The sequence below is a fragment of the Pongo abelii genome, chromosome 5, assembly GCF_028885655.2.
Source record: "Pongo abelii isolate AG06213 chromosome 5, NHGRI_mPonAbe1-v2.0_pri, whole genome shotgun sequence".
Classification (NCBI taxonomy): Eukaryota; Metazoa; Chordata; class Mammalia; order Primates; family Hominidae; genus Pongo; species Pongo abelii.
The window spans coordinates 134,089,502-134,161,590 of NC_071990.2; the positions used below are offsets into that span (position 1 = coordinate 134,089,502).

At 38.1% G+C, this 72,089-nt stretch overlaps 2 protein-coding genes and 1 pseudogene across 2 annotated transcripts; all 3 read right to left on the reverse strand.

The window, feature by feature from the left end:
- Positions 1–9,099: 9,099 nt before the first annotated feature.
- TAAR5 (trace amine associated receptor 5) lies at positions 9,100–37,193 on the reverse strand. The gene is made up of 4 exons (XM_009242261.3): positions 37,146–37,193; positions 29,615–29,792; positions 28,933–29,029; positions 9,100–10,241 (listed from the first exon to the last, which is right to left on the reverse strand). The coding sequence occupies exon 4, from the start codon at positions 10,192–10,194 to the stop codon at positions 9,181–9,183; it is 1,014 nt and encodes a 337-aa protein (XP_009240536.3). The 5' UTR covers positions 10,195–10,241; positions 28,933–29,029; positions 29,615–29,792; positions 37,146–37,193; the 3' UTR covers positions 9,100–9,180.
- LOC100439212 (trace amine-associated receptor 4) lies at positions 14,772–15,942 on the reverse strand. Its single transcript, XM_009242262.4, has one exon. It carries the CDS (start codon positions 15,940–15,942, stop codon positions 14,896–14,898), a length of 1,047 nt encoding a protein of 348 aa, XP_009240537.3. The 3' UTR covers positions 14,772–14,895.
- On the reverse strand, positions 28,576–29,807 carry TAAR3P (trace amine-associated receptor 3 pseudogene; annotated as a pseudogene).
- Positions 37,194–72,089: the final 34,896 nt, after the last annotated feature.

The following is a 72,089-nucleotide window of genomic DNA, read 5'->3' on the forward strand; positions in this document are numbered from 1 at the left end:
CAGCTTGGCCAATAATAGTTAAACCCCATCTCTAGTAAAAACACAAAAAAATTTGCCTGGCATGGTGGTGCACACCGGTAATCCTAGCTACTTGGGAGGCTGAGGCACAAGAGTCATTTGAACCCTGAAGGCTTAGGTTGCAATCACGCCACTGCACTCCAGCCTGGGTGATAAAGCAAGACTGTCTCAAAAAAAAAAAAAAAAAAAAAAAAAAAAGGATATTGGAAAATATTTGACACCTGAGATCTGAACCATTCGTGAGTTTCATGTTACTATAAAACATATCTTTGCTTGCTAATCATTTTCAGAGAAACCTCTAAGCTGTTTTCCAGCTTGTACTCTTTCTGAAGCCTACACGGTTCAAGCAGCATGGCCCAGAGCAGCGTTGGTAAGAGGCAGACTGGGATTTGGAGCCAGCTCTGTTAACTCTAAAGGTCCTACTTTCACCTATTGTGTAATCCTCCTTCAAAGCAAGATTGAGGTGACGGAAATTGTGCTGGCCAAACATTAGGTTTCTGGGTTCTAGGTCCCGTCTCTGCCAATCATAGTTTGTGGGACTTCAGACAAGTCAGTTTATCTTATTGGACCTTAATGTGAAATAATGTAACTCCAATCCATGACCACTAAAGTTCCTTCCAGTCCTAGAAATTCTAATACAAAGTACACGTGAGTAACATAGCAGGGCTTTCTCTGTGTAACCACAGTGGAGTTTGGTGTGCTAAGGCTAGCTCTCAGAAGCCGATTTTGATGATAACCCAAGTTACTTGAGAGATGGTCAAGCCAACACTGGGACTGGAATTCACAGATTTGATCATGGGGTTAGATGGAAACCATCAAAAACAAGAAAAAGAGAAAAGATTACCCCAAGCACTGTGAGGGGAAGCAGTATTGGAAAATGAGCTCCAAGCAGGCAAGGAATTCACCTGAAAGCATGGATGAAAGACAGGTCTGGAATGCACCAAATGATTAGGATCAGGAGTGTCCGTAAGTGTCAGAATGTAGCAGAGAGTGGCATTGTACAGAGTTCTACCCCGAGACTTTCATACACAAACTTTCAAATGCCATGCTACATTTACCATCAAAAGACCGTCAGTTAGGAAGCAGATGATCTAAGTTTGCCTGACTGAGTTGCCACATATTGCAGGAGAGTCTCCTGGAGTACAAAGTGGAGCAGTTTGAAAACTTGGGGAGAGAAAGAGAGTAGTGAGGACTGTGGTGAAACTCAGTGTCAGAGGCCAGGGTAACCAGCACCACGGTAGCAGCAAAACATGAACTAACTGGGACTCACAGAAAAGAGTAGTGCTGAGACCTGGGGAGTTTTTTTTCTCCTAATGTCTTTCTCCTGAAATAAAAGCACACACAGAAATAGTCCTTGGATTGAGTTGCGGGAGCAACAAGGTCAATGAAATAAATTCTCCTTTCCCATCGCTTAACTACATGAGGACATGAGTCAAACCCATCTAAGCTATTGATTGTTCCTCAGGATGGCTGGTGTTATATAGAAAGCTGCCCTTAACACACCCAACCACTGAAATGTCTCCCTGCTTGAAGTTGTGCTTTCTTTAGAGTCATTTAGTAGCTGTGCTGTGCTTTCAGGCTAAAGCCACATTTTTTCAAGCTAGAATTGAATTAGGGTGTGTAACTGGAAGTCAAGAGAATTCAGTCAATTTTTAAGTCAGGAGCATGTGGGAATGTGTGGCTTTGATTGTATGGCACTCAAAGTAATTGATAGTGAAGATATAAGGTCTTGGATTAAATAGAAGGGAAGAACATCCCGGGGGCCTGTGGTAGGCAGCACCATCCCCCCTCCCCCAAACACACCCATATCATAATTCCCAGAACCTGTTGATATGTTACCTTGCTTGGTCAAAGGACCTTTATTGGTGTAATTTAATTAAAGGTCTTGAGATGTGAAGATTACCCTGGATTATCAATATGGACTCTATATAATATAAGAGTTCTTATGAGGGAAAGAGGGAGGCAAGAGGGCCAGGGTCAGATGAGATGCAATAATGGAAACAGAGGTCAGAGTGATGCAGCCACAAGCCAAGGAACACAGGCAGCCCCTAGAAGCCGGAAAAGATGTGGAACAGAGTCTCCTCTGGAGCCTCTGGAAGGAACACAGCCCTGCTGACATCTTAATTTTAGCCCTATAAAACCCAGTTCAAATTTCTGACCTCCAGAACTATATAATAATTTTTTTTGTTGTTTTAAACCACTATATTTGTGGTGATTTGTTACTGCAGCAAAAGGAAACTAGCACAGCACCTTTGCTACAATTCATCTTTTAGCGAGGATGGTGTTCACTTCTGTCCCATTTCCATCCCTGCCATGCTGACATATCTGGAATCCTTAATTCGGTCTATCACTATGACCCTCTCCTGGAAATCGGCAAATGAATATCAGCCTCACAAATTATCACAAACCCACTGAAAAATAAATATAGAGAAATACGATCAACGAACTATATTTCAAGGCAGCATGCTTTGAGTGGAAGGACTAGAACATATAAAACGTTGACAGCAGTTTTCTCTAGAAAGTGGGAGTTAGGAAAAAATTATTTTCTTCTCTGTGCTTTTGGGCATTTCCTAAATTACATACATATGCAATGAGTTACAACGTTTATAAACCAAAGAACTTATTTTAAAAAGAAAATAAAAAAGCAAAACATATTATCTATATTGTCTCAAATATATTAAATTATTCAACTCTGTCAATCTTAACCAAGTCCAGCAAGACTCAACCCAGCTAAGTCCTTTAAATTTTGCTCCTGGAAAAGAGGAAGAGTGGTGTTTCAGAAGTCACATAGACACTTCAAGAGAGCACAGATGGTTTAAGTCTCAGCTCTTTTCCTTGCTGACTGTATGAATTTCGAACAACATTCTTAACCTAACTGAACTTAGCCCTTCTGCAGAGATTTTTTGAATAAGCACTCAAGTTTAGTAAAGGCGGTTTTAAGTAACTATTAGTTTGTATACTGCTCTTTTGGTTTAACTTCAAAGTATATTTTTCTACCTTTTATACCCATTGGGAAGCGACCTATCTTTAAAACCCAGTCCAAATTCCACTTCTTTTTAAATTAAGTCTTTGTGATTGTGACAATTTATGGAACACTTACTATGCGCCAAGTACTTCAACAATTGGTTTATTCACATGATTATCTCACCTCATTTTCACAACACAATGAGGTAGATGTTACTATCTTCATTTTTCAGATGAGAAACCTGAGGCTAAGGAGAGGCAACTCATCCAAGACACAGGAAATGGAAAGGGTTAAATCTTAAATTGTCCAGGCCTGTCTGACTCCTTAGCCCTTGTTTTTGAATACTAGCCCCTCTAGAAATAAGCCACAACTCCCTGCTGTGATCACTGTAGCTCTTTGTTCTACCTTTGTTGAGAACTGATTTTACACTGCTTTGTTTGTTCTTACTTATAGTTATTTCTATTCCTTTGGACTGAAAGCTTTTTGGGTGCAATGTTGACATTTCTGGAATTTTGGATTCAACAGATTTTAACATCACATTCTGCACATAGCAGGTTTTCAATAAACATAGAGAGGCTGACAAAAATCACATTTGAAGTATTTGAAGTAATATTGCACTTCTTCAAACCTAAGGCCTGGGAGAAGTAATTCAGGGCCATGCACTCCGGACCTCCAGCCACATATGCAAGGCTTTAAGAGCCCCTGGGCTTTCTGTTCAGGACCCAGGTCCACAGTGGATGTCCAAGCCCTCCCGAGGAGGGAAGAATTGAATAAGCATGCAGGAAAATTGCCTGCCCTGTGAATTCAAACTATTCCAGGATCACTGGTATTGCCCCTCACAATACACTTAGGTGAGGTCATTGTGTGGAAATTGAGGAAGGTCACTCTTAACACTGACAGGTACTTTCAATGTTAGCAGGACAGAAACGGAATAGGCAGAGGCAACATGGGACAGACACAGGGATTTTGCCTATAATCAGTCAACTTTCCAGCCCAACAAACAGACTTTCAGTGGTTTATGACAATAAACATTTATTTTTGCTTACATTCCATCAGGGCTGCAGGATGGCTACAGCTCTGCTCTAGCTGTGGGTTAATTGTGGGTCTGCTCTTCTCATCTTCTTACTCTAGGACCCAGGCTAAAGGAGCAGCTCCAACTGAGACAATCTGTTCTCAGGGCAGAATGAAGAAGTGCAAAAGCTGGACTGAACCATGCAATTACATTTAAAGCTTCTGTTTGAATATAACAAGTGCCACATCAGTCTGTGTTGATTGATCGAGGCAAGTCACATAACCAAGCCCAAAATCAGTGGGTCTGAGACATTTGCTCCTTCCAAGAAAGTAAAGAGTGAGGGAAACTACAGTGGAAAAGAGCATAAAATAGAGGTGGAAAGTGTAGAAAACAAACCTCTTAGTGGCAACATACGATAGGTGCCCAGGGCCAGCTCTGAGGATGGTGAATCCCTTCTCTTTGGTGGTCAGAGGTTTCCTCTACATTTCCAATGTCACAGCCATCAGAGTTCCAGAGACAAGATATGCAACCTGCAAAGCTCTGCATAGGAGAAGGGGCCTCATTCTCTCTCTCACTTTGTAGGCTGCTGTTAGTGTGACCTCATGATTCTCGATGCTCTCTACAGAACTAACTTTATAAAACAGCGTGAATCAGAAGCGATACAGAGGGGACCTTGCTAGGGAAATTGCCTTCCTCAGAACCTTTGTCCATCTATATGGCATATAGGTCATATATTTCTACGCATACACACAACATATACTCATACACTTACACAGCTGTTTCTACTCATACACACATACACTCAAGTGTATTACATACTTGAGTATGTAATACTCTGCCAGCTGGGATGAGTTATAATGTGGTTTGACTAAGTTGTAGGAAAACAGTATAATTAAGTTGAGAGGTCTTTGCAGAAAAATATAATGATCAGGTTTATATAAAACAAGAAAGACCTATCATGAAATTTACAATCATGCTGATACATTTAATGAAGCAGGAATTTTTTTTAAATGGCAAAAAATCCTAAGCAAGCACAAAAGCACCAAGAAATGATTGTGCTTGTCAAGTAATCTTCCAGTGGAATGCTCTTGATAAAGATGATTTTTTATGAGGCTTCAGCCTTTCAGCAGTTAATGGTGAAGTGTGACTGTCACTGCCTTCTGTTCACATATGATCACAAAGCTTTCATGGTCAGAAGAATGCCCCAGTGTTCACATTTAAAGGAAATTCTTAAATCAGGATGTCCCTAAACTTACACAGGAAAAAATTTTATCTTTATATTTACTAACCTCCATCTGAAATTTTATCACCTCCTTCTATTTTAAATATAGGCAAAACCACAGTGGTATTAGCACTACCTGTCATGTTTGTCACCAGTAGAAATTAATAGTTTCATATCTCAATATAGTTGTTGCAGATATTATAAAATTTCATTTGTGCTCATCACTACTCTGAAATTACAGTAGTTTTATTGTACCTGTCAGCAGATCTTGTTATTTGATGCTTTCAAAAAGAAGCACATGTATGAATATATTACAAATTTGACTATTTCTAAGATATTTATATAATTGTATTTTAATAATTGTTTTTCTTTATAATTCCATGTTTTTAAAAAAAACTTTATTCCCTCAAAAGTTTTCATCATGAGTAGGGGTCTGTGGTCTTTACTAGAGTGTCAAAAACGTCCATGACACAAAAAATCAATAACACTTGCCTTACATGTGGTTAACTCTCACTCAACTAGGGAGAGTGAGTAAGGATTATTATCACCACAGACACTCTACTAAGATCTCAAGAGAATGTCATTGAGTATATGCTTTCATTTGTCCAAGGGCATAACCCAATTTTCTGGGTGCAACAGATGTGCTTCTTACATTCTGTTCTCCTATCGAAGAGGATGAAAGAGCTGGGCTTCAAATCCTGGGGTCGGGTGCCTCCCCTCTCCAACTATCAGCTCACACTTCCGTTTGTGGTGTCCACTGAAGGTGTGATTCTTTTTCTCATTCTCCCTTTCTCATCTCTCTTTGGTGATGCAAACATTGTATCATGACACGCATGTCCTTGTGTATCTGTGACTCACTGGAAACTGGAGTCTCCTATCTGCTTTTCAGTGTCAGTCCTGTTCACAGATTTATTAGCTGTTCAGATTTCCCTAATATTTCAGAGAAATAGTAGACAGGTTAACAGCTTTCAAGTAAGAAGATAGATTAAGAATTTTTAAGTAAGGATGCCAAGGTAGATTACCAGATCTTTGTGTGCCTCATCTGTGTGCCCTGTAAGGGTAATAATATCCACCTCACAGGTTCATAGGCATTAAGTGAGATGCAGAACATCATAGGTTCTCAGTAACTGTTAGTTCCTTCCCTTCTCTTCATTGAGGGCCTATCTGGCTAAGGCAGCCTTCTCCACCTAATATGTGCAAGAAGGAAACAATAATATGTGCAAGAAGCAGAATCATTTCTTGCTTCTGTGGAAGTGACTAGTTCAGATCTCTACCTTGTGAAGCAGCCGAATCTCTTACTTGCAAGATGGAGACTGCTATGCCCAGTTGATTGGGAATGGGGTGGCTTATTTCTAGAAAGGCAAGAGAAAAATATGCTTTTTAAAGTAATGACTCACTTATAGGTTGCAAATTATATTTATTGTTATACAAAAGGCACAGTATTTCTAGCTTCTTAATAACTCAAAACTATATATACTAGGATAAGTTTTAGTTTATAATTCATCTGTAATTTAATTATTTAATAATGCCTAAGAGTTAATAAAAAATAAACTATAATTACTTCCAAAGAAAAATGAAGCACTAAAGAATACATGGAAAAATACGTTTACAACAATTATTTTTAAATAAGGAGGAAAGTTTGGGGTTAATAGCACTTCTCTCTCTCCATATATCTATATATAAATAAATGGAATAAACCCAATTTAGCTAACTTCATTGACAAAATAAGATTTTTACTCCTTCAATTATTGTTATTATCACTATGAGATGGAGTTTCACTCTTGTTGCCCAGGCTGGAGTGCAATGGCACAATCTTGGCTTACTGCAACCTCTGCTTCCCAGGTTCAAGCGATTCTCCTGCCTCAGCCTCCCGAGTAGCTGGGATTACAAGCATGTGCCACCACACCCAGTGAATTTTGTATTTTTAGTAGAGACAGGGTTTCTCCATGTTGATCAGTCTGGTCTCAAACTCCTGACCTCTGGTGATCCGTCCGCCTTGGCCTCCGAAAGTGCTGGGATTAAAGGCGTGAGCCACCGCACCCAGCCACTCCTTTAATGATTATTATTGACATGTGAATGGTTGTTTTAAGTACTTGTTTAATGGCTACTTATCTGACTATTGACATATGAATTGCTCTTGAAACACATTCCCTCCTTCATTGTCTAAGTTTACCTATTGAGATGGATACACCTGTATCTGCATCTATAGCTACAGATATCTGTGCATCTGTAGTTTGAACTAATTTATAAAGAAGTTTTTCAAATAAGCAATTATTAATTTGAAAAAATCTCAGTAATAAATATAAAGGAATGGTGATTAGAGGCTTTAGGAAAATATTCAGGAGAAGACAGGCAGGCTGTACATAAAGGTGCTAGTGCCCTTACTAGTAATCGCTGCTGAGAAACCTTTGGTTCAATTTTGAGCAAGCATGTGGCACAAGGGCTTATTTTTATAACAAGCAAAAACAAAAACAAAAAAGTGTACTGGTGTTTCTGGAAAGACAGCAGGTCTAACTTGTGTGAGAAAAATTTAAAGGAAGAAATAATAAAATGGAAAGATGTGGATAATTATCACTTAACAAAATATTCCAACTATGCTCAGGTTTAAATTATTCAAAAAGATAAGAAAAAACATTCCTTCAAGAATATGATGCTTTTACTTAGTGATTATCATAATAGACAAACCTGGCTGACAAATCTGCTTAGTGCTTGGGTTTTTAGGAGATGAGTTTTCTAAAATGAACATTTTGAGGAAGAGACATTCTAAATAATTGATTATGATTATGAAATATGAAGTGAAATTATGATTCAAACTAGGTTTCCTGAAGTTAGATCATGCCATATTTTCACTTAAGAACACAGTAGAAAGGAAATATCACAAACACCTAATTTTAGATGAGGAAACTCTGTAGTGGGAGGAGGGAGGATTCAAAGATTGCTGAAATCTCTCCTGGCTGTTCCGTGAGGCAGAACCAGTGTGAGAACTCAGAAAGCCAGACCTCAGGGCTCTGTTCCTCCCATCTTTGCATCTTAGTTGTTTCAAGGAAGCAATGAATGAGGAACCAAATATGTGCACAGTGTTCTGGTTTATCCAGTGGATATTAAGATGATTTCTTGCTCTCCTTTTCCTCCAACGTACTATAAAAAAGAACACTTTTACACTGTTGGTGGGACTGTAAACTAGTTCAACCAGTGTGGAAGACAGTGTGGCGATTCCTCAGGGATCTAGAACTAGAAATACCATTTGACCCAGCCATCCCATTACTGGGTATATACCCAAAGGAATATAAATCATGCTGCTATAAAGTCACATGCACACATATGTTTATTGCAGCACTATTCACAATAGCAAAGACTTGGAACCAACCCAAATGTCCAACAATGACAGACTGGATTAAGAAAATGTGGCACATATACACCATGGAATACTATGCAGCCATAAAAAAGGATGAGATCATGTCCTTTGTAGGGACATGGATGAAGCTGGAAACCATCATTCTCAGCAAACTATGGCAAGGACAAAAAACCAAACACCACATGTTCTTACTCATAGGTGGGAATTAAACAATGAGAACACTTGGACACAGGAAGGGGAACATCACACACCAGGGCCTGTTGTAGGGTGGGGGGAGGGGGGATGGATAGCATTAAGAGATATACCTAATGTAAATGACGTTAATGGGTGCAGCACACCAACATGGCACATGCATACATATGTAACAAACCTGCACGTTGTGCACATGTACCCTAGAACTTAAAGTATAATAAAAAAAAATATACAAAAAAATTGAATGTGGGGAGTGCTTTATCCCTTTCCAAATTAAGGAGCTTGTCTTTCTCTTCTACTTAACCCATGCTGTCCTGGAAGCATGCCCACAAACTCAACACCACACAGCCCACGGTCACAGTGCCACTCATCTTTCCTGTGAGGTCCTACTCCTTGCCTGCATTTAGTAGAAGGAATCATTCTTGGTACAAATCAACAGTGCGTGTCTGCAGTGAGAAGACCTTCTGGCTCAGCATGAGTTTGAGTGCTTTCCGAAACCACCGGTAGGAAAAGACATAGATAATGGGGTTGCAGGCTGAGTTGAAGTAAGCAAACCAGATAAAGGTGTCAAAGACCAGTGGGGGTGTGATAAAGTGAAGGAGGCTGTCAACCATCGTGTCTATGGTGAAGGGCAGCCAGCACAAGAGGTATATGCCCACAGCAATGCCCAGGGTCTTGGCAGCTTTTCTCTCATGCTTGGCAGCCCCAGCCAGGCTTTTGCTCAATGTGGTAATCTGCTGAGCCTGCCTGGTAGCAACCACAAAGATCTTCACATACAAGCTGATCATAATGAGGCAGGGGACAAAGAACAAAGGGAAGTTTAACCAGCCCCAAAATTTATTGAGCAGCAGCTGGCAACTGCCCACACAAGGCATCTCTTCCAGCCACTGGCTGAGCCTTGTCTCTACCACATCTGTGTAGAGGAAGAAGGAAGTGTATGCTGCAGGCACCCCCCATCCTGCCAGGATGTACCTGAGAGCCACCCTCACTGTGAACTTGGAGGGATAGAGCAGGGGGTCATAGATGGCACAGTGGCGGTCAATGGAAATGAAACAGAGGTGGAAGATGGAGGTGAGGCAGAAGAGGGTGTCCAGGTAGGTGTGTAGGTGGCAGAGGAAATCCCCGAAGAACCAGCAGCTCTCCACTGAGCGAATGGTGCTGAGGGGCAGCACCAGCAGACCCAGAGACATGTCAGCCAGGGCCAGGGAGAGCAGCAAGAAGTTGGTGGGCGTGTGAAGCACTTTGAAGTAGGACACAGCAAATGCCACAAATAAATTCCCTAGCACGATAATCAGCATGCCTGCTGCACAGGCCAGGTAGATGACCAACTGGATGCCCAGAGTATGTACTGTCCTGGGGCAAGACCCATTCACCTGGTAGCAGAATGCCACAGGGTGCTCTTCAGCACCTTGGATGAAGACAGCTCTCATTTATGGTTTCTACTCTTCCTCTGTCTGAGAACTGGCCACCTTCTCCACTGGGGGGGCAAAAAAAAAAAAAAAAAATTCTGTCTGCTAAATAATCACAAAGTGAAATGAAGAGGAAGAAACTAAAGTACAGTTTGGAACCTAGTACAGTGCCCCTGGGTACTGAATCAAATGTGCCCTGAAAATCAAATGCAGCATAGTATTCAAGGTTTCATGAGAGTTACTCCCGCTAGCCCTAGTTTATATGACTAGGTACTTTAAAACTAGTATAGATAGTATTCTTAAAGAAAGAAAAGAAGGATGTAAGCTGAATGTTTCCTCAAAGAAAGCTTGATTATATCAGTAGGTAGTATTAAATAATAGAGAATGTCTCTTACATTTTGATAAGGTATTTTTTGTCAAATGTAAAGTGAAATTTAAAGCAATGGTCTGAACCAAGTGACCAATTAATTCTTGTTAATAAATTATTCCTTGGAAAAAGTGTAACTTCTAGCTTCTCTCTTTAAGAATTACATACATTGACAATAAAGTTAGCAGATTAAGATTTTTAGCTACATGTCAACTCTTCCCAAGAGAAGAATTCAGCATGCAAATATTAATAATTAAAAGAGTAGAAAATTGCTCTATTTTAGCTTTAAATGCTGCACATTTTATGATGATAACACAAAGTGTTTACACATCTAGGTATAACTATTTGATAGGCAAAATGATTTTATCTATTTAACATCTTAACATAAGTCTGTGAACTATTAACCAAGTCCTAATGTATTGAATTCAGGGTTTCTAAGCTACTTACACAGGTAGAAGTCAGAATCCCTTCCTGGGAAAAAATGTTTCTTGGAGCAGGTGGACACAGGGAATGTTAGAGTACTCTTCTGTTGGCCACAATGACAGATGTGCAATTAGTTAATGATTTTATACTCTCAATAGAAACTACTCCTCCATGTGCTATGATACAAATAAGCTGTGAAGAGGCACCATGGGACCTAGTTTGCACTATTTGCAAGTCTCAGTTGTTTAAGGTTCCTCCTCAATACAGAATCACTTACCTTGACAATTAATTAGAGATAAAATTTAAAGACAATGGATGTATATATTCTTTTTTAATTTTTCAGTTCTGGGATGTTTTGAAGGTATTCTTGCTTGCTAATGGCTGCTACATATTTTCTAATTTCATTTTTAGTGAGTTTCTTATTTTTCTTCTGCTTTAGGATTATTTGTGTATATTTCTCTCAACGTGAGAAATAGTTGAGAATAATTGATCGTGAGTTTTTTGGTTCATGAAGAGGCGGTTTGTGACTTCCACACAGGATTCATCATTATGTGTTTTCTGAGCACTATATTTTGTGATGGTGAAAGCAAGCATGGTAGATGAAGCAGTTCACCTGGAGGAAGAATAGTTAAATTCCTGTTTCATCCTTTCCTGTGCCATCACCTAACTTCTCCCTCTGCTTCCCCATTGGTATGAGTAGGTACAATTATACCTGTGTAACTTGATTTCACAGGGATATTATCAAGGAAAATAACATGTTGAATCATATTCTGCTCTCTGCCTCTTGATATCTTAGAAGCTGGTATGCTTCTTTATGGTTACAGAGAAACCATTTCACGGTATCAGTCAAACTAAAGTTGTAAAAATGACAGAATTCTAGAGGTGACACCAAATTACATCTGCCAGAGGGGCCTGGAAGAGGAGGTGGGCAGGTCAAAAAGAAGGAAGAAGGTTAGTATGCACCTCTCCTTTCTCTACAAATCCATGGCTAAACCCAGTGTTTTCCAAGGCAAAGCTCCCTATAGCCTGGTGACCGCTTGAATCTTGCCTTATGCCAGGTTCATATGTGTGGAAATAGATTTCTGGCTCCAGTACTTAATCGGACACAAGGAAGGATATTGCATTACTAGGTACCTTGAAACCCCTTTAGCTTAAAAGTCATAATCCACATATAATTGGCTAAGGAGTCCTATGGCTTTATATTTAATTTGACCAAGAACCTGTGAAAAATACAAACAAATGTCCCGTAGCTGGAAGAAGGCTGAAGAAGAAACAGGGAAAGGTTTTCCGTTCTGGGATGGATTACATCAGACCTACTAAAATGTAATATGTAACACAATTGTATGATCTCTATGTCTCAGATTACTTAACACCACTGTGTCCAGTTTTCTCATCTATTAATTGAATATAATACATGATCTATGTCACAATCTTGTTGTGAATATTAATGAGTTAAAATTCATAAAGTGCAGTCTCTGGCATGTAGAAAGTTGAGTTGGGCAGACAAGAGTTCGAGTGGATGTCTAGTGCAGATAAATGTTAACCTTCCCAAGTTAGGGCTCTTATCCCTTCTTCCATTGACTTTTAGAAATACATTCCGTTACATAACAATCACAGGCAAAAGTAATTGGATTCTGGATCTGCTAAGGTTTCCTGCTTACCTTGGGGATTCATTAATGTTGCAGCAAGCTGCTAAAGGTCTTGAATAGAGGAACATTTTTATTTCTTTTAAATCTCCCCACTGCATCACACGTAGCCTCCTCTGCACTTTACTTACTAGAAACCAAATTTGTTTTCAAATTACCGCCAACTTTAACAAAATCAATTATAATGAGACTGTGCTAATTATGATAACCTGAAATTATGAAGCCAGATGAAAGTGTTCTTAGTACAAGCTCAAACTGGCAGACCTCATTCAGGTTCAGAGATTCTCTTTCTATAGCCTGTTGTCTATGGACAGTCTTTGCCTGCCTTTGAGAGCACATAGGACAGAATAATTCTTGATTCCTCAAAATCTGTCTGATATGATTTGAGTCTGTGTCCCTGTGTAAATCTCATGTCAAATTGTAATCCTCAGTGTTGGAGGTGGGGCCTGGTGGGAGGTGCTTGGATCATGGGGGTAGATTCCCCCTTTGGTGCTGTTCTCTTGAGAGTGAGTGAGTTATCACGAGATCTAGTTGTTTACAAGTGTGTAGCACCTCCCTTCTGCCTCTTCCTCCTGCTTCAGCCATGTAAGATGTGCCTGCTTTCCCTTTGCCTTCTACCATAATTGTAAATTCCCTAAGGCCTCCCCAGCCATTCTTCCTGTACAGCCTGCAGAACCACGAGCCAGTTAAACTTCTTATTTATAAGTTCTTATTTATAAGTTACACTTGGCCTAGCTCCACTCTGTACCCGGCTCTTCTTCCTCTCTGCTGACATTGCTAAACAACAGTGGTCCCAGGTCTACCACTGAATTCCTGGGTAAGGACCGCAGAACAGTAGCTACCCAGGGGCAACAGCTTACCACAGACTTTGCCACATGTCCTGTCTTTGCAATTTCACTTCAGTGGGTGAAAGTACTTGCTCAAACTTGCTTCCTCATGCTGATCTTCAGGAAGTTGGCTTAGTGACCCCTTCTCTGATGTTCTAACTCCACTTCCCCAGCTTTCCCTTGACTCTAATAGAGGCTCTGGTTCCCTTACTAAACCTGATGCTACAGTCCTTTGGTCTAAAATGCAGGCAGTCTCTCCACAACCCCATGTCAGGCTAAATTTTCCTCTGCCATGCTCTCATGGCTTCTTGTGCCTGGCTCTGTCACAACACATATTACCCTGTAGTGTAAGTGAGTGGCTATGGTCTCTCCTATGAAGTCAAAATTCCCTGGAGGCCAGGGTTTGAGTTTTATTTATCTCTGAACCACAAGCAATCAGAGCAACACTTGGCACATAGTAGGTGCTCAATAAATGTTCATTGAACCGAGTGACTTTTAATACAGACAGCAAGTATCACGGAAATTACCATTCCCCCTGAGATAATGGTTACTCTGCTCAACTTGGATAAGTCCTGGGAAGAGGAGATTTGGTTTAGGAATGAAAATGGCTGCTTCATTCTCCTTGGCCTAGCCTAGGAAGAGCATGTGGAGCTGTTTTGAGAAACTATTGAGCTAATGTTTGTGGACACCTTTGTAAAGTTCAGTCTGGGAGGATAATGAATATATGTACACACACATGAAAGACATGGACACATCCCCACTATGTGTACACACAGGCTGCATACATACATGGATCAAAAGTGTATATTGGGAGAAAGAAAGCATATTTTCCCAAACTCTTTATTCATTTTTCTCATTTAGTAAGACAGTCCAATTTTATCAAATATTGCAAATCTCACATAAATTATTTCTGAAAAGGGGTTTAAGCCAAAATCATTACAATTGGAAGTAACTACAACTGTCTGTGTCCTTCTCCCTTTCCGCATCACTAGCATGCTCCATAACTCAGACTTCCTGTTTGCCCAGGCTCTCTCCCACTCCCCTAACAAGCAATAACAATCTCAAAAAAGATTTAGATAAACTCAGATATACATGGCTGTCAATGATTGTGGAAACCAACTTTGCTTTTGCATCTGATGTTTTCAAGTTAAAGTAAGAAAATCTCTATATGATTTAAGCCAAAAGACTAAAATTCTAGATCCCTAATTTGGAATCTCAGGAGTCAGCAAGACTTGGGAGAGATTCTTTTTGTTGGAGTTGTCTTTCCCCAAAGCCCAGAAATGGACCGCTTTGGTAGCTTTAGTATACCTGGAAGGCTCATCTATGACTCCTACCTAGATATTCACTACGCCAACTGGAAGGATCTCCTTATCTAGTCGATTCATGCCCCTACTTGTGTGGAGAAAGAGCATCCAAGATTCCTCACCAGAAAAGAGTCCTATTGAATGAGGAACACAGCCTAAGCATGGGCAGGAAACAGGCTTAGGGTGGAAGAGTCAGGGTGGAAGATCATGCCTGTGACAATCATCCTCAATGCCTTGCGAAACCAGGGATAAAACATGCCATATAAAATGGGATTGAAAGCGGAGTTGAAATAGCCTAGCCAGAGGAAGACATTGTACAGATCTTCAGGAGTTGTAAAATTAATGAAAGGATCTGTGATCGTCAAGACAAAGAAGGGCAGCCAGCACAACACAAACACTCCCATGACTGTGCCTAAGGTCCTGGTGGCCTTGCTTTCTGTTTTAGAGGATGCCTTTTTTTTGCTTTCTGACCCAGCCGGTTTAGTCCTAGAACTTGTGCCGATTTGCTTAGCATGCTTCCTGGCTACTGTAAAAATGTGTATGTAAATTCCCACCATGGTGGTCCCGGGGAGAAAGAAAGCTATAAAGGAGGCCAGTACCCCCCAGAGCTTATTAAATATTAACACACACAAACCTGTGCAATCAATGGCTGCAACAAACTCTTCTGCACCAATTATGTTTAGTTTTGAGAATACCAGGCCAAAGGCAAAAAGGATGGGAATGGACCAACTGATGAGTAGAAAGAGTTCTATGACAGGGATGGTAATTCTGGTGACATATTGCAATGGGTCACAAACAGCATAGTAACGGTCAACTGAGATGAAGCAGAGGTGAAAAATGGAGGTGGTGCAGAGCATGATGTCGCAGCAGCTGTGGACTTTGCAAAAGAGGTCTCCAAAATACCAGCAGGACTCGATGGATCTGATCATACTGAAGGGCATGACCACACAGCTCAGCAAAAAGTCAGTGATGGCCATGGAGAGGATCAAGAAGTTGGTCGGGGAGTGGAGCTGCTTGAAGTGAGCGATGGAAATCATTACGATCATGTTGCCCAGCATAGTCATCACTATAGTCCCGATCATGACCAGGTACATGGCCCAGACACTCAGCACAGGCCTCACATTTCTAGGGCACGAATTGTTAACTGAACTAAAGCAAAATTGTACTGTTGGGGGGTTCTGAGGGTCAGGCAAATTCATCATCTTTGTCTCATGGGTACTATGAATCTTGTTCAAAAGTGCTGTGTTCCTCTCAGTTCTGTGTGAGAAAGACACAGTACAACAATACAAATCACCAGCAGTACAGCTTTTTTCAGAGGCCAAACTAAGCCTGCATGTACAATCCAAATATGAATTCCCTACTGACCAGGAGTACTGCTTCCTAAAACTTTGCACGCATACAAGTCACCTAGGGATCTTTTTAAAACACAGATTCTGATTCTGGGGGAGGGCTGAGAGTCTGCATCCAAGCTCTCAGGAGATGCCAGAGTTGTTAGTCCAAGGACCACCCCTTGAATAGGAAGGGGCTAAAGAAAACTGGATTGCTATTAGGTCATCATCATCTCAGTAATACAGGTGAACGCACATTCCAGTTGCCCTAATATTAACCTTACTCAGGATTCCGAATCCATAGGCAGATTGAGTTTTTTCTGTCCCACTTATATTGGACAGTTTTTAAACAATAAAAGCTCCTCAAGGATTATGAAGAACTGTGGAATTATTATTTAATGTTTAGCTTAAACAATAATTATGATCTGAAGATTATGCTGATGCTTCTTTTTTAACTTTGTGTGTGAGCATTTGCCAGTGCTTTCCATCCTGCCACTTATGACATACTATTTGATTAAGGAAACATTTATCTCTCCAGTGTGGAGAACAACATAGTTTTTAGAGTTTTGAGCTGTATTATGGCCAATTAAAAATATACTGAGGATCACAAAGTTATACGTGAATAATCAAAAATATAAAGGAAAAACCCACAAATAGCAGATTCTATAAATCTGTGGCTTATCTCCTTTCATTTAGTAGCTGTAGTCATGAATTCAAGTTCAAGTTGAGGTCTTTTCCCCCTGTTTTCGTCTTATATTCGTAACAAATGTGATACGTGTGAGTGCTCATTGTTTAATCTATCATTTTGTATAATTAATGCCATTGCTCTTGTAATGTGAAAATAATGGGACTGACTCATCCAGAGTATGACATGGTTTGATTTGTTTTTTTTCCAGTGCCGGAGCTGGATGTGTAATTCTGGTGACCAATGCGGTCTAAGGCCAATTGAAATGGACTTTGGCCTGAGAATAGGCTAAAACTGAATGGTCCTTTGGGAAAATGAACCCACAAGCACGTCCTCACCAGATTTAATTGAAAAAGACATTAATAAAAATACAAGCACCTTTAAAAATACTATTTTCACTATTTGCTACAATAGCTTAGCAATTATCTCCAATATCTGTATATTATTTGAAATGTTAACATTATGACATGTTTTTATTTGCTCTGGATATAGTAACTTGATTTCTTAAATATTTTTAGAGTTTTTTTTAAATACCAATCACATATTAAACAATTAAGTTGTACTTGAAACACCAAGCCAAAGGGAAATAAAATGTGCGAAGAACAAAGACGTGTTCAGCTCCTTTATAAAGTGCAGACTAGCAATCAGAATACACAGAATAAATTGTTTACTAGTCAATTTGGTTCCAAAGTTCTAAAAGGCTGCAAATAATCAAATCTTAATATCTAATATTTTATTTAATAAGTTAAATTTAGCCTGCTCTTTATCTCCCCTGCATTTGTAATTTAAAAACCTTTCCTCGATTCTTTTTAAATTCTTTTAAAAATCAATCTTTGAGAAAGCTAACAATTACAAAGTCACTTCAGCATTTGCCACTATATATTCATAAATAGAGCATTCCCCATACAAAGTTTTACATTTCATTACACAGTTTTTAAAGTTTTAACTTCCAAGTTTGAAAATCTAATCACTGAAAGAATATAATTTAACCTCCTCAGTTTGTAAAGTGAATTTATTTATTTATTTATTTATTCATTTATTTGAAAAATATGGCATGAAACAACTTATAGAAATTAACAGTATTCTCTCATATATTACAGTTACATATGCTAAGGAAATGGTTAAACATTTAAGTGTTAGATTAAGACAAGAAGATAGAGTAAGACACACACATATATATTTAAAATTATTACATGGGTGAATTGTTAAGGTAATGTCAAAGATAAGAATAATTTCAAACTCCTATCTTAAGCTCTTGGCGAAAAGTTATGAAAACAAGTAACCACATGCAAATATGACTGCTGGCTTGCTCGTTTGCTAAAGGGAACTGATTATAAAATTAAATCAAGTTGGAGTTTTATTTACTATTTAAAACTTAACAGAATAAAGATTCCTTTTATTTGGAGATTCGCCTTCAGAAAAGATAGATACGGCATTTTTTTTAAAAAACAAAATAAAATAAAGTTAAGCCCTTTATGGCACCTCACTTTTGTTATGGGATATTATTGTGCCTTTTTTCTCTTTTTTACAGATAACATTTCCCCCAAGCATCAGCAACAAAGGGCTAAATTAATTGCAACATTGCAAACAACCACCCATGGAAATTATTAGTTATTTCTTCTAGGAGGCAGAAAGAAACATCCGTTGACAATTCTGGAGAGAAGAGCAAGAATTACATAGCTTTTTCGTTCAAATGTAGTTCTTTAAGGGAGAAGACGATAGACTAATGAAACAGAAACAAGAACTCTGAAATAATAATTTTGAAAATGTAAACAATTATTGGAATTTCAAGGAAAAGGGGATTTACGCAATACTTTTTTTCTCCAGTACTAGAACACTAAAAGTATGTTAGTGTACACATATTTCCATCAAATCAGAAGGGGGAAATATAGCTCAACTAGTTCAGCAATGCATTGTAAATAAATGGAAAAAAATAGGAGAGGACATATCATACCTGCTTTATCAGGCATGACTTTTCTCTTACTGGTTACATAGCCCAAACAATCTACTTCTGCAGCCATTTTCACAAAAATAATAATTTTATCTTACTTTGATATATCTCATCCCTACAATGGTGGCATAGGTAAGGGAAATTACTGGTAAATTAGATTTAAGAAAGATTTGCTGTGGGTCTTCCCATCATTGTTTGTTTCAAATCTTGGTGATTTAAGAAAATGACCCAGATTTATTTTTATGGGTCAGTATTTTAAGAGGGGTATCTTTCAACATGCAAAAATAGCAAACGAAGAAAATAAACCTATCTGATTTTTTTCTGTCCTAATATATTCTCCTTTGGCTTGCCAAAATTTGGCTAATTAGGCTGGTGAAATTAATATAATTGAAAGGTGAGTTATCTGTTACACTACGGTTTCTTACCAAGCAAATTTGCACTGTGTTCTCTTGTTGTCTGCCCTGCTCATTTCCTAGGAACTTGGGGCCACACTATTGTAGGTAGGCTCCTAGCAGGCTATGCTGCTACCAGTATTTATGCCTAAAATATGCCTCTAGGGGCAGTGTCCTATGTCCTGCTTTTGACTCGTGTGTCTTTTCACAAGCTTCAGTGTGCTGCCAGCAAGAGATTATAGTAAGTCACCAGAGAAATGGCTCTGGGAGGGAGCTTCAGTTCTGTGCAAACATTGCTATGACTTCAGAGGGACAACAAAGACTAGCCTCACACAAGGCCAAAGGTAGGAAGAATGAAAAAGAGGGAAGGAAGGGAGGAAGAGAGGAAGAGAAGAAGGATGGGAGAGAGGAAGGAGAAAATGTAGTTGAAACACAACCCATGCTTCATCCACTTATTACCAAATGCTTGATAATTCATTGATTCCATGAATTCTTTACTCTCTAGTGAAAGTTTGACTCATTTATATCTTTTCTTTTTCCTGCCATGCAAAAGTCAGTGATATTCCTTCCTATTGCAGTTCTTTTAAGTTCATAATTTTTCAAATAAAGGTTCTAGCCCAAGCTAAATGCAAGAAGAACAAGGCTTCAACACAATTGGATGAAAAGGGGACTCTTCATCACCACAACGGTATTTCATGATCACTAGGGAAGACATTTCCATTAGTGTGCCATAATTCCAGACACTAAGCTTCGAGGAGTTTCCATTGATAATTTTATTATTAATCAACACCACACAGTTGTTTTACTTAAATATACAACACTTTGGAGAACAGCAAAGCTTTTCTTTTCTTTTTTTTTTTTTTTTGACAGAGTCCCGCTCTGTCACCCAGGCTGGAGTGCAGTGGTGGATCTCGGCTTGCTGCAACCTCCGTCTCCCAGGTTCAAGTGATTCTCCTGCCTCAGCCTCCTGAGTAGCTGGGATTACAGGCACCTGACACCATGCCCGGCTAATTTTTGTATTTTTAGTAGAGATGGAGTTTCACCATGTTGGCCAGGCTGGTCTCGAACTCCTGACCTCAGATGATCCACCTGCCTCGGCCTCCCAAAGGGCTGGAATTACAGGCATGAGCCACCGCTCCCAGCCCAAAGCTTGTTCTTGTAGAAATAGAAACGAATTATTCATATTTAAGTCAACTGGTAAGGACTAACTTTATTATGTCCTCTGAGGATATTCTTCATGAAATTAAATGCCTTAGTGAATGGGGATGGCTGGAAATGTTGGATTTCCTTTATATGCTCATCTAGGTTTATAAAACTTCTCTTTCCAAATTTCTGTCTTATACTAATTACTTAATAGTATATTTTTAGCAATTTTGATTGCTTCAGTCAGGGTCCAGTCAGGAGAACAGAATAGAAAATTTTTATTTCAACAGAAAGAAGTTAATTTAGAAAATTAGTTTAAAATACATTTGAAAACTTAAAAGAGCAAAAAGCATTTGTAAACAAACAAAAAATAAACCAAAAAAACCCTGCTGAGGTTACTACTAATAGTAACTGTAGGAGGCATCTACCTCCCTAGATTGGGGAAAGAATTAGTGGTTGAATTATCAGAACCTAGAAGCACACAACAGGGGCCCCTCAGAATGTGTTCTCAGACTCCTGAGGGAAGGATGATACCCAGCTACAGCTGGTTCCTCAGGAGTTTGGAAAGAGTCCTTTTATAGAGGCAAATTATTGTTATTATTATTATCATTATTGTTTAAATTCTTTTACCTAAAGAGCTGGTTCATTATTGTTTACAGTTTGACAATAATGTAAACATTTACATGACTTCTTTGAGGGAGAAGATCTATTCATGGCTTTAGGTATTTGGCCAGGTCCAGGTCCAGGAAAGAACTCAAATGTTTCAATGGTATTTGGCTAAATAAGATGATTTGGCATGAAGATGACTCCTCAGTGCTCTCCCAACCTGACAGCTTAATGCACAGGCTCTGAACTCCCCAATCGGCCACGAGGAGGAACGGCTCTGACAGCAATGCTGGAGCTCCATGGAGAATAAAATGACTCCTGGAATCACAGGATTTAATGATTTCTAAAAGTAGGAACAACAAAGGTTAATTTGTAAAAGGAAAAACAATTACATGCTTTGGACATTAAAAAGACTGGTCTTTCCTTGAGATTACCATACCAGTAAACCACTCTTAACTGCTCATCCCCAAAGAATAAAAAAACTAATATAGAATAAAGATAAAAGGACAAAGTAAACAAAAAGAAAAAGAAAAAGAAAAAGAAAGGAAGGAAGGAAGAAAGGAAGGAAGGAGGGAGGGAAAGAGGGAAAGAGGGAAGGAAGGAAGGAGGGAAGGAAGGAAGGAGGAAAAGAAGGAAGGAAGGAGGGAAGGAGGGAAAGAAGGAAGGAAGGAAGGAGGGAAGGAGGGAAAGAAGGAAGGAAGGAGGGAAGGAGGGAAAGAAGGAAGGAGGGAAGGAGGGAAGGAGGGAAAGAAGGAAGGAAGGAGGGAAGGAAAGAAGGAAGAGACGAAGAAAGAAGGAAAAAGCACACCAGACCAACAGGTACTCATAAACTGAAATCTTGAATTTTTAATAGAATTTTTTCTCATACACTAAATAACAAATAAATCTGAATTAAATACAAAATTCAAATCAGATTTCTTTTACTTTATTGGACAAAAGCCTTGCAAAGTATATATTCATCTGTACACATGTTTTATTTTCTCCCAGCAGAATGCAGATAGCTAGAGGACAGGGTTTAATTCTAGCTTACCATTGTGTTCTGTGCTATATCCCCCTTGGTGGGCAGCAAGAAATATGTACTGTACTCAACCACAGACGAAGCAGTGATATAATACAATCATTGACATGCAGTAAAATAAATTTCAAAAAATCAAACAACCACGGTATTTACTGATGCATTCTCATAAAGAAATATGTTTGTGGATATTTATTGTAACATTATTTGTTGTAGCAAAAGACCAGAAACAGTAGGGATCTAGTTAAATAAATTAGGATACTTCCAAATAATAGAATATTCTGTAGACTTTTCAAAAAATTTGGCAGGTCTATGTTTACTGACATAAAATGAAACTCTAATATGTGACAGTATGTAAAACAACCAAGATTAAAATTAGCATGTATAATATTTTGCCATTTTTTAAAAGTGTGTGGGAGCAATATGTACATACATGATTGTTTACAGATAGGCCTGTGTTTCTTACATATCTTAAAGAAGTGCCTACCTCTGAGGAGGATGTCTGAAAGACCAGAGAACAGAGATTAAGGAGAGACTTAGTTTTTAGTGTACAGACTTTGACTGTTTTTGAATTTTTTGAATTCAAAATATTTTTTGAATGAATATGCTAGATTTTTTAAATTATGATTTTTAAAATAAGATTTTCTTTATTTTTATTTTTATCAAATTCTATTTAATTTAACTTAACTTAATTAAAACTTTATTTTAGCTGTAGTCTAAAGCAGCCATCCCCAACCTTTTTGGCACCAGGGACTGATTTCATGCAAGACAATATTTCCACAAATGAGGTGAGGGAGGATGGTTTTGGGATGACTGAAGCACATTATATTTATTGTGCACTTTATTTCTATTATTACATTGTAAGCATATAATGAAATAATTATACAACTCACCATAATGTAGAATCAGCGGGGGTCCTGAGCTTGTTTTTCTACAATTAGATGGCTCCATCCAGGGGTGATGGGAGACAGTGACAGATCCTCAGGCATTAGGTTATCATAAGGAGTGTGCAACCTACATCCCCTGCGTGCGCAGCTCACAATAGGGTTCATGCTCCTATGAGAATCTAATGCTGCCACTGATCTGACAGGCAGTGAGCTCAGGCTGTAATGGGAGCAATGGGGAGCTGCTGTAAATGCAGTACAGATGAAGCTTTGCTTGCTTGCCTGCCCTTCATCTCCTGCTGTGTAGCTCAGTTCCTAACAGACCAAGGACTATTACCCATCCGTGGTCTGGAGGTTGAGGACCCCTGGTCTAAAGGACCCTTATCTTTTAAGTTTGTGAAGGCTTGGAATTAGGTATAGAAAATGACAATGTACAAGCAAAAACACTTTAAGAACATTCTGGAGCTCTAAGACCTTCAGAAGAAAAAAAAAAAAAAGACAATACCAAAAAAATAAATACTGATCAGAAAGGATTAGCACTATGGATTTAAAAAAAAGTTTTGTTTTATTTTCATAAGGGTTTGTGCCAGGCTGTACATGAACTAAAGAGCTCATAAAACTGCAAGCAGTTAACCTCAACCTCATTGAGATGTTTCAGACAACATTGCTATAAGAAACATGGCCCCGCTCCAGTTCAGTGACAAACGGAGTTAAGAAAATTGTCAGCCAGGCACAGTGGCTCAAGCCTGTAATCACTTTGGGAGGCCGAAGTGGGTAAATTGCTTGAGCCCAGGAGTTTGAGACTAGCCTGAGTAAGATGGTGAGACCTCATCTTGACTAAAAGTAAAAAATTGGCCTGGTGTGGCAGTATGTGTCTGCGGTTTCAGCTACTTAGGAGGCTGAGGTGGTAGGATAGCTTGAGCCCAAGGAGGTCAAGGCTGTAGTGAGCCGTGATTGTGCCACTGCATTCTAGCCTGTGTGACAGAGTAAGACCCTATCTCAAAAAAAAAAAAAAAAGAAAAAAAAAGAAAATTGTCAGCAATTATTTGGGACAAATCTAATGATGAAAAATTAGTATTCTTATTTAGTACAAACAATATATGGTCAATCAGAGCCAGTTTTTCCCATTGTAAATCTTGGGATATGTGCATTTGCAGGAATGTATTATATGCATATGATTAACAAATTTTCTCTCAAAAAAAAAAAGAAATGACAAGGGAAATCAATATCGCTTGTATTCATTTTGGAAATGATCTTTATATATTTGTCATTTATAATATTGGTAATGTTTAAGAGAATTTAGCAAGTTAAAAGACTTAAAATAACTTTGTGATTGCCACTTAGAATATAATATTAAATAGTTGATCTAGACATAATTTTTAAGTTGAAAGGCACAAGAGAAGTTTAAAATGTTTATAAAAGGTATTATAATTTTAGGAATCTTCAAATTCACTGTATTTGTAAGTAAGACATTAAGTTTACAATTTAAGTATTATGGAAGTTTTTGTGTGTCTGATAATTAAATCATCAGTAAGAGAACTTGAGCATTTTAATGTAATAAATTCAAATAAAATATTAAGGGAATTCAATTCACCAGTCTGTAATTGTCACTTAAAAGGTGTTAAAAGTTGATAAATGTATATACAGAATAACTTCTGCTTATAAGTTATAGTCATAAGTTAAATAAAGTTTATAAATTATAAGTTAAATAAAAGTTACATGTTAAGTAAAATTTTAAGGAAGAGCTAGATTTTTCCATATTATTTTATAAATGAAATGTTGGTTACAAAAGCCAAAATTACTTTAACATATCTTTTCTTTTCTTTTTTTTTTTCTTTTTTTCTTTTTTGAGACAGAGTCTCTCTCGGTTGCCAGGCTGGAGTACAGTGGCACGATCTAGGCTCACTGCAACCTCCGCCTCCCGGGTTCAAGCAATTCTCCTGCCTCAGCCTCTTGAGTAGCTGGGACTACAAGAGCACGCCACCACGCACAGCTAATTTCTGTATTTTTAGTAGAGACGGGGTTTTACCATGTTGACCAAGATGGTCTTGACCTCTTGACCTCAAGTGATCCGTCTGCCTCAGCCTCCCAAAATGCTGAGATTACAGGCGTGAGTCACCGCGCCAGGCTGATGTATCTTTTCTATATGCAAAAAGAACACAGAAAACTCAAACTAACAAACTGATCTTAAAACTTAAAAAAGAAATTAGCCAAATGGAAGACGATGGTGAATAGCCCCCCACATAGGGCAAACGGGGTGAATGACTGAGGGGGCAATGATTCCTTCAGAGGAGTGTGCAGCTGAGAGGAGAGATTCGATGTGCAAGGACAAAGAAGACCAAACTGAGTACGTGTAAACTTGATGCCTTTGGGAAGAATTTCAAAACTTTATCTCAGAGCAATGAAAAGCTACCTTTATCAGGTCCAACAGGAAACAGACGGCACAGTCAACCTGGGTGATTGAGGAGAGTTTAATAAAGGACCATTTACCAGGGTGTGGTGTGGGCAGTGTTTAAGGAAACCAGGAAAAAGCAATCTCATAGCCAGGGGCAGCAACAGCAGGGAACCACCACCTCAACTAGACTGGAAGTGTCAGGGGAAGGAAGCAGTTATGGGAATTTTGAGAGGATGACTGCGTGGAGAGGGACTCCAGATAGCCTTTCCTAGAGGAACACAACCAGCCTCAGGGCAATGTGGCAGAAAGGTTGCCTGGGATAAGTACCCGATTTCACCCTCCTTCCACCAGCTGATCTCCTGCAGGTGCTTCCCAATGGTAAACTGTCATCTGAAATCCTAAGCAGGAGAACTGCTTAATCCAGTTTGTACAGGCCAGCCCCCTGCCCAGACTGGGTGGAGAAGGCTTGGGGCCTATAAAAGGATCTAGCATAGAAACTTTAAAATACTTAAGAGAAAAGTGTCAATGCCAGATAACTGTGCAGAATCGATTGGAAAGCTGTGAAACGGGAGGGAAGAAGACAGGGGTGGGAGGGAAGGCACGTTACAGATGAATTTCCAAATGAATATTTATATTCTTTAATGAGTACTCAATGTCTATCTTAATGAATATACACAGATCCCATATAACCTTACAGCTATAGGTTTCATTCAGCTAGTTAGCTAAGTCTATCCAAATAGATTACTGCATACCTATCTAGGTATATCTATATCTACAGACAGTTCTCATTCTAACAGCCATGTGCCAATGTCCCAATACTGAAGCCAGCTGTCCCTATACTGCTCCCTCCCCTCTTTAAATCCTCTAATGCTGCTTCCAGGGTAGTACATGGGCACACACACATGCACACACGTGTACACACGCACACAAACATACACACTGTGAAGTTTTTAGAGTAAAGAAGTAGACACTACCTGGGTAATGGGATTATTTATATCCCAAACTTCAGCGTCACACAATATACCTATGTAACAAACCTACACATGTATCCCCTGAATCTTAGATAATCATTGAAATTATTTTTAAAAAAGACTCATGCACCTGTATGTTCATCTCAGCACTATTCACAATAGCAAAGACATGGAATCAACCCAGTGCCCAACAACAGTTGATTGGATAAAGAAAATGTGGTATATACACACCATGGAAGACTATACAGCCATCAAAATAACGGAATAGTGTCCTTTGCAGCAATGTGTATGTAGCTGGAAACCATTATCCTAAGCGAACTAATGCAGTAACAGAAAACCAAATACTGCCTATTCTCACTTATAAGTGGGAGCTAAACATTGGGTACACATGGTCATAAAAATGGTAAAAGTAGATACTGGGGAATGCAAGAGAGGACAAGGAGGGAAGTAAGCATTGAATAAAACTACCTAGAGTTCACTATACTCACTACCTTGATGATGGATTCATCCATACTCCAAACATCAGCATCGCGCAATATACCTAGGTATATCTGATCATGCATCTCTTGATTCTGAAACTAAAGTTTAAATAAATATCCCTCCAAATTAAATAAATAAATAAGTAGAGAAACAAATAAGAATTTTTAAAACAGGAACTGAAAAGAAGCCAAAAGTAGAAGGACCACCAGGTATAAACGATCTATCACTACAGAGGCAGAGAAAGTTAATTTTAATGTCCTCACCTGTGAAGGGAGAGGCATGACTGGGTGATGTCTACTGTCCTGTGAGATTATCAGGAAGAAGGCGCTTGGCAGTGCTTCTCACCCTAATGTCCCTTCCTAGATAGAGCCAAAATTGTTCAAATAGAGATCAGCCCTTAGACTGGATTATCCTTTGGTAATTACACAAAGGTAAATATCCTTTGGTAAAAATGAGAATATTTTACTGCTATCAATTATGCATTTATCAGACACATTTACTTTTTGCCTAAAAAGTAGAGGGAATAAAAACTGTAACGATGGTGACAGGGAGGTAGCCTTTACTGAATTATAATGCCCTTCGAGACGGAAGTTGAGTCTGGATAATTTTCCATGATTGGATCTAGGACAAAGAGTATCTGAGTATTGGGAGAGAAGAACTTAGAAAAGAGACAGGAAAAAGACAAAATTAAAATTTCCTATTTCAAAGTTTGACCTAAGGCTGACCTTGGTCAGGAAAATGGGAACATTTGGGTGGGTGCACTGGGGGTGTATCATGCCTGTAATCCCAGCACTTTGGGAGGCTGAGGAGGGCAGATTGCTTGAGCCTATGAGTTCAAGACCAGCCTGGACAACATGACGAAACCCTGTCTCTACTAAAGCTACAAAAGCTAGCCAAGTGTGATGGCACACACTTGTAATCTCAGCTACTTGGGAGGGTGAGGTGGGAGGATTGCTTGAGCCCAGGAGGCAGAGGTTGCAGTGAGCCGAGATTGCGCCACTGGACTCCAGCCTGTGTGACAGAGTGAGATCCTGTCTCAAAAACAAACACACAAAAAAACTTTAAAATAACAAACAAAAAGGAAGAAAAGGGAACATTCTACTCTCCTTCTTCTCCTCTTCTCCCTCCTACAACGTAATCCCAGGTATGAGGGGATGTGGACATGACTGCCATGTGTGCTCATGTATTTCACAGTTCATGAAGGTTCTGTTGATCTCTTAAAACTTCACAGAAAAATCACTGAAAAACGTTCACCAAAGTTAACGATCTGATTTAGATCATAGGTATTATGGTATGATGAAATTTATTTGGGGGTGCCCTAAGGAAGATTTTTGGAGAAAGTGGTTGAAACAAGCACAAGGAGAGACCTTGTGATTGCTGACCAATCATGGAGACATACCAAGCAGATTAAGATTCTAGAGAAACAGGAACCAGAAAGTCATTTCAAATGTAAACCACAAAGTAAATAATCACAAAGGCAAAAGCTTGAATTGCATATGTTGATTCATAATCAACCTGCTTCACCTACGGAAAACTCTTTGTAGTGAGCCTAAAGGTATCAGAAAATAACTGAATAATTTATAAAATGATGGTTAATGATTCTCCCAAGACATATGATAAGGCAGGCCACTAGTTGATAATAAAGGCCAACCTTAACGCACACTTCCTTCCTGGACCCACAGGCCGCAATGATCTTCCTTTTCCTGAATTCCTAGAATGGTATCAGATAGGAACCAAAGCCAACACTTTTTAAAAAATTCTTATATTGCTTTTTAATTGTCTTATGTATGTAAATCTAGGCCAACCTATTCTGAACTGTGTTTTGTATTTCTTTTGTACATTTTCCCCACCAGTCAGAGGTGTGGATTGGAAGTGAGTTAACAATTAACAAATAATTGAGTAATTGATTTACTAGTCAAAGATAGTGAATGTACCTCTTGTGTATGTGATAGAACACTTACCTCGATTACTGAAATTTAATAGTATCATGTTTGCAGTAATCTGGGGATGTAAGGTATGTGCTGCAAGTCAAAATAACAACCATCTCATTTGCAATATTCTATTCACTTTTGCAACAGCTTTTTATTAATGTGCTTCAGGAAACAAATTTGCAGTTTCTGAATGGGAGCTAAATATTTTTCCTGACACTATGTACTTGAGCGTTTTCTGAAACCATGGATTAAAAAAGCCATGAATAAGAGGGTTGCAAGTAGAGTTGAAGTACCCGAGCCACACTAAAAGATCCAATATTAGTATGGGAGTGGAGTAGCCTAGGTATGGATCAATCAGAACAGCAAGAAAACAAGGCAACCAGCAAGCCAGAAACACCCCCATTACTATACCCAGGATCTTCGCTGCTTTCCTGTCCTTTTTCTTGGATAGGTGTTCTTTCACTGCCCCCTTTGTGTTTTCAGGCACATGGCTGATGACTCGAGCATGCTGTTTGGAAACGATAAAGATTTTGCCATAAATACCAACCATGATGGAGCCAGGGGTAAAGAAACATGTAGCGAACAATATTGTCCCCCAAAATTTGTTGAAAGTAACGGCATAGAAATTGAAGCAAGCAACAAATATCTTATAGCTCTGCATACCGGAAACATTGGCCTCGGATAGAACTAAACCAAAAGAAAAAAGAGTAGGAACTGACCAGCAAAATGCCAGCAGTCACTTTATGGTGGAGGTCGTCATTCTGGTTGTGTAATGTAAAGGGTAACACACAGCATAAAATCGGTCAATAGCAATGGAACAGAGGTGGAAAATGGAGGTCAGACTGAGCATCATGTCAAAGCTTGTGTGGAATTTACAAAAGCCGTCCCCAAAGTACCAGCAACTCTCCACTGATCGCACCATGCTGTATGGCATAATGACAAAACCCAGCAGAAAGTCCGTGGTTGCCATGGAGAGGATCAGAAAGTTTGTGGGAGAGTGAAGCTGTTTGAAATGCGATATGGAAACCATTATAACCAAGTTTCCAAAAGTAGTGATAATCATGGCTCCAGTCATAACCGAATACATTATCACCCGGACATGAAAAGAGCGGTTGGTGGGAGGACACGATTTATTTACAAATTTTGGACAACTGGATAGGTCTTCGGGAATGTAAGTTAGATCCATGGTGCTTTATCATTTGAAATTTCTTTCCAGGAGGATGAGTCACTGTTTCTTCTCTTCTTAAAATGATTCCAGTAAATTTCAGCTCCTAATAGTACAAGATTGTTCAAAGTTATCTATTATGAATTCACTTCAATTGTAATTTATTTAAATATTTTAAATTATATCAACTGTGTTTGCTTTCTGAGTTACTTGGTGCATTAGAAAAATGACAATTTTCAGCTGTGTATTCTTTCCTGTGTTATTCTATTTAACTCTGTTTCATCCATCTATCCATTCCTCTATCCAACATAGGTTTATCTATTGACTGCTTTATTCCTGGTAAGGAATTGGGAGATTTTCAAGAATTTTTGGTTAACTTTCACTTTGAACAGACATATTCCTAGAAACTGTCACAAAAAATACTCAATACCCAAAAAACCAAGTGAAATAACAAAGTTTTCCTTTAGGCATTCTTTTGATAATTTGAAATCTTCCTTTGTTAACAGTGTGCAAATGTTTTAAGAGTTATAAATGGCATATTGCTGCAGAAACATGCAGTACCATGAAACATGGCTGTTGAAAGCCATGTACCCGTGGGTTAAAACATGCACCTGGGTCAATGCTTCATAGCTTCTCTGTTTGCTACTCTCTTCCTGTCCTTCCCTCTGCCTCTCCTGTCCTCTACTCTTCCTGCTCCTTCCCTGTATTTCTTAAGTCTTATAGCTTCTCTGAGATTCTAACTAGTAAAGCCATGTCATATGTTCCATCCCTGAGAGACCAATAAAAATTACAAATTCCACACTCACAGACCTAGTTACTCAAATCTCACATGACTCCTTTTGGTCACAGTGGGCTGAATAAAGGAGGGCGGACAAATGGCATAAATAAAAACTTCCAAAAAATTGTCACACTTGCTTTGCTATTTGCTTCAGAATACACATCACCCTGAAAAGCCACTCCCTAGTAGCCTCGAGAGAAGCTTGACACTGTGCCTATAACAAAGCACAGAGTCTGCTTAGTGGGCCAAAGAAAAGCAGGCCCAATCTTGAGTGAATCAGACAGAGGAGACACCCTGGGCCTATGTTGAATTCTCCCAAGCTATATAAAGACTTAACTGCAGTGTACATTTAACAAGTTCATCTATTTAGGCAGAGTCAGTTTAGTTTTTGCTTTAGAATTCTAAGAAAGAGCACAGAAATAACCCCCAACAAAGAGCAAAAACTGGCCCCATCCTCATCTCAAGGTGCTAGAAGTTCCCTTCCTTCCTTTTGATTCTGTCATTCTTCCTGATTGACAGGGAAGAAAAGGAACCTTGTTGTGATAAAAGAACCTGAATTTTGCTGGTTAGAGACACTTCTTATTACCAAGTCACAGGAAGCTGTCTCCTTGCAAAGTCTTAGGAGGACCCTTTATAGAGCTAACTATTCCATGTGACCCCCTGGTTTCTCTAGGTTAAAGGTTTACATCACCAACTTCCAAAGAGGAGGTAGAAAAAGAGCCTTGCATTAAGAGTTCTCCTAGTCCAGCTTCTGCCATCAGCCAGCTGTGAACTCTCGGTGATGGGAGGTGTGCTGGGCTAGATGAGCCTTGCAGGCTTTTCCAGCTCTGAAAGTCTGTGAATCATTTGTAACAGAAAGGTGCTTCATTTTAAATCATCTTCTTGTAAACAAATAGGAAACAGAAGAGCAGAGAAACAAGATGAAAGAAAGATAGGAATTAAAGTTTGGGGCTCAATGCGGAGATTCTATGAATGGTACTTTCAGTCCTGGGACATGCCTGATCAATATTAGTTATCATTTAGCCATAAAAAAGAATGAAATCTTGTCATCTGCAACAGCATGAGTGGAACTGGAGGACAGTATGTTAGTTGTAATAGCCAGGCATAGAAAGACAAGTGTCTCATGTTCTCACTTATTTAGGGAGCTAAAAAAAAAAAAAAAAAAAAAGGCGTTGAACTCATGGAAATAGGGAGCAGCATGATGGTTATCAGAGGCTGGAAAGGATAGTGGGGAGAGGGGGATAAGGAGGGAATGGTTAATAGGTACAAAAATACAGTTAGATAGAATGAATATGATCTAGTACTAAGTAGCACATTAGGGTGATTATAGTTGATAATAACTTATTGTGTATTTTAAAATGACTAAAAGAGTAGAATTGGAATATTCCTAATGCAAAAGAAATAATAAATGCTTGAGATGATGGATACTCCAGTTACTAGGGTTTGACCATTACACATTGTACGCCTGTATCAAAACATCACATGTACCCTATTAATATGTACAACTATTATGTATCCATAGTAATTTTAAAAATTTTTAAAGGAAAAGTTGATCAGGCTCAGGATAGGGTACACCAAAATATGGCACCTTGGCGTTTGAGGAAATAGTGGAAGCAAGTTTACTCTGGCTTTCTCCCACTTTTTCCCTGAAGCAGACCCTAAAAGAATGATCTGGTCTTCTCCTAAAATAGGTCATAAGACTCTCTTGTGTCCTGTACTCAGGGGAAAAGAATGTCACACAGAGACATCAAGAAGAATTTGAACAAACAGGCCTTGTTAAATTAGCCCCCAGTTTATTACTACTGTATCATATCCTTTTGTCATACTTTTGCATGACTGTTCAGAAAAATACACAGTTTTTACAGTTCTGAGGCAGTATTCATTTTTGAGGTCTCCTGTGTCATGTAAAATTTATATTAAATAAATGTGTGTGTTTTTCTCTTGTTAAAAATTATATTGAGGATATGTTTCTCTCCATTATAGATAGTCCTCCACTCATTGCCTCTCTTTGTTCTTCGGTTTTCACCAAGGAAAGGTTGTGAACATCTAGCCTGGGCCCCATTTGAGCACATTAGTGATAGCACTTAAGAAATAATTGTTGAATTTATATCTGTGTTAAAAAATACATGAACTCACCACCATGAGACAAGTAACTTGTCTATCCATCACCACTGGATTCTCAGTATCTAAGTTAAGGCTTCTAGTATACACTAGAGATATATGTTTGAATGAATAAACATATAAATAATTGTAAATCATTACCATTTTAAAAATATCTGCATTGTTTCAATGAAAGAAATTAATTCAATGTGCTTAAAACGTCCCTATAAATGAATGGACTCATTTCAGGAGCACACTTCATGAACATTTCTTCTGGTATTGAATTGTTGATGGTATTCTTATAAAATAACTCCTCCCAAAGTAGCATTTAGACAGGAGGAGCTGAGAGATTTTGCGTAGACATAATTTACTGATCCGGTAGCATGAGAAAACCAGAGATTCTGAGTCTGGACAGAGATAGACAGTGTTAGTAGAAGAAAACAAAAGTGGAAGTATTTCAGCTAAATGCAGTTGGGAGGTGCTGCTGCTAGTGGCATGACACCCCTCAGTGTCCCGTTGAGGTGTGAAGGTGAGGTTGTCTTGGCTCTTTTCAGCCCCATATGTAATGTTTGCACCTTATCTACCACTTAGAGGAGTTGAGGATTTTCTTCCAGTTAAAACTCACATACTCTCAAAGATAAAAGGAAATATTCCGTTGCAGAATACAGACTTGCAGTTAAATTCATACAGTATTTAAGTCCATGAATACATATGCAGTTAATGTTTATGATTACACAGGAGACTCTGCCACACCCCAACTGCCCCTATGACCTTATTGATCACAGCCACGACATTTAAGCAACCTCACATAGGTCTTACATATAAGTAACTGTTCCATGTTTTAAGTATTGGGAGGATTCTGTAAGATATTTCAACATGCGATCAAATCTTTCACTATGTGCAACTTCCTATATACATAAGGGAAAATTCATATACTTTCAGAACTGGAGAAGGCCATAAATGAAATATTTACAAACATGTATTATGTGATGCAGTTTCTGGCCTCATCATTACCTTAACATTCCACAGTGGGGCATCTGTCTAGTAAGAACACAATGAGGCTCACAATAACCAGCTTTAAAAACTAACAATGTTCTTTTGGGAAACTGTATTCTAATTTCCAAATAACTGATTTGCAAATAAACTTTTACTGTTTCATAACATGTTTATACATTCAAAGTTGACATGCAGATCTTTGCGGTCATTAACATTGTTCCTGCCTTCCTCCCTGCTTTTCCTCATAGAAATTATGCTAGCTCCTTTAATTTTTTTAGACTTTTATGCCATCTATTATGTTGAATCACATAGCCTCTATGGAATTCTCATTTTTTAAAGTTACAAATATTCAAATATTAATAATTACAAATAATTTCCCACTGGGACCTTTTCCTTTTCCTCAAGTTTTAGTTTTAAGCACTGACTAAGGTTGGCATATCTCCAGCCACATACATTTGGAAAAAGTCAGATTTGTAATGCAATATATCACGGAGTTAATGCTTGTTGAAGAGAATCTTTGATTGTCTGGACACATTCATTTTAGTAGGAGGCAGAGATGACTTAACAGCAACACCAAGTTAGGAATCTAATTTTCACAGCCTTCCAGGATGAATACCATATAACCTGTAGTAGACTACAATCGTGGTTCCGACCATAAAGGCAAGCATTTGTACATGTGCTCTACATGGCACCAAATAAAAGTGTCACTACTGCCATAAAATATGTTCTCCTCTTCTAGGACTTACCTATTTGGGCAAAGAACTTACAATTGCCATTGTCACCTATGTATGTATGTACAAGCATATAAATAAGTGTAAATTATAATTTCCTTTCATTTTTCTTTGTTGGAAAAACAGATAAGAAAGATCAGCAAAGCAAGATATGAGCTATTAGTGTTCCACTTCTTCAATATATTAACTCAAATTACATGTACAAAGAAGCAGATTTTTAAAGGTTTCTCATTTGAACACAAATTTGGATAATGTCATAAATAATTCTCCCTTAAATTCTGACAGCCCTAGGGCTCTTGGAATTTAAGATTGAAATCTAAAATTATTGATATATAATGCCAAAGAGGAAAGTGCATTTCAGCATTGTTGAAATACCTAACTACATTTACTGAATCATGTGTTGCATAGTTCTTGTACTTTGCAAAAGTATTTTATATGCCACTATATAAAAATTTACCAACCTTGTCAAATGAATTTTGACGGAAAATTTAAGACCTTTCTTTCACCAGAAAATTATAATCATTATTTTTTAGTTAAAAACTATCTTCTCAATTGCAACCCATTTCAACAATTTCTGATTCTTTATAAAATACAACTATCACTATTCAATTATTTTGAAGAAGAGAATAAATCAGCAATAATTTAAAAAGAATAGAACATTTCCAATTTTTTTTTATTGACCCAGTACCTTCCCTTTCCTGAAAAGTTAGTTGTGAATCAATGACCGTCTTCTTGTGGCTTTGCAGGTGTGACATCAGGAAATTCCAGAAAGTTTAGTGTAGAGGATTAAGGTGTCTGATTCATATATAAGTTTGCTTCTGCTCTCAGGAGAATTGGAGTAGAGAACTCAGATCCAGGAGCTTCCAGATAGGCACTAACTGTGGAGTCCCAGTGGGATTGCTCTTTTAACTTTCTTAAGGGATATTGAAATACCCTGGGTTTTTTGTTTGTTTGTTTGTTTTGTTTTGGTTTTGGTTTTCTTTGAGACAGAGTCTCACTCTGTCACCAGGCTGGAGTACGGTGGTGCGATCTCAGCTCACTGCAACCTCCGCCTCTTGGGTTCAAGTGATTCTCCTGCCTCAGCCCCCCAAGTAGCTGGGACTACAGGCACACGCCACCATGCCCAGTTAATTTTTGTATTTTTAGTAGAGACAGGGTTTCACTATGTTGGCCAGGATGGTCTCCATCTCTTGACCTCATGATCCGCCTACCTGGGCCTCCGAAAGTGCTGGGATTACAGGCAACCCTGTGTGTTTTTAATGACCCAGTTTGTTTTATTTTTTTTTCCAAATGAAAGGCAATTTTATATCTGATTTCGTGGTCATTTCAGAAAGATTAAGTACAGAAGTTTCCATATATTGAAAATACACAGGTGTGTGGGCTCAATTAAATGCTGGCTAATATCCAAGGGAGGAATAATTGTCTGAATCATAAAATGTTTCTGTTTACACTTTGATTCCTGAATGTAACAAGAAAGTATTGGAATGTCAGAGAGTTTTTATTTTTACTTAAGTGATTTGTACAAATTTGAATTTCGAAAATCTTTATTTTTAAAAAAAAGCCAGTTAAAATGTCACAAATCTGAAAAAAATAAAAAAGTTCAGTAAACAAAGAACACAGAATAAGAAGTGAAGAGAGCTGGGCTCTAGTCCTGTACTTATAACTCTTTGTATAATCCAGGGTAAACTACTAAATCCCCCAGGCTCAGTTTTCACATCTGTAACTTACTATAAAATTCTCGGTGTTGAGGAACATGATTTTACTAATCCTGGGAAATGAAGACAGAGTGAATGGTAGAAGGAAGCCAGTATACAGGACGCTGGGTCGCTCTGTCATCCTCACTAGAACACAGCAGGGTGATTACGTTTTGAAACATAAAAGGACATTGAAAAGATACTGACAGATTTGCTTTCATAACTGCACCTGGATATAACTACTCTCTTCTTGAAAACTCACAATTTTCATTGCTATAATGTAAATGAAGAAATTAAACAAAGAATATTTTGGTGAAACACAGTTCACTACCATATATAAACACACACACACACACACACGAGATATAACTGAAAATAAAACTTCATGAGGCTATACTTAGCCTCGGTGCAAGTGATATATTTTGATATTATCTATTTTCTTCTATTCTAATTTGCTTTTCATTAAAAATGTTGCTCACAGCCAGTGGTACGCTGGAACCACCCATGATTATTTTCAAGAAAAGTTTGTTAACTTTTCAGGACATTACACTTATAGGTCAAAATCACTCATAAGGAAAGATTTTTTAAATGTATATACCATGGAAATCATCAAACTCTACAAATTAGAACTGATTTTTTTTAGAGCCCAGTGTTGAACTTAAACCAACACATCACTAGTCACAGCCCATCAGTTATTAATGAGTCTCAACCTAAAGTTAATAATTTTCTTCTTTATTTCTGCCTCTCATTCCTCTGTTATTAAAAAATATGTGTATAAATATCAAGCAAAAAAGAATGATGGATTCAAAACAAAACTTTAGTAGATATTTCACATTTATTAAAACACCAGAACACCAAATACAAATGTGGATGAGCAATACAAAATGTGGATGAGCCTACGGAGGAAAGGAAGACACTGAACAGAGTTCTACTGCATGGAACATGGGAACTAACTAGCTGCTGTGATTAGGATGGCTCCTGAATGAAAACCTGCCTGGAGTCTGTCGCCCCAGTTACTCAGTTTGCCATTTCTTCTTTTAGTTAAGAAACGTTTGTTCTCACAACAGCGGAATCTAGTAAAGGCTTAACTCTCAGCTAACACATAACTGACTCCTGGAAGAATATGAGTTTTCGAAATTGTTATTTCCATATTTACTTACCTATCATTTTTAGTTGCTGATGCTTCAAAGTACATCTGGTAAGATACTGAGGAACAAAAATGAAATGGGAATATCACACAAAGTGTCTGTGGTGGGGTGGGGGACAAGCAGTTCCCAAGCTCAGCCTATGTTTTGACTCCTTTTGAACAGTATAAAAGCTTTTGTGTGTCCTCTTTGTTCCATCTCTGGCTTTTCTTTTTCCATCTCTGGCTTTTCCCCATGTTCTCTTTACTTTTCTAATTTTCTTTCTTTTCTCTCTACCAGGAAGTAGTGGGTGTGTAAAGAATTCTGAAAACTATTGGAGGGATTCTTGGCTCAAAGAGAAGCTTCCTTTTTTTATTCTCATCTTAGAAACCAACAGCTTTCTATGGTAGCTAAAATAATACACACGTGCACAAAAACACACATTTTAAACAACTTCATTTTTCTAAATTCTAGTTTTTTGCTTCAATTTATTCATGCAGAATAAGTCTACTCACTTTCTTTTTTATATACAAATTAGTATTATGGAAACGTGAGCTGAAAATTTTACCTAGTAAAATGTACTTCAGTGCTCTGCGAAACCAGGGATAGAAGAAACCATATATTAACGGATTACATGTGGAGTTAAAATAGCCAAACCATGTCAAGGCATCAAACAAAACTACAGGAGTAGAGAAGTTCAAAAAGGGATCCAATAAAATTGTGAAGAAATAAGGAAACCAACATAATAAGAAAACTCCCATCACTATTCCTAAAGTTTTGGCAGCTTTTTTGTCTTTCTTCACTTGATTATTTTGATTTTCTCACAAGTGATTGATGGCATGAGCATGTTTTCTGGATACTGCAAAAATTTTGCCATAAATCCCCACCATCATAGACCCAGGAGTGAAGAAACCTGTGAAGCGCAAGTGTAACTCAGAGCCCTATGCAACGACAGCTTGACAAGTTGCCATGCATAGACCACACACAAGGCTATGAGCAGAGGGCTAGAGGGCTTTTAGAAAGCAAGCCATCTCCACTACAAGAAAATTAAGCCCATGCCCTCCTTGTGTTGGCCCAGAATGCTCATTTTACATATTAAAATCTGCATGTTATTCTTTCCATATATATTTGAAATGTAACATGTTCATAAGTTACAATGAAAAAATGCTCACCATCACTGGCCATCAGAGAAATGCAAATCAAAACCACAATGAGATACCATCTCACACCAGTTAGAATGGCAATCATTAAAAAGTCAGGAAACAACAGGTGCTGGAGAGGATGTGGAGAAATAGGAACACTTTTACACTGTTGGTGGGATTGTAAACTAGTTCAACCCTTGTGGAAGTCAGTGTGGCGATTCCTCAGGGATCTAGAACTAGAAATTCCATTCGACCCAGCCATCCCATTACTGGGTATATACCCAAAGGACTATAAATCATGCTGCTATAAAGACACATGCACACGTATGTTTATTGCCGCATTATTCACAATAGCAAAGACTTGGAACCAACCCAAATGTCCAACAATGATAGACTGGATTAAGAAAATGTGGCACATATACACCATGGAATACTATGCAGCCATAAAAAAGGATGAGTTCATGTCCTTTGTAGGGACATGGATGAAATTGGAAATCATCATTCTCAGTAAACTATCGCAAGAACAAAAAACCAAACACCGCATATTCTCACTCATAGGTGGGAATTGAACAATGAGAACACATGGACACAGGAAGGGGAACATCACACTTCGGGGACTGTTGTGGGGTGGGGGGAGGGGGAAGGGATAGCATTGAGAGATATACCTAATGCTAGATGACGAGTTGGTGGGTGCAGCGCACTAGCATGGCACATGTATACATATGTAACTTACCTGCACATTGCGCACATGTACCATAAAACCTAAAGTATAATAATAATAATAATAATAATAATAAAAAGATAAAAAAAAAGAAAAAAAAAAAGTACATTAGGAAAAAAGAGCTGTCCATATGCAAAGCATAACTCTTAATATTGAGGAAATGCCTTTGGCCTTCAGTGACCTCACACATATCAGACCTTACCAGTTACCAAGAGATAAACCAATAAATTACCAGCCTCTATTATATAAGAGTGTATCACTAAGAGAGTAAGACATTTTTCTTGAATGTCCACAATATGAAAGATACAAGGAAAGGAAGAAGAAAGCATGAAGGTCAACCCTGCAGCAGAGATTCTACAATGCAGCTGAAGAGACAAAGCACATCAACACTTAAAACCTACATGATTCTGCACCTCAGATGAAAGCAACAGCAGCGATTACCTGACCAAAAAGAGATCCAGGCAAAATGTACAATCCAAGACCAAAAATGGACAAGATCTTTTCAGGCTGGGCTACACAGGAATGTTCCAGCAAGGATATGACTTTTATCTGGGTCTCAATGGGTGCATAGGATTTGAACAGAAGAGAAAAAGCCTGTTCTACACAGAAGGTAGGATGAAGAAAAGACACAAGGCTGTATGTGTTCCGAGACCTTCTAAAAGGAATTCTCAGGGACCCCTAAAACACTGCAGAGAAAATACGCGGTGGAAGGGAGAATAGAGGGAGAGAAGAAAGTGTTTCTAGTTTCATTGTTGTTCCTCAAGCCAGTGTTCTTAGCCAGCATTAGTCAAAAGAGATTTCCCACTTTGTTCTTAAATTTGGGTAATGATTTTTTTAAATTAAAGTAATTTAGTTACAAGAGAGTGAGTACAGATTTGAAATTAAAAGCTTCCTCCAACTGATGCCAAGTGGCGACTCCAAGGCAGTTTTCTCCTCGTTATTCTTCCTCCTCGGGGGCCTCGTCCCCACTTGCAGAGAAGTAATGGCCTGGTGTATGACGGGAAGTATTTGAGCAATAGAACTAAAGATCTTTATATCTGCCACCTGGGTGATTGCATACCACAAAATAGAAACACTACCAAACTGCATTTGAGGTCTCTGCCGACACCCTAAATGCTGTTTACAGAAACAGCTGACTTATTCATGAAAGAGTTTCATCAGAACAGTTTTATCCAGGTCTGTCTAAAATGTGTGCATGCAATTCTTAAACTACATTCATTTTTAACAGCTGAAATGGGGGTTTCTAACCAAATACTACACGCTCTCACTTATAAGTGGAAGCTAAACGATGAGAACTTATGAACACAAAGAAGGAAACGACAGACACTGGGGTCTACTTGGGGCCAGAGTAGGGAGGAGGGCGGGAGGAGGGAGAAGAGCAGAAAAGATAACTATTGGGTACTGGGCTCAACACAGGGGTGATGAAATAATCTGTACAACAAACCCTCGTGACACGAGTTTGCGTATGTAACAAACCTTCACATGTACCCCCTGAACCTAAAATAAAAGTTAAAAAATATAAAAATAAAAATTAAAAACAGACACATTAAAAAGTAGGGGTTTCTAATATGCGCATATAGCATTTTACTCTTGCTAACATTGTCACAGAAAAAAAAAGACAGAAAGAAAAAAAAGAGAGGTGAGAGATTTTCCTCCTTCTTAGTACTAAGGCTTTTAGCTACTTGTCGTCATTTCTTCTTAGCCACCTACTGACCAGTTAGGCATCACCACAGAAGAAAATACTGAGAGAAAATGCAGTATTATCAAAAAGAAAAAAGTATTTCTGACCATCTTCAGTATGCTCATTAAAAAGCATAGGAAATCCAAAGCAAATTTTGTTGGTTTATTTTTAAATCACTTTACTTAGAAAGTAAAGCTAAAAAAAAAATAACAACAAATAATGTCCTTTTAAAACACATACAACATTCTTGTGCTAAAGGCAATTTCACAACAACAGTACTTTTTTTTTCTTTTTCTTTTACTTTAAGTGCTGGGATACATGTACAGAATGTGCAGGTTTATTACATAGGTATACATGTGCCATGGTGGTTTGCTGCACCTATCAACCCATCATCTAGGTTTTAAGACCTGCATGCATTAGGTACTTGTCCTAATGCTTTCCCTCTGCTTGCCTCCCACCCCCTGACAGGCCCCGGTGTGTGACGGTCCCCTCCCTGTTCTCATTGTTCAGCTCCCACTTGTGAGTGAGAACATGTGGTGTTTGATTTTCTGTTCCAACAACAGTACATTTTAAGATTTAATTGCCTGCAAACTTCTTTGTGTTCCTGGCTTAATCACTTTGATATTATTAATCATCTTGCCATCCCACTTTTGTTAAAATCATGCTGAATCCTTCTAATTCTAAAATCATAGGCTGCAGAGCTTGACTAATTTTCCTTTTAACTGTCAGAAACTTTAATTAGATCATTAGCTCTAGCACTAATGTTCTTTGAAACACAGAATATGATGTCTACATTCACACTCGAATTCCTCATACACATGCCACAAAGTATGGAGGGGTGTATCAGATGATTATTTGACGAATTCATAAAACAATAATTTTAATTCCATTTAAATATCACATTCCCCATAATTTATTTGACATAGTTCTTTCATGTGACATCTATCATCAGTTTGAACCTTTCAAAAACCATATCTTTCATATTTGTTGTCTAAGGAAAGCTAAATGTAAAAGCAGTATTTTAAAGGCTATAGTTTTCAAGGGTCATTTTTTCTATTTTTTAAACTTGTTAACATAAGCATCTATAGACACATGGATTGCCACAGAGTTAAATGGAATGTCAGATCTTTTCGCCATTACTGTTATGTTTCTAAAAGAAGCTCAGACACAAAAAAATAAAGATTTGTAACATAATGAATTGTTTGCCCATTCCACTTATGAATAAATAAACTTTATTTTACTAAATTGTTAAAATAAAAGTGTTTTCTGTATTCCCTGAGAAAGTGATCAATCTACAGAATCACGACCACAATGATAAAGAATTTTCTATTTTCTAATTTTTTATTATTTATTATTTTTTCTTTTTTAAGGGGTAGGGAGGAGGAAGCAGAATTTTCTGATTTTTCTTATGTGATGTATTTTCTTTTTGCCTAGTCTTTATATTTGATTAATGCTTCGTTGGTAAATAAATATTCCTCTGCTTTAGTAACCACTTTTTTTTTTTTTTTTTTTTTTTTTTTTTGAGACTGAGTCTCCCTCTCTAGCCCAGGCTGGAGTGCAGTGGCACAATCTCGGTTCACTGCAACCTCCATTTCCCAGGTTCACGTGATTCTCCTGCCTCAGCCTCCTGAGTAGCTGGGACTACAGGCACGTGCCACCACGCCTGGCTAATGTTTGCATTTTTAGTAGAGACGGGGTTTCACCATGTTAGCCAGGATGGTCTCCATCTCCTGTCCTCGTGATCCACCAACCTCAGCCTCCCAAAGTTCTGGAATTACAGGCGTGAGCCACCACACCCCGCCTAGTAACCACTTTTAAGACTTAATGGATTTCACTATGTCTTTCTGCCAGCTAATCATTATTTCTCATTTCCTTGAATTATTTTGCCCTTACCCAAGCTGTTGATTTCTTTTGATTGTTCAATTTCTATCAAATACTTAAAGTTAATGAATCTTAACATATTAAATGGATGGTATAATATATAATATGAATAGGCTTAGCATAATGCCTGATATATAGCACACTATCAAAAGCTACTTTCTTTCCCTCCCTCCTTTCTTCCTTTTTTCCTTCCTTCACTGTTGTAAATAATTACCACGTTCAAGGACACATTTGACCAGAAAAGATTTCTCCTAAGAAAGAGAGGAAATGGGATTGTAAGGAAAAAGGCCAGGTAACTGTCAATACTTAAGACAGTTATAAATACTTAATAGTTAAGACAGTGATAGATCATTTGCTCCGTCACTTATAAGGAAGTAACCTTTTCCAGGATTCTAAATATTCTTCCCAGGAAACTTGTTACACTGCCAGAAGGCAGCATGTTATTTCGTTCACATGTTAAAATGACTGCCTTTTATTACAAATTCATATTAAGTCCTGCACCTTCCACAATCTTCCACATGCCTACACATTCTCTCTGCACAGGACCAAAATTCAAAAAGAAAGACCCAATGCACCAGCAATCGACAGCATTATCAGGATGGCAATTTACTTCTTAAGGAAACTTCAAGGAAGAGAAGACACAGATCTTTGTTTCATAATCCCTCATCTTCCACATACCCGTTGCACTGCAGAAGATTCCATTGTTAACTCCTTACTGAAGGAAGTTTTTTCTTTGTTTCTTCTCTAACTACTGTTAATGTTTATGTGGAACCAGAAGACCTAAACTATGTGAGTTGTGCTGATTTACAACTTAACAATTCGTCTTAAGGGGATTAAATCTGAAAGTGAAAAAAAAAAAAAAAAAGAAAACAAAATCCTTGTCATTCAAAAGTTTAACAGCTTAATGGGCTTAAACCACTCCTCCATCCTCCCAGGAGTCTCCGCTTACCTAAGATTTTATCACCTACAGCATTTAAGGCTCTAAGTCTGCTATTACACAAAGGCTGTGAAAACAAATCTGAGCCCTTGAGTTATGGGGGGTCCTAAGGAGCCTGATCTCAACCACACATGGATGGGATCTCTGGTTCAAGCAGAAAAATGGACATGTGTCCTCCATCATTTCAGAAAGATCTGACAGTCACAGTCCATGTTTTGTCTCACATGCTAGTCACTGAGGCTTTACTCATTGCTTTCCTCATTTTTTTCTTTGTATAAATGTGATTAAAAGAACACATCTCATCAATCCTTTTAGATCTGGAGGAATTGAGCATAATTATTATCTTTGTAAATAATTCACATGGTTGTGCCAAAATCTTCTCAGATGCTACTGGTTTAAACCTAGTCATATGTTTAAGAGCCTACTTTTTGTCTGTGTTCTTTTGAAATGTGAAAGTTCATGTTGCTCTGATGGGACAGCCATGGGAGGCAAGATACCCTAGATGTAGATGAAATATAACCCTGGTCATTAGAAGAAACCGGGGTCCTGCTTGAATAAAAATTACAGTGCTCTGTGTGATCTCCGTTGGCTCTGCCTAGCGCCACTGCGTGCGCGTGCAGATTGTGCCATCATAAAGGGAGCCGAGCTTTGAAGAAGTCACGCTTAATGCTCTGATGTGATCTCTTGAAATTCTTAATAACTTTCTAACAAGGGGCTCTACATTTTCATTTTGTACTGGACCTTGTGAAAATACATAGCTAGTCCTGGCTGAACCTCCCTTAGTAGTTCTTTTTTTTCTTTTTTAGAGACAAAGTCTTGTTCTTACACCCAAGCTGCAATGCACAGGCATGATCACAGCTCACTACAGCCTTGAACTTCTGAGCTCAAGCGATCCTCCATCCTCAGCTTCCCAAGTAGCTGGGACTATAGGTGCATGCCCCACCACACCTGGCTAGTAGCTCTTCTTGAAGAAGTGAAAGAGGAACAGCAACAAAAAAATCTCTTTTCATCTCAAAGCATATTCATAGTTATATTATGAATGAGATGAGATAAAATAATGATTTATATTATGAATGAGATAAGATGAGATCATGTATATGAAAGTATTTTAAAAGAAATCTTTATACCTATTAGCCAAAAGGGTAGAAATAGCAAAACACATTGTTACTCAAAAGTTGCCAACAACTTCTATTTCTTCTGGGAGAGACCAAAAGTCATTTTGGACAAGCTTTCTGGTTTCTGTAAAGAATTACTTAAGTGTTCTCTTTTAATTATGTAGATGGGAGACGAGTAGCAGGGGAAGGTTAGAATTTAATGTGTATTTTTAACATGCAAAGGAACTTATGTGGAGCAAAGGGAATGAGACTTGTCAAGCCCAGGAGTTCAAAACCAGCCTGGGCAACACAGTGAGACCTCATCTCTACAAAAAATTTTTAAAAATTAGCTCAGGACAGACCATGACGGATGGCAGGAGGAGAACCAAGGATGAAAAGTTAAAATCAAGGCCTGGAAACAAACAATATACAGCTGAGTCTAAGAAAAGTCTTCAGAACCAGTGTCTCCAATCCTGAACACAAGATTTAAGAATAACAGCTCTGTAGTGATGCAAATGTAACGAGTAACAGCTCATTCCTCTTGGTTTTTTCTAAGCCCTTAGAAACCACAGCTTCCCCCCATAACCTGGTGTCTCCACGTCATGGCAGTCGGAATGGCATCATCAGACAGGGTGACCACCTATTTTCAACAGTGACACCTGCTAGCAGTCTGGGAAAACAGTCTTTGGATTCAGTCCCCAGAGAATATAACCAAAGACAAGACCCTAAAGGAAATGGGAAAAATGCAAATTAATTTGAATATTACAAAGAGATATGATCTTATTTTGTACCTTAAGCTAAAGAAAAGGGGTATATCACGAACATAAGTTCACATGTTTTAATAAAACTCAGGTACAAAGAATTTGAATTAATTACAATAGTTATGCCAAGTATGTCTTGCTTGCCTTATTTGTTTGTTTCTAACAAAATGAACATACATGACTGAGAACTAGTTTAACAATAGCTTACATACATCTCTATGGTATTTTCTGCCTATCACCTCAGGTAGCTACTCTCTTAAATTTTGTGCTTATCATTTTTGGTATTCATTTAATAGTTGTGTCTTGTGTATTTATATAAGTGAATCAAAACATTGTTTGGCTTGTTTTTAAAACTCTTTATAAAATGGATATCATGTTGTCTTTTAGAATATGTTTTACTGTCTTTCAGAGTTTGTTTTGCTCTTATTTTTTCGTTTAACTTTATATGCATTGATCTAAAACTTTAAGCATGATCTAAAACATAAGAATAAAGAAAATTTGGAAGTAAAAAGATTAAAAAAGCATATACCAGAAAAATGTAAACCAAAGAAAGCATCCATACGCATACTAATATCAGAAAACAAATATGTTAAGGCCAAAAACATTGCAAGTTAAAAGGATACATAGTAAAAAAGAGTTTCATTTACTAAGAAGATATATTTCTAGATTTAATAACAAAGTTTCCAAGTATTAGGGAAAAGTGACATCTACAAGAGAAAACAGACAAAACCTACAATCCTTGTGGGAGATGTTTTAATATACATCTAGCAAAATTAATAGAATAAATGGATTAGATATTAGTAAGGTTTTTTATTATTATACTTTAAGTTCTGGGATACATGTGCAGAATGTGCAGGTTTGTTACATAAGTATACACCTGCCATGGTGGTTTGCTGCACCCATCAACCCATCATCTACATTAAGTATTTCTCCTGATGCTATCCCTCCCCTTGACCACACCCCCCCACAGGCTCTGGTGTGTGACATTCCCCTCTGTGTATCCATGTGTTCTCATTGTTCAACTCCCACTTCTGAGTGAAAACATGCAGTGTTTGCTTTTCTGTTTCTGTATTAGTTTGCTGAGAATGATGGTTTCCAGTTTCATCCATGTCCCTGCAAAGGACATGAACTCATCCTGTTTTATGGCTGCATAGTATTCCATGGTGTATATGTGCCACATTTTCTTTATCCAGTCTATCATTGATGGGCATTTGGGTTGGTTCCAGGTCTTTGCTATTGTGAATAGTGCCGCAATAAACCTATGTGTGTGTGTGTCTTTAGAGTAGAATGATTTATAATCCTTTGTGTATATATCCAGCAATGGAATTGCTGGGTCAAATGGTATTTCTAGTTCTAGATCCTTGAGGTATCGCCACACTGTCTTCCACGATGGTTGAACTAATTTACACTCCCACCAACAGTGTAAAAGCATTCCTATTTCTCCACATCCTCTCCAGCATGTGATGTTTCCTGACTTTTTAATGATTGTCATTCTACCTGGCATGAGATGGTATCTCACTGTGGTTTTGATTTGCACTTCCCTAATGACCAGTGATGATGAGCTTTATTTCATATGTTTGTTGGCCACATAAATGTCTGCTTTTGAGAAGTGTTTGTTCATAGTCTTTGCCCACTTTTTGATGGGGTTGTTTGTTTTTTTCTTGTAAATTTGTTTAAGTTCCTCATAGACTCTGGATATTAGCCCTTTGTCAGATGGATAGATTGCAAAATTTTTCTCCCATTCTATAGGTTGCCTGTTCACTCTGATTATAGTTTCTTTTGCTGTGCAGGAGCTCCTTAGTTTGATTAGATCCCATTTGTCAATATTGGCTTTTGTTGCCATTGCTTTTGGTGTTTTAGTCATGAAGTCTTTGCTCATGCCTATGTCCTGAATGGTATTGCCCAAGTTTTCTTCTAGGATTTTATGGTTTTACATTTTATATTTAAGTATTTAATCCATCTTGAGTTACTTTTTATATAAGATGTAAGGAAGGGATCCAGTTTCAGTTTTCTGCATATGGCTAGCCAGTCATCCCAACACAACTTACTAAAAAGGGAATCCTTTCTCCATTGCTTGTTTTTGTTAGGTTTGTCAAAGATCAGATTATTGCAGATGTGTGATGTTATTTCTGAGGACTCTGTTCTGTTCCATTAGTCTATGTATCTGTTTTGGTACCAGTACCATGCTGTTTTGGTTACTGTAGCCTTGGAGTATAGTTTGAAGTCAGGTAGCATGATGCCTCCAGCTTTGCTCCTTTTGCTTAAGATTGTCATGACTATATGGGCTCTTTTTTGGTTCCACATGAAATTTAAAATAGTTTTTTTCTAATTCTGTAAAGAAAGTCAATGTTAGCTTGATGGGAATAGCATTGAATCTATAAATTACTTTGGGAATATGGCCAATTTGATGATATCGATTCTTCCTATCCATGAGCATGGAATGTTTTTCCATTTGCTTGTGTCTTCTTTTATTTCCTTCAGGAGTGGTTTGTAGTTCTCCATGAAGAGGTCTTTCACATCCCTTGTAAGTTGTTTTCCTAGGTACTTTATTCTCTTTGTAGCAATTGTGAATGGGAGTTCACTCATGATTTGGCTTTCTGTTTGTCTGTTATTGGTGTATAGGAATGCTTGTGATTTTCACACACTGATTTTTTATCCTGAGACTTTGCTGAAGTTGCTTATCAGCTTAAGGAGTTTTTGGACTGAGACTATGGGGATTTCTAAATGCACAATCATGTCATCCGCAAACAGAGACAATTTGACTTCCTTTCTTCCTATTCGAATACCTTTATTTCTTTCTCTTGCCTGATTGCCCTGGCCCAAACTTCCAACACTATGTTGACTAGGAGTGGTGAGAGAGGGCATCCTTGTCTTGTGCCAGTTTTCAAAGGAAATGCTTCCAATTTTTGCCCATTCAGTATGATATTGGCTGTGGGTTTGTCATAAATAGCTCTTATTATTTTGAGATATGTTCCATCAATACCTAGTTTCTTGAGTGTTCTTAGCATGAAGTGGTGTTGAATTTTATCAAAGTCCTTTTCTGCATCTATTGAGATAATCATGTGATTTTTGTCATAGGTTCTGTTTATGTGATGGATTAAGTTTATTGATTTGCATATGTTGAACCATCCTTGCATCCCAGGGATGAAGCTGACCTGATTGTAGTGGATAAGCTTTTTGATGGGCTGCTGGATTCAGTTTGCCAGTATTTTATTAAGGATTTTCGCATCGATGTTCATCAGAGATATTGGCCTGAAATTTTCTTTTTTTGTTGTGTCTCTGCCATGTTTCAATATCAGGATGATGATGGCCTCATAAAATGAGTTAGGGAGGAGTCCTTCTTTTTTTATTGATTGAGAAGGAATCGAACCAGCTCCTCTTTCTACCTCTGTTAGAATTCAGCTGTGAATCTGTCTGGACCTAGGCTTTTTTGTCCAGTAGGCTATTAATTACTGCCTCAATTTCAGAACTTGTTATTGGTCTACTCAGGGATTCAACTTCTTCCTGGTTTAGTTTTGGGAGGGTGTATGTGTCCAGGAATCTATTCATTTCTTCTAGATTTTCTAGTTTATTTGCATAGAGGTGTTTATAGTATTCTCTGGTGATAGTTTGTATTTCTGTGGGATCACTGGTGATATCCCCTTTATCATTTTTTATTGTTTCTATTTGATTCCTCTCTCTTTTCTTCTTTATTAGTCTGGCTAGCAGTCTGTCTATTAATCTTTTCAAAAAACCACCTCCTGGATTCATTGATTTTTTGAAGAGCTTTTCATGTCTCTATCTCCTTCATTTCTACTCTGATCTTAGTTATGTCTTGCTTTCTGCTAGCTTTTGAATTTTTTGCTCTTGCTTCTCGAGTTCTTTTAATTGTGATGTTAGCGTGTTGATTTTAGATCGTTCTCACTTTCTCCCTCACTGCTTTCCCTCTAAAGCAGTGTTTAGAGGGAAATTTAAAGCACTAAATGGGTATTTAGTGCTTTAAATTTCCCTCTAAACACTGCTTTAGCTGTGTCCCAGAGATTCTGGTACATTGTATTGTGTCTTTGTCTCATTGGTTTCAAAGGACTTATTTATTTCTGCCTTAATTTCATTATTTACCCAGTAGTCATTCAGGAGCAGGTTGTTCAGTTTCCATGTAGTTGTGTGGTTTTGAGTGAGTCTCTTAATTCTGAGTTCTAATTTCATTGCACTGTGGTCTGAGAGACTGTTTGTTTTGATTTCTGTTGCTTTACATTTGTGGAGGAGTATTTTACTTCATATGACATGGTCAATTTTAGAATAAGTGCTATGTGGTGCTGAGAAGAATGTATATTCTGTTGATTGATGGTGCAGAGTTCTGTAGATGTCTATTAGGTCTGCTGGGTCCAGAGCTGAGTTCAAGTCCTGAATATCCTTGTTTATTTTCTGTCTTGTTGATGTGTCTAATATTGACAGTGGGGTGCTAAAGTCTCCCACTGTTATTGTGTGGGAGTCTAAGTCTCTTTGTAGGTCCCTAAGAACTTGCTTTATGAATCTGGGTGCTCCTGTGTTGGGTGCATATATATTTAGGATAGTTAGCTCTTCTTGTTTCATTGATCCCTTTACCATTGTGTAATGCCCTTCTTTGTCTTTTTTGATCTTTGTTGGTTTAAAATCTGTTTTATCAGAGATTAGGATTGCAACCCCTGCTTTTTTTTTTTTTTTTTTTTTTTTTTTTGCTTTCCATTTGCTTGGTAAGTCTTCTTCAATGCCTTTATTTTGAGCCTATGTGTGTCTTTGCATGTGAGTTGGGTCTCCTGAATACAGCATACTGATGGGTCTTGACTCTTTATCCAATTTGTCAGTCTGTGTCTTTTAATTGGGGTCATTTAGCCCATTTACACTTAAGGTTAATATTGTTATGTTTGAATTTGATCCTGATATCATGATGCTAGCTGGTTATTTTGCCCATTAGTTGATGCAGTTTCTTCATAGTGTTGTTGGTCTTTACATTTTGGTATGTTTTTGCAATGGCTGGTACCGGCTTTTTCTTTCCGTATTTAGTGCTTCCTTCAGGAGCTCTTGTAAGGCAGGGCTGGTGGTGACAAAATCCCTCAGCATTTGCTTGTCTGTAAAGGATTTTATTTCTCCTTTGCTTATGAAGCTTATTTTGACTGGATATAAAACTGTGGGTTGAACATTCTTTTCTTTAAGAAAGTTGAATATTGGCCCCCAGTCTCTTCTGGCTTATAAGATTTTTGCAGAGAAATCTGCTGTTAGTCTGCTAGGCTTCCCTTTGTGGGTAACCCAAGCTTTCTCTCTGCCTGCCCTTAACCTTTTTTTGTTTGTTTCAATCTTGGTAAATCTGACGATTATGTGTCTCAGGGTTGCTATTCTCAAGGAGTATCCTAGTGGTGTTCTCTGTATTTCCTGAATTTGAATGTTGGCCTGTCTTGCTAGGCTGAGGAAGTTTTCCTGAATAATATCCTGAAGACTGCTTTCCAACTTGGTTCCATTCTCCCTGTCACTTTCAGGTACACCAATCCAATGTAGGTTTGGTCTTTTCACATAGTCCTATATTTCTTGGAGGCATTGTACATTCCTTTTCATTCTTTTTTCTCCAACCTTGTCTTCATGCTTTATTTCATTAGGTTGATCTTCAATCTCTGATATGCTTTTTCCACTTGATTGATTCTGCTATTGATACTTGTGTGTGCTTCATGAAGTTCTCATGCTGTGTTTTTCAGCTCCATCAGGTCATTTGTGTTCTTCTCTAAACTGGTTATTCTATTTAGCAGTTCTTGTAACTTTTATCAAGGTTCTTAGCTTCCTTGCCTTGGGTTAGAACATGCTCCTTTAGCTCGAAGGAGTTTGTTATTACCCACCTTCTGAAACCTACTTTTGTCAATTCATCAAACTCATTCTCCATCTAGTTTTGTTCCCTTGCTGGTGAGGGGTTGTGATCCTTTGGAGGAGAAGAGGCATTCCGGTTTTTTGAATTTTCAGCATGTTTGCACTGGCTTTTCCTCATGTTCGTGGATTTATCTACCTTCGATCTTTGATGCTGAGCACTTTTGGATGGGGTTTTTGCCCAGGCATCCTTTCTGTTGATATTTATGTTATTGCTTTCTGTTTGTTAGTTTTCCTTATAACAGTCAGGCTCCTCTTCTGCAGTTCTGCTGGTCCACTCCAGACCCTTTTGCCTGGGTATCACCAGCAGAGGCTGCAGAACAGCAAAGATTGCTGCCTGCTCCTTTCTCTGGAAGTTTTGTCCCAGAGGGGCACTTGCCAGATGCCAGCCGGAGCTCTCCTGTATGAGGTGTCTGTCAACCCCTGCTGGGAGGTGTCTCCCAGTCAGGAAGCACGGGGGTCAGGGACCCACTTGAGGAAGCAGTTTGTCACTTAGCAGAGCTCAAGTGCTGTGCTGGGAGATTAGCTGCTCTCTTCAGAGTTTGCAGGCAGGAATGTTTAAGTCTGCTGAGGCTGTTCCCACAGCTGCCCCTTCCCCCAGGTGCTCTGTCCCAGGGAGATGGGAGTTTTATCTGTAAGCCCCTGACTGGGGCTGCTGCCTTTCTGTCAGAGATGTCCTGTCCAGAGAGGAGGAATCTAGAGAGGCAGTCTGGCTGCAGCAGCTTTGCAGTGCTGTGGTGGGCTCAGCCCGGTGCAAACTTCCCAGTGGCTTTGTTAGCACTGTGAGGGGAAAACCACCTACTCAAGCCTCAGTAATGGTGGATGTCCCTCCCCACACCAAGCTTGAGGGTCCCAGATTGACTTCAGACTGCCGTCATGCCAGCAAGAATTTCAAGCCAGTGGATCTTAACTTGCTGGGCTCCATGGGGGTGGGACCCACTGAGCAATACCACTTGACTCCCTGGCTTCAGCCCCTTATCCACGAGAGTGCACAGCTCCGTCTAGCTGGCATTCCAGGCACCACTGGGATCCGAAAAAAAAAAAAAAAAAAAAAGCTCCTGCAACTATCTCAGTGTCTGCCCAAACGGCCACTCAGTTTTGTGCTTGAAACCCAGGGCCCTTGTGGTGTAGGCACCTGAGCGAATCTCCTGGTCTGCAGGTTGCAAAAACCATGGGAAAAGCATAGTATCTGGGCCAGATAGCACCGTCCCTCATGGCACCCTCCTTCACAGCTTCCCTTGGCTGGGGGAAGGAATTCCCAGACCACTTGTGCTTCCTGGGTAAGGCAATGCCCCACCCTGCTTCAGTTCGCCCTCTGTGGGTTGCACCTGCTGTCTAATCAGTCCCAGTGATGTGATCCAGGTACCTCAGTTGGAAATGCAGAAATCACCTGCCTTCTGCATTGGTCTCTCTGGGAGTTGCAGACCAGACCTGTTCCTATTCAGCCATATTGCCCAGAACTGGCAAATATTAGTAAGATTTTAAATAAGCTACACCTAAGCAAAATCTGTAAAACATTGTATGAAACAACTGTAGGAAACACACATTTCGGGTGTAAACAAAACATTCACAAAATTGACAAAATGTTGAAATATAAACTAAATTCTCAACTAAAATAATTTATATCATGTTCTCTAAGCACAAAGCAAGAATGTAAAAATAGGTAAAAAAAAAAAAAAGTAACTAGAAATACTCCCTCTCTGTGGATATAAAAAACACATACTTCTAAACAATTCATTAACTAAAGAAAGAATCAAACATTAAATTAGATTTTACTTTGAACCGGAAAATGAATAATTTATTAAGGCTTGAAAAATGCAGCTAAAGCAGAACTTAGAGGGATAATTTTTCCCTCAAATTGCTCATGTTAGAAAAGAAAAAAGACTTAAAATTAACTCAATAACCATTCAAATTAAGAAGTTAGAAAAAGAACAGCGTAGAACCCAAAGAAACAAGAGGAAAGAAGAGATGGAGAAATGATTGACACAGAAAACCAACACAATAGAAAAGATCAACAAAGCCTAGAACTTATAGTTAGAAGATTAAGAGAGATAGGTTGTGGTGAGGGAAGATAAACAATCTCAGAAGTTAAAAAGATGGCATATCTACATATTCAGCAAATACTTAAAAGGCAATAAGAAAATGTGATGAACAACTTTTGCTGATACACTTGATAACATATGTGAAACTGACAAATCCTGGGGAAAATGAATTTTGTGCAAACTGACTGAAGAAGAAATGGAAGATAGTCTGTTGTTCAACAGCATGTATTTCTATAAGAAAAACGTGTTGATATCTAATTGATATGTAGGAGGATGTTGTCAATGTAATTCAGAATGATACGTTGGTTCTTATATGATTTTCCCCAAGACATTCATGTTTTCAGGTGATTATGCTAAGCCTCACAATTGAGAAAAACAGCTTGACAGTATATGGAGACCTTAAGAGTCTTCCTGAAGTTCGGGCAGTGGCTGCTTTGGTGGTCATGAAAACTGTCAAAGTTTCTATAGCATTACGCTGTCTGGTGAAGCTGAGAATTGAGATGGAAAAGCTGTGAAGTCATTTCCTCCAGTGTTGAAAAATTTTTTTGATTGATGATGAATGGCATGCCCTAGGCTAAGTTTTCAATTTCAATGTTTTTAATTAAATTGATCTCTATTGGAATTAAGTGCACATATGGACCCACAATTTAAAGGAACAAGTGTGAGCCCTAGGCTCCAAGATATTGACTATGAAGCTGAGTGCAAATGCTCACAGATATTCACTCTGCTAGTGTTTTTGTTAGGCTTCTCATTGCTTTTGTAAGGTCCCTGGTTCCAGTGCTACAGTGCCACACAGTGCTTAGGTGGTCTGCCATTAATCCTATTTTCCATCAACTCTATTATTCTTTGTGCACAATATTAAGGACATTAGTTTTTCAGGTACTTGCACATTATGTTAAAGCAGAAACTCCTGTAAGTAGTCCTTGACCATTACAAATGAATTAGCAGTTTTAAGTATTCTTATGAAGAAAACTCCATGTCATGTCCAGATGGTTTCAACGGCAAGCTCTACTGAATATTCAAGGAACAAATAATTTCTATCTTACACAAACTATTCAGGACACCGAGAATGGTTAATTTGCCGATTGATTTTATGAAGATAGCATAAACTAGATACAAATCCTGACAAGAATCTACAAGACAGAAAAATTAAAGCTTAATCTTACTCATAATCTTACCTATATATGCAACAGTAATAGAGTTCTGAGTTATTAAAAAAAAAAGATAAATTATACCTACATTGGTCTACCCCAGGGACATAAGCATAGTTTGATTTTTTGACGTAAAGACATTACTTAAAGTAATTTATCACAATATCAAATTAAGAGAGAACAATCATTTACTTATCTTAACAGACACATGGCAAAATTCAAACCTATTTATGATTTTAAAAAACCCTCTTAGCAAACTAGGAAAACATGACAATTTACTTAACCTGATTAAGGGTATCTATAAAAACAAATAAAAGGTATTTTAGCAAATATCCTATGTAATGATGAAACATTAAAAGTATTTCCTTGAAGACGAGAAATAAGGCTAGAGAAGCCTCTAAAGCAGGGGTTTCCAAATCTTTTGTTTTTTCTGGGCCACACTGGAAGAAGAAGAATTGTTTCGGGCAACACATAAAATATGCTAAAACTAATGATAGATGATGAGCAAAACACACACACACACACACACACACACAAAAATATCGTCATGTTTTAAGAAAGTTTACAAATTTGTATTGGGCCACATTCAAAGCCCTCCTGGGCTGCAAGTTGAATAAGCTTGAGGTAAAGCCATTTCAATTTCTTGCTTTTGCTGGAGACCCTAGCCATTGCAGTAAGGCTGGAGGAAAATGTACAAAGATTAGAAAAATGAAATAAAATTGTTATGATTGACAAATAACATGAATGTCTATATAAAATATCCAAGTATGCATATACATTTTTGGACTTAATATGAGAGATTAGCAAGGTTGCCAGTTAGGAATATAAAATACATGTAACAAACCTTCATGTGTACCCCTAAACCTAGAATAAAAGTTTAAAAAAATTAAAATACAGAAATATATTGTTTTTCTGTTTAGCAACAAGAAAGGACTCAAAATTGTAATTTGTAAAAAAAAAAAAAAAAATCTTTACAACAGAATCAAAAAATAGAAAAAGTACCTTTAAAGATAAATGTGCCAATTCTTTATGGAAAAATTTTTAAATTTTATCAAAAGACATAAACAAAGACCTAAAGAAAGAGTAAAAGAATCACTGTGGTAAAGATGTTAATTTTCCCCAAACTGATCTGTAGATTTAATGCACTCTCTATCAAAATCTCAGAGGATATATGTGTGTATGCGTGTTATTTGACAAGTTGTCCCCAAAATTTATAAGGAGTTACAAAATGTTACATAAAGCTAAATAGTTCTTCAGATGAAGAAATAAACAAAGAAGAGAAAATAGAATGAAGGAATTTTTCTTTTTTCTTTTTTTTTTTTTTTTTGGGACAGGGGCTGATTCCCAGGCTGGAGTGCAGTGGCATGATCTCGGCTCACTGCAAGCTCCACTTCCTGGGTTCACACCATTCTCCTGCCTCAGCCTCCCAAGTAGCTGGGACTACAGATGCCTGCCACCACACCCGGCTATTTTTTTGCGTGTGTGTGTATTTTTAGTAGAGACAGGGTTTCGCCATGTTAGCCAGGATGGTCTCAATCTCCTGACCTCGTGATCCGCCCACCTTGGCCTCCCAAAGTGCTGGGATTGCAGGCCTGAGCCACTGCGCCTGGCAGGAAGTTTTGTTAACCTTATTTCAAGGCTTAAGTTAGAGATATTTGTAAAGCAATAAATAAGTTGATAAATGGATCCTTTAAAGAACCTAAACACTCTCTCCATAGGTGTGTATAATAAATTATATTAATTATAAATTATAATAAATTATAATAAATTATAATAAATTATAATAAATTATATTGCCAACACACCCATTGGCAATATAAAAATCTACACACACATATGTGTGTGTACATAAATTTAATTTATTATAGCACCAACAATAGATTAAAGGGGAAAGGTTAGACTTTTCAATAAAAGGTGGTAGGACAATTAGTTATACAGAAATGATAAGGGAAATTAGGCCCTATCTCACACTATACACAATAATCAATTCCAGAATTAAGTTAAGATAAAAACCTAAATGTGAAAGGTATAACTATAAAACTCTTAGAAGACAATATAGGAAAATGTCCTTATGATCTCAAGATAGGAAAGGATTACTTAAGTCACAAAAAGCACAAAACATGAAGAAAAAGATTGATAAATTTGACCTCATTAGGATGAAAAAATTACGTTTAGCAAAGATCATAATAAATGACTGAAAAAATAAGCTGCTCATTGGGAAAGATATTTGTCCCAAATATAATTGACAACGAGTTAACTTTGGAAATATGCAGACCTGAAAATCAATAAGAAAAATTAAAAAAAAACATGATTTTTCCTAAACTGAGTGTAGGCTGCAAGGATGCTCTTTATGAGTTTCATATCCAATATTCATACTTTACATGTATTCTGTAACATATTTTAATCTATTTATTAAAAACTACCTTTTTGGTCAGGCACAGTGGCTCATGCCTATAATCCCAGTTCTTTGGAAGGCCGAGCTGGGCGGATCACAAGGTCAGCAGATGGAGATCATCCTGGCCAACATGGTGAAACCCCGTCTCTACTAAAATACAAAAAATTAGCTGGGCATGGTGGCGGGTGCCTGTAGTCCCAGCTACTCGGGAGGCTGAGGCAGGGGAATCGCTTGAACCCCGGAGGCAGAGATTACAGTGGGCCCAGATCGCGCCACTGCACTCCAGCCTGGCAACAGAGCGAGACTCCGTCTCAAAAATAAAAACAACAACAACAACAAAGAAAACTATTTTTTTGTAAAGAGAAATCATCAAGATGCAATATGTTATGTACAATAATAAAACTATGCCTGAATTGCTTTCAGACAACAGCCAAGGATACACCCTCCCCAGCCTGAATGGGATGACATGAGGAAAGCTTCAGAAAACAGTTGCACTTGAGGTAAAGCCTCAAGAGCAAGTAAGTAAATTATTTGGTGAAGAGCATTCTGAACAATAGGAATAGAATGGCTTAGCCTAGGAATTCTGAAAAGGCATGGAGTTTTCAGGAAATTTAGGTAACTTGATTTGGCTGAAATATAATACACTGGTAAGAAAGGGGCAGGAGATACAGAGACAGAACTAGGTCGGACAGATGACAGAAAATCTTTCATGCCAGCCTAGAAATGTGGACATCATGGTGTAACTCAGAAAGTAATACATAACCAGTTAAGGATGTTCAACAGCAGAAAGACAAGGTCAAATTTAGGTTTTAGATGAATTAGTGGCTACTGTGGGGAGAATGAACTAGAGGGGTGAAGAGTTGAGGAATAAAAACCACTTTGGGAATTAATCCAGAGTCCCTAGAAGGGAAAGTTAAGACTTGCATGAAGATGTATTGCCCATCCTTGACTGGTGGATGAGGAGTAAGGAGAAGGAGGAGTCAAGGATTACCCCCAGGTTTTCAGCTTGAGCGATTGCAAGGAGAGCGATTCAATAGAGAACATGGCAGGAGAAGGGTGAGTAGTGAGATGATTTGGTTTAGTTCAGCACATGTGGAATGTTGGGCACGTACTGCAAAGGAGAAGACCAATTGATGGGAAAACACCAGTATATTTTATGTGAGTCAGACAGACAAAGAAGGAAACTAGATGTCAATCAGAATATGATCACAACAGGAAGCTTCAGAGTTTCCTACAATATATCATATAATGACATAGGATGATGTATCCTGTGATCTGAGCTCAGAATTGGCAGTTAGGGATATAGGTTTTAATTCAATTTCTGCACCTATGAACCAGGTACAGTGGTGAAGTGAATTGTAAATAATAATTATAAATCAAATTTATTAATCATGCGCTATGAACTATATGCTGTACATTATTCAAACACACGACAAATATCTCACTTCATTTAGCAAAGGTTATCATATGTGACTGAAAAAATAAGTGATAAAAATAATTTCCATTTTTGGGAAAGAAAACTTCATGTAATTCCCATGGAAATTCCAGAGGGTTGGAGAACATAGCAGTCTTGTTCACATCTGAATCCTTAGCATCTAGCTAACACAACTATAGGCATATAATACATGCACAATAAATACTTGTTATAGGAATAAGTAAATAATTTAATTAATGAATACCTCTTCACAAGAACCCTGAAAGTTATGTATTATTTGAACCTTGAAAGTTATGTGTTAAATATGAATATAAATATTATTCATATTTCTCTAGAAATGAGAAAACTGATATTTAAAGAGGTTTAGTAAAATACTTTCTGTTGTGAAACATTGCTAGGCAGCTAGTCATCACAAGTGTTTGAAAACAAACTCAGGCCAATATATTTCCAGGTATATCATAAGAAATGGTTCTGGCTTCCTTTGTTTGTTGGTGGTAATAGGAGTGATGAAGAAGACAATTCAAATGATTTAATTACCCAGGTAATGATTGCCATTTTGCATTTCTCTTTTTTTTAATGTAGAGCTAATCTGTGATCTGGGGTGCCCATGTTCTAATGTAGCATTCTGGTAACTCCATCTCTAGTCTAATATGGTTGTAAAACACATTGTACTGTGGTGTTTCATTGTGTTTTGTTGCGTGTTTTATTTTATTGTTCCTAGTAATACAAACCATGGAAGGAAGACTAGTTGATGATCAGTGTGTTTTTCCTTAATCTCAACACTTTCTGTAATGTTCCACACTTAGGAGAAGACACAAACAAGATGAAACCTTTAAGCCATTTGGGGTTAGAGTTATCAACACGTTTCAGCATATGAGATTGAGATCACTGTTTACAAACTCTCTGGTTGTTAAAAGTAGTCTTGAGAGGATTGCTTATAGAAGTAATTAAATGTGTTGATTGGCTATTTACCAATGCCTACCTCAATTCATTTACAGTTTGACACTTTGAAGCTGTGATTTGGTAAACTTGAGTCCCCAGTCCAAAGAGACTCCTATAAACAGCATCTCTCTCACATTACTCTTATTTGCCAAACTTCAGAGTAAATAGAGACCAGAGGGCATCATTAACACGTCTGCTCTTTGGCTTTGATCATGATGGGAAATAATTTCACACTAGAAGTCACTGGGGAAGTAGGTGTACTTAGTGGAGATAGGAAAACATTTATCACCAAACTTTATTTGAGGAAACAAATACCTGGGGAATTCTCAGACTATTAAGCAAAGGCCAAATGTAAACCTGAGAAAGAAAACTTTAGTTGATGCAAGATAAGCAAGACAGTGACCTGTGCCTTAGTCTATCTACTTATTTGATGTAAATGTTTATAGATTTGGCACATGAGCAAAGAGCAAGGAGTTTCTTATCTGGAAGATAACAGAAGTTTCAGGAAAACCATTCAACTAACATCACGCCTCAGCCCTGGTTGGCTGATACAGGAAACCCTTAATTAAATACTCATTTGGTTTGTCCCTTGGTAAGTAATTTCAAATATTAAAATTATAGGTATACTGCATATATTGAATAAGGTAAGCTCCTCTGCCAAAAGAGGGAATAATACAGAATAAGGCCAACTTTTTTCTTAGTAGCAAGAATTTGCTTGTGTTTGGCTGTTGCCTTTATCACCAGTCTCTAGTGGATTGTGACTGTGGGTTGTTAGGAGTCCCTGTGCCTTTACTTTCCTTGATGATTGGCACTGACCATAGTCTCCCTGGTCCTTCTCAAGCCCACTATAGGACTTTGTTGCCCCAAACACCTTTCTTGCCCCTGGGGCAATTGAAAAGGTGGAATAGTGCATTCTGATATTTCATTAATAAACTTTTTAAAAAAAATTTTGGGGGACAAATGTAGGTTTATTCAATACTTTCTATTATCACTATATTTTCATAAATGAAAAGAGCATATTAATCTTGGAAATTCAGGAAGGACATAATCTTAGACAACAAACAGTCTATTAAATTGAATAAGTTTTCTGATATGAAAAGCTCACCACATTGTTTTGATTTTCTCACTTTACAATTACCTATAAAAAGTTTGTCACAACTAACACCAATCTTCATACTGAGAGAATTTGGGAATCCCTGACTTAGATGATCAAGGTACCATTAGTTTGAGAAAATATTAAAACACTGAAATCTCAAGAACTAACTTTAGAAATAAAGTTTTTCCTTGCTGGTTTAAAATTGTTGCATTCTAGTCAATATATCTTTTTTCTCTCTCTTCCTTGAACAAATGTTCATCAAGCAGCAACCCTGTACCAGGCTCTGTGGCAGGAACGGGGTATGAATGAGGCTGCCTACAGGAGCTCATAGCCGAGGCTTCTGAGTGAAGTTTTAAACATTGTAGTCTTCATAATTCCTCTAACATTTTAACCTACTATATACACTGAAAAGCTTAGAATTCCTTTTTATTAAAGATCTAAATCAATGGTTCTTAGAACTGCATTCATTTCAAAGAAACCAAGTCACTTATTAAAATTGCAGATTTCTGAGTCTCGATCCCATCCTCCCAAATAATTTCAATGCAGTTAGGGCTTCCAACACAAGGCCAAGTAAAAGGCCATAAGTCAAATCTAGTTAATGGTTTCAGAATATATGTTTTAATAACTTTGCTTTTAAAATTGTATTATATTATACATTTTTTTGCCAAAATTAAACCCATATAGGCACATTCTCTTAAATTTAATTGGGGATAAAATTATGAATCCCTATAGTATTCTCATAGTTGACCCTACTTCCTGAGACAGGAAAGTGGGTAGAGTTTGTAGCCTGATATGGTTAGGCTTTGTGTCCCCATGCAAATCTCATCTTAAATTGTTATTCCCCATAATTCCCATGTGTCAAGGGAAAGAATGGGTAGGAGGTGATTGGATCATGGTGGCAGTGTTCCCCATGCTGTTCTCGTGATAGTGAGTGAATTCTCTCAAGATCTGATGGTTTTATAAGTGTCTGATAGTTCCTTCTACATATGCTGTTTCTCTTCTGCCACCTTGTGAAGAAGGATGTGTTCGCTTCCCCTTCCGCCATGATTATAACTTTCCCGAGGCCTCCCCAACCATGTGGAATTGTGAGTTAATTATACCTCTTTTCTTTATGAATTACCCAGTCTTGGGCAGTTCTTTTTAGCCACGTGAAAATGGACTAATACATAGCCTGACAGACTTGGGCTCAAATCCTATCTCTAACATTTATTAATTGTGTCCTCTTGGACCCCTTATTATTTATTATTTATCCAGCTAAAAAACATGCAGTGAGTGACTTTCTCTGTGCCAAACATAATGCTAAGTACAGCAGTACTTAATAAATCACTGTCCCTAGCTTCTGCAATTCACTGTCCAGTGAGGGCAGAGGGCACCACAATCAATACATGCCCTGACAGGGATGGGCGTGGGATATTTTGAGAGTTCAGAGAAAGACACTTACCTGGCCTGAGGGGATAACAGAAGGCTTCCTGGAGAGGTAATCCTCAAGATGAGCCTTTTCAGATGAGTAGATGTCAGCCAGTTACAGCGAGGGATCTGGGGAGGCATTTCAGGCGTATAGGGCTGCAGGAGCTAAAACATAAAGGAGGGAAAGCATGGGAACGGCAAAGAGAACTGGGATTTTAATCCCGGCTGACATGGTTCCAAAGCCTGAGCTTGTCCCCATGTGCCAGGGTGCTTCAGAGTGCTCTACACTAGTGTGCTTCAGAGATTGCACAGAGTTTTCATGAAGCTTAATTACATCGGTAGATAATAGGTGTTTTGCAGATTGATATCAAAATATAAATAACTTTTATAACTTTACAATTTACATATTTATAGATTATATGCTATATAATTATATATACATATACCAATAATTTCTTATATAAATTATCTTATGTGTATATATACATGCTATATAATATTTTTTCAAAATAAAATCCTCCCAGTTTCTCAAATAACTGACATATCACCGACTATGCACAAATGTGCCACCAGGTTACTTCCTTTTGTATAGAGCTTGAAATAGATCTTCTTCTGCTATCTTTTTTGCATAATTATAATTGTAAAATTTGTTAGGAAGGAGGATACTGGGATTCCGTGCTAGTTTTTTTTTTTTTTTTTAAAGAACTGACATGTAATGTCTGTGTATGTTAACATCTCTGTGTGCAGTACCATAGCATATGCTGAGTGAACGCCTCTATAGCACACACCAATAAAATGACAGAGAATACCACTAATAATATATGTTCACCAAGGGATTTTACTTGTAAGATCCATGCTAGGCAATAGCTTCTCATCTAGTAATCAACAATCTACTGAAGGAGGTGAGATCATTGCCCTCACTTTATAGCTGAGTAAACGAAGGTTTTGCATTGTTAAGTAACTTTGTCCAAATAATAGCTGATAAATATTGGAGTCAGAAATGCAGACCCATGGCGTCTGGTTCCCAAGCCTGCCCTCCTCACCATAGATCATCTTCGATAATGAGGGCTTGAATATTCTCATTAATTAAAATCTCCGTAGGAGCAGCCTGGCTTGAAAAATACTACTTTACCCATCACATTGTTAAAATATTGATCAAAAAACAAATTTTAGAGTTTGGCATCTCTGTGATTTCTTATCTGACTTGTACATTTATTAAGAGAGATACCAGGGAATTCCTGGACAAGATGGCCAAATAGGAACAGCTCCAGTCTGAAGCTCCCAGTGAGACCAATGCAAAAGGCTGATAATTTCTGCATTTCCAACTGAGGTACCTGGTTCATCTCACTGGGAATGGTTAGAGAATGGGTGCAGCCCACGGGGTGAGCAGAAGCAGTGTGGGGGCATTGCCTCACCCAGGAAGTGCAAGGGGTTAGGGAACTCCCTCCCCTAGCCAAGGAAAGTCCTGAGGGAATGTGTGTGAGGGACAGAGCTATCCAGCTCAGATGCTACAGTTTTTTCACAGTCTTCACAACCCACAGACCAGGAGATTCCCTTGGGTACCTACACCACAAGGGCCCAGGGTTTCAAGCACAAAACTGGGTGGCCATCTGGGCAGACACCGAGCTAGCTGCAGGAGTTTTATTCATATCCCAGTGGCACCTGGAATGCCAGCAAGACAGAACCATTCACTCCCCTGGAAAGGGGGCTAAAGCCAGGGAGTCAAGTGGTCTTGCTCAGTGGGTCCCACTCCCATGGAGCCCAGCAAGCTAAGATCCACTGGCTTGAAATTCTCACTGGCAGCACAGCAGTCTGAAGTCGACCTGGGACACTCGAGCTTGGTGTTGGGAGGGGCGTCCACCATTACTGAGGCTTGAGTAGGCTGTTTTCCCCTCACAGTGTAAACAATGCCTCCTGGAAGTTTGGACTGAGAAGAGCCCACTGCAGCACAGAAAATTCGCTGTAGCCAGACTGCCTCTCTAGATTCCTCCTCTATGGGCAGGACATCTCTGAAAGAAAGGCAGCAGCCTCAGTCAGGGCCTTATAGATAAAACTCCCATCTCCCTGGGACAGAGCACCTGGGGGAAGGGGCAGCTGTGGGAGCAGCTTCAGCAGACTTAAACATTCCTGCCTGCCAGCTCTGAAGAGAGCAGCTTATCTCCAAGCACAGCGCTTGAGCTCTGCTAAGGGACAGACCGCCTCCTCAAGTGGGTCCCTGACCCCCATGCCTCCTGACTGGGAGACTCCTCCCAGAAAGAGTTGAGAAACACGTCATACAAGAGAGCTCCAGCTGACACCTGGCAAGTGCCCCTGTGAGACAAAGCTTCCAGAGGAAGGAGCAGGCAGCAATTTTTGCTGTTCTGCAGCCTCAGCTGGTGATACCCAGGCAAACAGGGTCTGGAGTGGACCCCCAGCAAACTCCAGCAGATCAGCAGAAGAGGTGCCTGACTCTTAGAATGAAAAACAGAAAGCAATAGCATCAACATCAACAAAAAGGATGACCACACAAAAACTCCATCCAAAGGTCACCAACAGCAAAGACCAAAGGTAAATAAATCCATGAAGACAAGGAAAAGCCAGTGCAAAAAGGCTGAATATTTCAAAAACCAGAATGCTCTTTTCCAAAGGATCACAACTCCTTACTAGCAAGGGAACATAACTGGACAAAGAATGAGTTTGACGAACTGACAGAAGTAGGCTTCAGAAGGTGGGTAATAACAAACTCCTCTGAGCTAAAGGAGCATGTTCTAACCCAATGCAAGGAAGCTAAGAACTTTGATAAAAGGTTAGAGGAATTGCTAACTAGAATAACCAATTTAGAGAAGAATATAAATAACCTGATTGAGCTGAAAATCACAGCACGAGAACTTCGTGAAGCATACACAAGTATCAATAGCCGAATTGATCAAGCAGAAGAAAGGATATCAGAGATTGAAGATCAACTTAATGATATAAAGTGTGAAAACAAGATTAGAGAAAAAGAATGAAAAGGAATTAATAAAGCTTCCAAGAAATATGGGACTATGTGAAAAGACCAAACCTACATTTGATTGGTGTACCTGAAAATGATAGGGAGAATGGAACCAAGTTGGAAAACACACTTCAGGATATTATGCAGGAGAACTTCCCCAACCTAGCAAGACAGGCCAACATTCAAATTCAGGAAATACAGAGAACACCACAAAGGTACTCCTCGAGAAGAGCAACCCCAAGACACATACTCGTCAGATTCACCAAGATTGAAATGAAGGAAAAAATGTTAAGGGCAGGCAGAGAGAAAGCTTGGGTTACCCACAAAGGGAAGCCCATCAGACTAACAGTGGATATCTCTGAGAAAACCTACAAGCCAGTAGAGAGTGGGGATCAATATTCAACATTCTTAAAGAAAAGGATTTTCAACCCAGAATTTCATATCCAGCCAAAGTAAGCTTCATAAGTGAAGGAGAAATAAAATCCTTTACAGACAAGCAAATGCGGAGGGATTTTGTCCCATCAGGCCTGCCTTACAAGAGCTCCTGAAGGAAGCACTAAATATGGAAAGGAAAAACTGGTACCAGCCACTGCAAAAACAAACCAAAATGTAAAGACCATTGACACTATGAAGAAACTCCATCAACTAATGTGCAAAATAACCAGCTAGCATCATAATGACAGGATCAAATTCAAACATAACAATATTAACCTTAAATGTAAATGGGTTAATGCCCCAATTAAAAGGCACAGAGTGGCTAATTGGATAAAGAGTCAAGACCCATCGGTATGCTGTATTCAGGAGACCTATCTCACATGCAAAGACACTCATAGGCTCAAAATAAAGGCATTGAAGAAGACTTACCAAGCAAATGGAAAGCAAAAAAAGGTAGGGATTGCAATTCTAGTCTCTGATGAAACAGACTTTAAACCAACAAAGATCAAAAGAGACAAAGAAGGGCATTACCTTATGGCAAAGGAGTCAATAAAACAAGAAGAGCTAACTATCCTAAATATATATGCACCCAATACAGGAGCATCCAGATTCAAAAAGCAAGTTCTTAGAGACCTACAAAGAAACTTAGACTCCCACACAATAATAGTGGGAGACTTTAACACCCCACTGTCAATATTAGACACATCAACAAGACAGAAAATTAACAAGGATATTCAGGACTTGAACTCAGTTCTGGACCAAGCAGACCTAATAGACATCTGCAGAACTCTCCACTCTAAATCAACAGAATATACATTCTTCTTAGCACCACATAGCACTTAATCTAAAATCAACCACACAATTTGAAGTAAAACACTCCTCAACAAATGCAAAGGAACGGAACTCAAAACAAACAGTCTCTCAGACCACAGTGCAATGAAATTAGAACTCAGGATTAAGAAACTCACTCAAAACCACACAACTACATGGAAACTGAACAACCTGCTCCTGAATGACTACTGGGTAAATAACAAAATTAAGGCAGAAATAAATAAGTTATTTGAAACCAATGAGAACAAAGACACAATGTACTAGAATCTCTGGGACACAACTAAAGCAGTGTTTAGAGGGAAATTTATAGCACTAAATGCCCACAAGAGAAAGCAAGAAAGATCTAAAATCGACACCTTAAGATCACAATTAAAAGAACTAGAGAAGCAAGAGTAAACAAATTCAAAAGCTAGCAGAAGAGGAGAAATAACTAAGATTAGAACAGAAGTGAAGGAGATAGAGACAAAAATCCTTCAAAAAATCAATGAATCCAGCAACTGGTTTTTTGAAAAGATTAATGAAATAGATAGACCGCTAGCCAGACTAATAAAGAAGAAAAGAGAGAATAATCAAATAGACATAATAAAAAATGATAAGGGGGATATAACCACTGATCCCACAGAAATACAAGCTACCATCAGAGAATACTATAAACACCCCTACACACACACACACACACACACACACACACACACACAAACTAGAAAATCTAGAAGAAATGGATAAATTCCTGGACATATACACTCTCGCAAGAGTAAACCAGGAAGAAGTTGAATCCTTGAATAGACCAATAACAAGTTCTGAAACTGAGGGAGTAATTAATAGCCTACCAACCAAAACAAACAAACAAACAAAAAGCCCAGGAACAGATGGATTCACAGCCGAATTTTACCAGAGGTACAAAGAGTAGCTGGTATGATTCCTTCTGAAACTATTCCAAATAATAGAAAAAGATGGATTCCTCTCTAACTCATTTTATGAGGCCAGCATCATCCTGATACCAAAACATGCCAGAGACGCAACAAGAAAAAGAAAATTTCAGGCCAATATCCCTGATGAACATTGATGCAAAAATCCTCAGCAAAATACTGGCAAATGGAATCCAGCAGCATATCAAAGCTTATCCACCACAATCAAGTCAGCTTTGTCCCTTGGGTACAAGGTTATTTCAACATACGCAAATCAATAAATGTAATCCATCACATAAACAGAAGCAATGACAGAAACCACATGATTATCTCAATAGATGCAGAAAAGGCCTTCAGTAAAATTAAACACCCCTTCATGCTAAAAACACTCAATAAACTAAGTATTGATGGAACATATCTCAAAATAATAAGAGCTATTTATGACAAACCCACAATCAATATCATACTGAATGGACAAAAGCTGGAAGCATTCCCTTTGAAAACTGGCACAAGACAAGGATGCTCTCTCTCAACTCTCCTATTCAACATAGTATAGGAAGTTCTGACCAGGGCAATTAGGCAAGAGAAAGAGATAAAGATATTCAAATAGGAAGAGAGGAAGTCAAATTGTCTCTGTTTGCAGATGACATGAATGTATATTTAGAAAACCCCATCGTCTCAGCCCAAAAACTCCTTAAGCTGATTAGAAACTTCAGCAAAATCTCAGGATACAAAATCAATGTGCAAAAATCACAAGCATTCCTATACACCAATAATAGACAGAGAGCCAAATCATGAGTGAACTCCCATTCACAATTGCTACAAAGAGAATAAAATACCTAGGAATACAGCTTACAAGGGATGTGAAAGACCTCTTCAAGAACTACAAACCACTGCTCAATGAAATAAGAGAGGATGCAAACAAATGGAAAAACATTCCATGCTCATGGAAAGGAAGAATCAATATCATGAAAACGGCCATACTGCCCAGAGTAATATATAGATTTAATGCTATTCCCATCAAGCTATCATTGACTTTCTTTACAGAATTAGAAAAGAACTTCTTTAAATTTCATGTGGAACCAAAAAAGAGTGCCTATAGCCAAGACAATTGTAAGCAAAAAGAACAAAGCTGGAGGCATCACGCTACCTGACTTTGAACATGCTGCAAGGCTACAGAAACCAAAACAGCGTGGTACTGGTACCAAAACAGGTATATAGACCAACAGAACAGAACAAAGAACTCAGAATTAACACCACACATCTATAACCATCTGATCTTTGACAAATCTAACAAAAGCAAGCAATGGGGAAAGGATTCCCTATTTAATAAATGGTGTTAGAAAACTGGCTAGCCATATATAGAGAACTAAAACTGGACCTCTTCCTTACACCTTATACAAAAATTAACTCAAGATGGATTAAAGATTTAAATGTAAGATCTAAAACCATAAAAACCCTAGAAAAATACCTAGGCAATATCATTCCGGACATAGGCATAGACAAAGACTTCATCACTAAAACACCAAAAGCAATGGCAACAAAAGCCAAAATTGACAAATGGGATCTAATCAAACTAAAGAGCTTCTGCACAGCAAAAGAAACTATCATCAGAGTGAAGAGGCAACCTACAGAGTGGGAGAAAAATTTTGCAGTCTATCCATCTGACAAAGGACTAATATCCAGAATCTACAAGGAACTTAAAACAAATTTACAAGAAAAAAAAAAACCCCCATCAAAAAGTGGGCAAAGGATATGAACAGACATATCCTTTGCAGATATGTCTTCTGAAAAGACATGAGACAGAGAGCCAAATCTGAAAAGATATGTCTTCTGAAAAGAAGACATTTATGCAGCCAACAAACATATGAAAAAAGCTCATCATCACTGGTCGTCAGAGAAATGCAAATCAAAACCACAATGAGATACCATCTCACACCACTTAGAATGGCAATCATTAATAAGTCAGGAAACAACAGATGCTGGAGAGGATGTGGAGAAATAGGAATGCTTTTACACTGTTGGTGAGAGTGTAAATTAGTTCAACCATTGTGGAAGACAGTGTGGCGATTCCCCAAGGATCTAGAACTAGAAATACCATTTGACCCAGCAATCCCATTACTGGTTATATACCCAAAGGATTATAAATCATGCTATTATAAAGCCACTTGCACACGTATGTTTATTGCAGCACTATTCACAATAGCAAAGACTTGGAACCAACCCAAATGCCCATCAAAGTTAGACTGGATAAAGAAAATATGGCACATATACACCATGGAATACTATGCAGCCATAAAAAAGAATGATTTCATGTCTTTCTCAGGGACATAGATGAAGCTGGAAGCCATGATTCTCAGCAAATTAATACGGGAACAGAAAAACAAACAGCACATGTTCTCGTTCATAAGTGTGAGTCGAACAATGAGAACATATGGGCACAGGGAGGGGGAACATCACACACGGTGGCCTGTCAGTGGGTAGGGGGCAAGGAGAGGGGTAGCATTAGGAGAAATACCTAATGTAGATGATGGGTTGATGAGTACAGCAAACCACTATGGCACATGTATACCTATGTAACAAACTTTCACGTTCTGTACATGTATCCCGGAGCTAAAAGTATAATTAAAAAAAGAGGGATACGTGCCATTGATAAATCATTGTGGGTGGCCTAATTATAAGCTCCTACATCACTTTAATTTATAAATATGTTGAGAACATTTTAATTTGTGTGAGTCAATAATGTCTTCCCACTGTGAAAAATGAAAGAAATAAAGGAAATGCTGAAGCTAATGTGAATCACAACAGAACCAACCTCAATGGAATGAATGTTAGAACAGCCTGAGTTCACTGGGAGCTTAAAGGCTTGAGGCAGGAGGTTTAGGAGGAAGAGAGATGTGGAGAAGAAGGTGAGGATCTGTCAAGTTTACTTCCAATATTTTTTATATGTGGCCACATACTCAATTAATTATATTAAAGCACTTTGGAAAATGCATATGTACTTTATCTTTTAAAAAAGCAAAAGACAAAAAACAAAACTCTCAATCTGATTCTTACATCATCTAGATTTTGAGGGCATATCTCAACTACTAAATAATAATTTTGTCAGTACACTTTATCATCTACTAAATTTAGAACCATAAATCATTCTGCATGTTTCTTTACACCTTTAATGTTCGAGTTCTTCTTGGGAACTAAAGGGAAACTGTGGCTCATCAGAATCGACAATGAATTGGAGTTCATCTGGTTTGCACTACTTTTTTGGCAAATATTTATGAGTCTCTAAAGATTGGATTATTGACTTCAAGAACTGACTTCAAAATCAAGATGGACTCCAGTTCACTGATCTCTTAAGATGGCATTATTATTATCGCTAATAAATCAGTTCCAACAAACTTCCTTGCTAACACTTCTTTTACAGATCTGGAGTGGAAATTTATATGAATATTCCTCTTTGAGAAGAGGGTGGAAGTTGAGACGGTTTTGATTGCATCTTGACCTGGGGAAGGAGTGTCATTGAAATTGCTTTCTTGGCATTTGCTATAATCTTGTATGTCAACTTAAGGTTCTTTGTGTGGATGCAACCAAAAGCTGTTCTCAAGAGGAATTAATTAGCAGGCTATCTGGGACTCATGGAATCCATGCCGGATAACTGAATTTGGAAATGAACAGACAGGTGGGTAGTTCTGGAGTCTGGGAAGAAAGAAACCTTGATATTACCATGAGCAGTCTGCTCATGATCTTACCGCTTGGATAAAATGGACACCCACATGATTTCATTGTTTTCTGCTAATTATTCTGCTAAGAATCACTGTTTCTATCCCTTTGTTAGAGATTCAAATTGTAGAGAAAATTCTGAAAATATCAGTAATTTACTCATCTGTTTAGTTAAAGGGAGAGGCAGGGGGTCAATCTTTTTATTATAGTTCCAATGAACTATAACTAGTTGGAGTAAAAAACATCTCAAAAGTGAATTGGATTCCAGTTGTTAAATAGACTCTGGAAAATCAAAAGACACACCTCTACATGAGGAAAGGGAAGCTACAGCAAAGCTGGGAATATGGAAAGACGAAGCAAACCTTTCTTCCTGTTTTGCTGAGAAGGGCAGTTATTACTTATTATGAATATTAAAAACAGAACCTACAATAAAGATAGACTGCAAGAGCTTTAGTACTGAGTGAAAAATGTAAAATTATTTGAGTCATGAACTTTTCCCAAGATAAATGTGGAATCAATGCTAAAACCTGAATAGTACTTTAAAGTAAATGTAAGACAAAGATGATTGTTATCACCATTATCAATATTGATTTAGAAATTCTAACTAATGAAGTACAGTAAGGAATATAAATCAGAATCATAATTATTGGAAACAAGATAAAACTCAGCCTTGTTTGAGGATAACATGATTTGTATAATGAAAACCCAAACGAGTCAACTGAAAAGCTAATATAAACTTTATTGTATAACCAGCAGTAATGGTTACATAGAAAACATAATGGTTTTAGAAAAAATTCAGAATAGGCAAAACATACACAGAGAAAAGTACAAACACTTCAGAGTAATCTTAAGAAGAATTATGGGAGCAAATGAAGAAAAGCACATAAAATTACTGTAAAGTATAGAAAACTCACTAAATGCTTGTTTCCTTTTTAAAATTTGACAGACTGGTCTCACAGGTGAAAAAAGTCAAACTGGTCGCACAGGTGAAAAAAACTTTTGAAACTGAGAGTGGTTAGGGACACTACTTATTTTGTCTTGCGTATACTAAATTAAAAACATAAAACATAATGCTTTTAAAATGTACTAGAGCAAACATTGATACTGATCATTGAAAAAAATATATACTCCAGAAACAGACTATAATTTCTGGAAGGATTTAACATATCCTCCGGAGATCCTCAGATTTGTAAACAGAAATTTATACACAGCAGTATGCATTTAGTTATGTTTAAAATCATTTGCCTTACTCTAACTTATTCATGAGCAGAAGGCAAATCCAAATCCCTGGTGATACTCAATCTGAAACAGACCATGTGAGGTTTGTATTCATCAGCTCAATTGCTGACGAATGCTTGCAATTTAGAATGTTTGCCCACTTCCTTTAGAGAATCTTATTTGAAACCATTATTTGTTCCTCTTTTTTATTTTTATATATGCCATCTAAATAGCCATGGTATATTTAGTCTAATTATACCTCTTGTTGGCCCTCATGTTTAGCTACTTTGATGGATGACTGCTTCTCTTTCTGTGTATTGTGGAGCCCAGCAAAGTGAATTTGTTTA

What these genes read in the sequence shown, in the direction of transcription:
- TAAR5 (XM_009242261.3), bottom strand. Translation starts at nt 10,194, where the DNA reads ATGAGAGCTGTCTTCATCCAAGGTGCTGAAGAGCACCCTGTGGCATTC.
- LOC100439212 (XM_009242262.4), bottom strand. Translation starts at nt 15,942, where the DNA reads ATGATGAATTTGCCTGACCCTCAGAACCCCCCAACAGTACAATTTTGC.